The 68,346-nt window shown below is 38.5% G+C and overlaps 4 protein-coding genes across 5 annotated transcripts; 2 read left to right on the top strand and 2 right to left on the bottom strand.

Annotated features, from left to right (window-relative positions):
* The first annotated feature begins 28,720 nt into the window (after positions 1 to 28,720).
* LOC132149668 (thyrotroph embryonic factor-like) lies at positions 28,721 to 32,550 on the top strand. Its single transcript, XM_059559068.1, has 4 exons — positions 28,721 to 28,984; positions 29,812 to 30,162; positions 31,210 to 31,430; positions 32,017 to 32,550. The coding sequence occupies exons 1-4, from the start codon at positions 28,870 to 28,872 to the stop codon at positions 32,230 to 32,232; spliced, it is 903 nt and encodes a 300-aa protein (XP_059415051.1). The 5' UTR covers positions 28,721 to 28,869; the 3' UTR covers positions 32,233 to 32,550.
* Positions 32,551 to 35,303: 2,753 nt separating this feature from the next.
* Positions 35,304 to 40,504, bottom strand: LOC132149667 (protein Tob2). 2 transcript variants are annotated; one of them, XM_059559066.1, is made up of 3 exons: positions 40,273 to 40,504; positions 39,957 to 40,004; positions 35,304 to 38,462 (listed from the first exon to the last, which is right to left on the bottom strand). In XM_059559066.1, the coding sequence occupies exon 3, from the start codon at positions 38,200 to 38,202 to the stop codon at positions 37,045 to 37,047; it is 1,158 nt and encodes a 385-aa protein (XP_059415049.1). In that variant the 5' UTR covers positions 38,203 to 38,462; positions 39,957 to 40,004; positions 40,273 to 40,504; the 3' UTR covers positions 35,304 to 37,044. The 2 variants fall into 2 exon arrangements, with proteins under 2 accessions (XP_059415049.1, XP_059415048.1); XM_059559065.1 differs by lacking the exon at positions 39,957 to 40,004.
* Positions 40,505 to 44,851: 4,347 nt separating this feature from the next.
* Positions 44,852 to 51,569, top strand: LOC132148693 (DNA-directed RNA polymerase III subunit RPC8-like). Its single transcript, XM_059557392.1, has 6 exons — positions 44,852 to 45,339; positions 48,867 to 48,963; positions 49,134 to 49,220; positions 50,913 to 50,976; positions 51,081 to 51,309; positions 51,395 to 51,569. The coding sequence occupies exons 1-6, from the start codon at positions 45,229 to 45,231 to the stop codon at positions 51,443 to 51,445; spliced, it is 639 nt and encodes a 212-aa protein (XP_059413375.1). The 5' UTR covers positions 44,852 to 45,228; the 3' UTR covers positions 51,446 to 51,569.
* Positions 51,570 to 54,429: 2,860 nt separating this feature from the next.
* LOC132148694 (phosphomannomutase 1-like) lies at positions 54,430 to 61,617 on the bottom strand. The gene is made up of 8 exons (XM_059557393.1): positions 61,300 to 61,617; positions 58,134 to 58,251; positions 57,067 to 57,143; positions 56,820 to 56,911; positions 56,636 to 56,735; positions 56,406 to 56,481; positions 54,732 to 54,847; positions 54,430 to 54,653 (listed from the first exon to the last, which is right to left on the bottom strand). Exons 1-8 carry the CDS (start codon positions 61,411 to 61,413, stop codon positions 54,531 to 54,533), a joined length of 816 nt encoding a protein of 271 aa, XP_059413376.1. The 5' UTR covers positions 61,414 to 61,617; the 3' UTR covers positions 54,430 to 54,530.
* Positions 61,618 to 68,346: the final 6,729 nt, after the last annotated feature.

Genomic DNA, 68,346 nt, shown 5'->3' on the forward strand with positions numbered 1-68,346 from the left:
TGCACGGAGTTCATTTCTAACGAGCTGATTATCTGAATCAGGTGTGTTAACAAAGAGAAACTTGCAAAATATGCAGAGCAGTGGGGCACGAGGACTGGAATTGAGAACCGCTGCTATAAGAGGACGTTTTGCCTCCAGAGGAACGTTGGGTGATGTCAAGTGATTTTGAAACATGACATCTTCAAGCTACTCCCCTTCACCTTTACCAGTGAATATGTTCATATTCGTTTTGTTCATATGACATTGAGTTGTATATACACATTATTTGAATTTAATTAATTTGACAGACAGCATTCTGTCAACATCATTGGTCAACATCAGACAGCTGATGTTGACCAAGCTAGCACCAACCAACGTAACCAGAGCTGCCAACTCTCAAGCATTCACCGTGAGACACACGCAATTGACTCTTTTCACACGCTTTCACGCCACACATCAATTTTCTCACGTACAGAAAAACCACGAAGCAAAGAGGACACGGAGACCAACAGACTAGTTAGAGCAGGTTACTTATGATATAAAAAAATGGGTAAGTTATAGCTAGTTAATTATCAAACGCAGCTACGGTTAGCCATCGCTAACATTAGCACGTTTATAGAACAGCCTTCGATACATTTCTATGTTATAACTTCCTGAAAAAAAAAATACACAAACATATAAAACAAACTTCTAGCGAAATACTAACAGCATCTAACTTACCAATCCAAAAGAAATGTTGCAAGTTCGGTGTCGAACCTCATTTCTTTCAGGTCCATCAGTTGTCTCCAGCGATTGAAAGCAGTGCCCCTGTTTACTCTGGTTCGGCTCCTTTTCTTATCGGATTTGATTTGTGATTCCGAGCGCGGTTGTTTCCCTGTAGCGGGTGGTGGTCTCTTGCCAAGGGCTTCAGTCATCCTTCCGCTCTCTTCCCTGAACTGAAATTAAGTAGTGGGCTGTACTTTCCACATGATTGACATCAGGTATAAGTACGCCCACAAGCCGTGCGAGTTATTCATGTATTGCAGGTTGGCTGGTGGTTATGTTGCCCGCATACCGCCTCCCATGGCCGAAACTGGTATTACGACACCTGTCGGGCCGGGGCTAGTAATGCTACTGCTAATTAAAGGGACAATAAGTAACTTTTTAGGTATTTTATTATCTAAAATCAATATTTTTATTCATAAATATGCCCTCAATGGTGTACAAATACCTATGCCAATGTTTAAACTAATCCTCGTAAATGAAGAATTTATTATCTTTATATACATGGGACGACAGAGGCTTCCATGTAGTTCCGCCATCTTGCATGACTATAATAGCAGAGAGGGACAAAAAGTACTAAGCCAACGCGTTTCCACAACGCGTTTTCGGTCAGAGCCAGAAACGCAGGTGCAGAGCAGTGAGAGGCGCTTGAAACTGCACCGGCAAGTTTAAAAGTCTGGATTGCATTCTTATTATGGACCATACATATGCCGCGCCACAGGAGAAGAAAACATCGTAGCCAAAACAAAGTGCTATTAGAAGACATCCTGTCAAAGCTTTTTGGTACATATCGCCTACCGTAGATGCAACGCGCATTTGAAAAAGCGAGGCGCTGGGGAGCAAAATTAGTTTGAATGCAAAATACAATTTCACCACTAGATGCGAGTAATTCCTACTTACAGTCCCTTTAAGGTTGATATCTCTGCAGCACTATAACTTGACATTTTTTTAATGACATCATCGCCCTTATTTCTTCTCATACTTTTGAAGCGTGTAGGTCATTTTTTGGATATTTTGACCTCAATGTTTGCACATGGCACCTTTAAAGATGCAACACGAGCAACATTTTATCCTTGCAGAGGATGTAGTGCTGATTTTACTACTGCTCATGCTGCTTTTTATTTGAACGCTTACTTTTGTAGCCCGGTGAGACTAAAAAGTGGCTAAATTAGGGTTTGATCCCAATATGTTTATTTACATTTATAATGTGTATTTTATTTTTATACTGTTTCATTATAGTGTTTTCATGTATATGCATATAGTTATAAATTTATATATATTTTGGAATATATATAAGAAAAAACAGAAATGGCGTATGAAGTTAGTCGGAAAAAAAAGGATGTTCTACATGATAATCCTGTACATCTAGAGTGAATCCTTCATCAGTGATTTGCTAATAAGAACTTTATTTAGCAAGTATTGGTGACATTTTACCCTAGACTACACTAGCGGATAGCACGTTCATTCCATGTGCTCGTGGGGTTATTAGCACGAGTCGGATCGACATTCAACACAGAGAAAGTGAAACAGATAGCGCTCTGGGTGACCGGAAAAGCCCGGAGTTCCTCTGTTGTTGGGTGGGAGAGCAGGAGCCTGCTGAGGCTGTCAAAATTGCAACGTTTCATCATACTGCGGGACCCGTCGCGTTCTTGGAGAAACCTCAGGCCTGCAACGTATGGTGAGTGAGTGAGATCGTGAATGTGGGCCCACTTAAGTGAGTTTTGTTACTGAATGTAATGATTATTTCAGTGGGGAAATCTAAAAGTGTAAGGTCTGGTTATTGAGTTGTACATTGTACATTTGTAAATTTTTCCAATTTAATTCCCTAAAGTGTGTTTTACACATTGTCACTTATTTCGAAGCATTTGATTTGACATTGTAAAAGTTTGTTTACACAGTTTATTTTTATTTATTTTTTTCTCTTTATTGCTTTACCAAATTCATTGGGTTATTGAAATATAAACAAAGCCTTGTAAAACCAAGTGTCACAGTCTTTGATAGTGCTCTATGAATGTCGTGAGAAAGTGCATGCAGAGAGACTCCCTCTTGATGTTGCCTGCTGATGGATCTGATCCATGGATCTTGAATTCTAATAGAATAGAGGTTACTGCTTTGGATGGTGGAGGGGAAAGTTTCGTCTCGCCTGATGAATCTGGCCAAAGAGAAGAAAATCAAGAATCAAGTTCGCCTAACTTGTTGAATGCTTCTACACCCGAGTCTATCATCAGAGTGGTAGGTGATTTGCTTGCAAAAACCACCAAAATTTCGAGTGATAGCAGTTCCTTTAGACGTCTAAGGACCTGTTCAGGAATCACACCCATTCCTGCTGGAGAAGATAATTTAGAGAATACGATGGAACAAGCAATGCTCATGGTAGAGGAAAGTGATTGTTCCGAAAAAGAAAAGAAGTTAAGGATAGTGGAGAGTTTGCGAGGACCAGCTTTGGAGATTATCCAAGCAGTAAGGTTTACAAACTCTGAAGCATTTCCAAAAGAGTATCTCACAGCTATTAAAAGTACTTTTGGAATTAAGAGTCGGGTGAAGATCTATATTTCACATTCAGAGCATTACGGCAACGTCATGGAGAATGCTTGTCGGATTTCCTATGGAGACTTGAGAAAATTTTAATTAGAGTTGAACAAAGAGGAGGCTTACCGGCCCAGCTGGCAGGAAAGGCACGTCAGAGGAGCGACCCAGTCTGACATCATGTTGCTTCAGTTACGCCTGAGGGAACGAAAGGATAACCCACCTAATTTCCTAGATCTGCTACATGAGATTCGGGAAGAGAAGGTAAGAGAAGTTGAAAGACAAAAGTCTAATCCGACAGTTCGTCAAGTGCAAATTGGAAGTGAGAATTCCAAAGGCTTATCCTTTCAAGAGCTGGCAACTGAGATCAAGGACTAACAAACTATGGTGGCAGAGTTCAAAGTCAAAGGAAGATGCGATTTCTGGAAAGAAACAGAAAAGCCATTAAGTATCGGAGTTCAGTGACGAAAGTTGTGAAGTAAAAGCTCTGAAGAAAGAAGTGAAAAAACAGCAAGTGAAAGGGCTGGCTGTACAACCAACAATTAATGTGGTGCAAGAGACAAATCCAATGGGAAACCAAGCGTGTCCAGTGCAGTTCACCCGGTCAAAAGTAGCTGAATCTTCTAAAAGCTCAGAAGATTACTTCTGCTACAGGTGTGGGGGTGACGGACATTGCTTCAAAATGCAGAGCTCCTGTAAATGAAAAGAAGGTGATTCAGAAACATATTCAATCTCTGCGAAAAGCAAGAGGAAAACCGAGGAATGAGGAGGCTCCTGTAGAGGAACACAACTATCTGTGAAAAGAAGCACAGTTAAAGTCAAACCAACCACAAATATCCCTGAAGGACTAGTGGGACCATCTTCGATAATTCCAGTGAAAGTAAATGGAACACCTTGTCAAGCTTTGCTGGACAATGGATCAGTAGTAACCATTATTTTTGAGGAATGGTATAATAAATACCTGACTGATACTCCAATTCAACCCATTTCTGGACTAGCTGTAGGGGGTTTGAGTGACACAAGTTTCCCTTATCATGGCTATGTGAAAGTAGAGCTGCAATTTCCAGAGAATTTGACAGGAGTGCAGCAGTCCATCAGTGTATTGGCCTTAGTGTGCCCAGAGCCTCATGGACCCAAACAGGTTCCATTACTCATCGGTACCAATGCCAGTATGTTCCAGAGGTTAGCTCAGCTTTGTAAAGAGTCTGCTGGAGTAGACATTGTTCGCACAATGCCAGTAAATCTTCCGAACTCAGACATCCACAATTGAACTCAGCGAACAAACAAACTCAGAAGATGTGATGGCTGAAATTCAATGGCCCGGTCCAGGTCCACTCCGAATTCCACCAAGATGTGAGTGTCAAGCTACTTGCAAAGTCAAGGTGAAGCAATCCATTGACAAGAGTATCTTAGTCGTTGATCAACCATCATCTTTAATTTGTCCTGCTGAGGTTCTCGTAAAGCCTACAATTATTCCCTCATCAGCCATACAAGTTAACCAATTTCCTGTACTGCTAAGGAATATATCGAAGAAAGAAGTATTCCTGTGGGTTCAGTAGCAGCGCATGGATACACCACTGAAGTTGCTACTAGTGTGGAGAAAGACAATTCAGCAAGAGGATCACCTATAGATCCATGCTTGTTTAATTTTGGAGATTCACCGATTCCAAAATATTGGAAGGATAGGTTATCACAGAAACTGTCTGAGAGGCCAAATGTCTTTTCACTCCATGAATGGGATGTGGGATCTGCTAAAGGAGTGGAACACCACATTCGCCTGAATGACAACACACCATTGAGAGAGATCCCGCAGGCTGGCCCCTGCCGACATTGATGATATACGCCGCCATCTTCATGAGTCGTTGGCTACTGGAATCATCACAGAGTCAAGGAGTCCATATGCTTCCCCCATTGTTGTGGCTAGGAAGAAGAATGGCACGGTGCGTATGTCTATCGACTATAGAACCCTAAATTCAAGAACCATACCTGATCAGTATACAGTTCCACGGATCGAGGAGGCGCTAGAATGTCTTACGGGCAGCAGGTGGTTCTCTGTTTTAGATCTACTAGGTTTACTATCAAAACAAGATAGCTGATGAAGACAAGGACAAGACCGCGTTCATATGCCCACTTGGGTTCTTTCAGTTAGAAAGGATGCTGCAACGAATCTCTGGAGCCCCTGCTACATTCCAGAGATTAATGGAGAGGGCCGTAGGGGACATGAATCTGCTGGAAGTACTTGTGTACTTGGACGATCTCAGTGTTTGGCAAAACACTAGAAGAATATGAGGAACATCTGTTAAAAGTCCTCGATAGACTGGAAGAAAGTGGATTAAAAATCTCACTCGACAAATGCCAATTCTGTCAACCTAGGGTAAAATATGTGGGGCATATAATCTCTGAGAAGGGTATTGCCACTGATCCAGCTAAGGTTGAAGCTGTGACCAATTGGAAGCAACCCACTGACTTGAAATCCCTTAGATCATTCTTGGGATTCTGTGGGTACTACAGGCCTCTCATAGCTAATTACTCTGTTATAGTCAGACTCCTCCCTTACGAAAATTAACCATGGTTTTACTACAAATAAAACCAAAAAACCATGGTTACTATAGTTAATCCATGGTAACCACAAATTAACCATGGTTTTGCTAAATTAACCATAGTTTAACCATGGTATTTGTAGTAAATCTGTGGTTATACAAATGGAAGTCAACACGCCAAAAAACCATGGGTTACTACAGTTTTACTATAATAAATCCATGGTTATTTTTCGTAAGGGCTTTACTGAGTTTACCAAGGGATATCTGCCTACTTTTTTTTTGCTTCCGGCTTTGCTACCGTTCGGACATTCTAGCTTACTGCTCTGCGCTTTGCTTCTTATTTCTGTTCTTTTCTCTGATTTTTCTCAGATTTCTACATCAGCAGATCAGCACAGTGCTCAAAAAACAGATTTTTTGGCACAAACACTAAAACTAAAAACTCTTTGGGACTGGAATAATACTACAAAAAGAAAACTTTGCCTCCCACTGCCAGCAGCTTACATTCCAGAGACGGGAAAACAACTGCCTACATTCAAACAGAAGAGAGAAAAAATGCCTCCTGTTGGATCTACTTGTTGCATGAACTGCTGCAAACTTCTACAAAGGATTGTGATTCTTGAAACAAAGTTACTTGCTGGACTGCCAAAACAGACGGAACACTTAGCAGACCGTCGTCATGGAACCTCTCAGCATACAGCCGGTGAGTCCCATGAATCCTCTGAATCTCAACAGTTTATACCAAGTGTAGAGGAACAAGCCGAAACTGATCGCCACACTAATCGATGGCACAAACAGGGAGCGAGACCCAAAGGAACACGAAATATCAGATTGTCACGAGTTTCTCGTATTGCTGCCGTAGCTTCCTCTACCCCAGATTCGACTATGACCAGGCTTGTGAATACTGGCATTCAACCACCCCCTATACATCTTGAGAACAGATTTGAAGCATTAATGAATGTGGGTGAGGAATCCCCAAATGTATTTAAACATGGATCTGATCAACCAGCAGCTAACATCGCTACTAACAGGCGCTCAAGGACGAGCAGACAGCGGCTTTCAGCTCAGAGCGCAGCCGAGCCAAGGACTCTGATAGTGGGTGACTCTGTTATCAGAAACATCCGTAGCAGGACTACAACAACATGCTGCCTTCCTCAAGCAACGGTCTCTGATGTGAACAAGGAACTTCAGAACATTCTGATGAAGCACAAGACTGCAAATCGAATCATCATCCATGTGGGGAAGAATGATATTCGGAAAGAGCAGTCAGAACTCCTTAAGAAGGACTTCAGTGAACTCTTTGAAACACTTCGAAGACTCAAAGTTCAGTCGTTCATCAGTGGACCACTCCCAGCACGTGGAACAAATATGTTTTCACGGTTGCTTGGGCTGAACACATGGCTACAAAGATCTTGTAATATAAAAGGAGTGAATTTCATTGACAACTTCAATCTTTTCTGGGGCCATAGATAATTGTTTCAACCGGATGGCCTCCACCCAAACAAACTTGTTGCTAGAGTGTTTAAGGACAATATCTACTTTTCCCTCCGTCATCCTTCAGCAGAGTGTGTCAATCCATTCAGCACACACACACCGGGTCCGAGTCATCATGTGGTTGACATATCCCACAAGGACACTGATAACACCACGCAGCCAAAACAAGCACTGCTCATGGACACTATCCCTGCTGAGCCATGCCCACAGAGCTCCTCACAGACAGACTGTAATGTATCAAAACAGCTACAAGATACAGCACCCAAGGACGACTTTCTGGAAAACAGCCAGGGAAGCCAGGACAACATATCACAGCCACCGGAAACACCAGAGACACAGCCCATCTCACCAGACACATTATCCCTCTCTCCAGCATCTCCACTTCTGTGCTTCTCACAGAAAATGGAGGAATTGGTGTATGCTGGGACTAAACTCTCTCACTCATTTGCTGCAAGCCCGCAGATATCAACAAAAAAACGGCAGGCCCCAAAACCACCAAAGCCTGTGGTCCCTGCTCATGCAAGAGCTCTTCGACCACTGCCACAACGCCAGGGCCCAAACCCTCTATCTACTGAAGGTGAACCAAAAACAAGCGATAGCAGCTCTCAATGATATGTGTCTTGTCCCCGCTATAATAACAGCAACATTCACAAATGCCTACTGAACAAGCGGGAACCCAGTGTGCCTGTAGCTTTCTCTATTTCAGTTTTATCACGTGATAGAAAGTCTAAGGCCATCTCAAGCCGAAGGGCAAACTCATCTAATCTGCGGCCTATTATGCATCAAACTAAAATTGATGTAAAGACACAAAGCACAGCCATCAAGTTAGCATCTTTAAACATTCGCTCACTAAAAAATAAATCATTTCTAATCAATGACTTTATAACCACAAACAATCTGGATTTTATGTTTCTAAACGAACCATGGCTTGAAGACAGCTGCAATGCAACAGTCCTTAATGAAGCAGCCCCTCTTAACTTCACTTACATGAGTGTCTGCAGGACTGTTAGGAGAGGTGGGGGTGTATTTAAAGATTTAAAGATGTCTATCAATGCAAGCAAGTGTCATTTGGTCAGTACTTGTCTTTTGAATATCTAGGGATTGTGCTGAAAGGTGCTCCACGCATTCTGTTTATTATTATTTACAGGCCTCCAAAATACTCTCCAGCCTTTGTTGAAGAGGTCACAGAAATGTTATCAATGATTTCCTCAGAGTTTGACTGTTTTGCTACTGCAGGGGATTTTAATATTCACATAGATAATTCAGAAAACAAAACTACAAAAGAAATGATAACGGTTCTAAACACTTTTTGACTTGACTCAACATGTGCATGGACCCACACACAAAGGTGGACACACTCTAGACTTAATCATCAGTAGGGGTCTAAACATTTCATCCATTGTTATTAAGGCCATAGCACTATCTGATCACTTCTGTATTTTCTTTGATATTTTGATGTCTGCTACAACTGAATCTAGATCGGTCTCTGTCAGAAGGAGATGCATTAACGAGAACACAAGTGTACTATTTATGGAGGCTATATCTTTAACACCAAGAATTTCTGCAGACTCTGTTGATATTCTCCTTGATTCATTCAACTCAAAAGTTAAGAATGTTATTGATGATATTGCTCCAATAATAATCAGTAAGAAAACAAACAGACAGAAATCAGTTTGAAGATGATCAACAGCAGTTCAGACTATGAAAAGACAATGCAGAAAAGTAGAGCGGATGTGGCGGAAGACAAAACTTGAAATTCACTATAGCATCTTTAAAGACAGCCTTCATGCTTTTAATTTGAAACTAGCCACAGCTAGACAGAATTTCTTCTCAAACCTTATAAACAGTAACTTAAATAACACTCGTACTCTTTTTGCCACTGTTGAGAGACTGACAAACCACCCCCAAGTCAGATTCCCAGTGAAATGCTATCAGACAGCAAATGCAATGAGTTTGCATCCTTCTTTTCTGAGAAGATCATCAATATCAGGAAGGCGATTAGCACATCCTCAAGTAATGCAGAGGTCAGACAGATTAGGCCACAGTATCACAAAGATACTATGTCGATTTTTGAAGCAATTGATAGCAAAATTCTGGAAGACATAGTGCAGCACCTAAAATCGTCAACCTGCTATCTTGACACACTTCCCACATCTTTTTTCAAAAATGTGCTTAACTGCTTAGAAGCAGATCTTTTCGAAGTGGTGAATGCCTCACTTCTTTCTGGGACATTTCCAAACTCCTTAAAAAATGCAGTTGTTAAGCCCCTCCTGAAAAAGAGCAATCTTGATAACAGCATTTTGAGCAATTTTAGACCAATATCTAATCTTCCTTTTATAGGTAAAATTATAGAAAAGGTCGTTTTTAATCAGCTGAACAAATACTTAAACTCAAATGGATACCTGGACAATTTTCAATCTGGTTTTCGACCGCATCACAGCACAGAGACAGCACTCATTAAGATAATAAATGATATTCGCTTAAATTGTGACTCTGGCAAAATATCGGTGCTGGTATTTCTAGATCTCAGTGCTGCGTTTGACACTGTCGATCATAACATACTACTAGAGAGACTGGAAAACTAGGTCGGGCTTTCTGGGATGGTACTCAAATGGTTCAGGTCATACTTAGAAGGGAGAGGCTATTATGTGAGTCTAGGAGAGCATAAGTCTAAGTGGACGTCCATGACATGCGGAGTCCCACAAGGGTCAATTCTTGCACCACTCTTGTTTAGCCTGTATATGCTCCCACTAAGTCAAATAATGAGAAAGAACCAAATTGCCTATCACAGCTATGCTGATGATACCCAGATTTACCTAACCTTATCTCCAAATGACTACAGCCCCATTGACTCCCTCTGCCAATGCATTGATGAAATTAATAGTTGGATGTGCCAGAACTTTCTTCAGTTAAACAAGGAAAAAACTGAAGTCATTGCATTTGGAAACAAAGATGAAGTGTTCAAGGTGAATGCATACCTTAACTCTAGGGGTCAAACAACTAAAAATCAAGGAATCTTGGTGTGATTCTGGAGACAGACCTTAGTTTCAATAGTCATGTCAAAGCAGTAACTAAATCAGCATACTATCATTTAAAAAACATTGCAAGAATTAGATATTTTGTTTCCAGCCAAGACTTGGAGAAACTTGTTCATGCCTTCATCACCAGCAGGGTGGACTATTGTAATGGGCTCCTCACCGGCCTTCCCAAAAAGACCATTAGACAGCTGCAGCTCATCCAGAACGCTGCTGCCAGGATTCTGACTACAGTTGTGGCCAAAAATTTTGAGAATTACATAAATATTGGAAATTGGAAAAGTTGCTGCTTAAGTTTTTATAATAGCAATTTGCATATACTCCAGAATGTTATGAAGAGTGATCAGATGAATTGCATAGTCCTTCTTTGCCATGAAAATTAACTTAATCCCAAAAAAAAACCTTTCCACTGCATTTCATTGCTGTCATTAAAGGACCTGCTGAGATCATTTCAGTAATCGTCTTGTTAACTCAGGTGAGAATGTTGACGAGCACAAGGCTGGAGATCATTATGTCAGGCTGATTGGGTTAGAATGGCAGACTTGACATGTTAAAAGGAGGGTGATGCTTGAAATCATTGTTCTTCCATTGTTAACCATGGTGACCTGCAAAGAAACGCGTGCAGCCATCATTGCGTTGCATAAAAATGGCTTCACAGGCAAGGATATTGTGGCTACTAAGATTGCACCTAAATCAACAATTTATAGGATCATCAAGAACTTCAAGGAAAGAGGTTCAATTCTTGTAAAGAAGGCTTCAGGGCGTCCAAGAAAGTCCAGCAAGCGCCAGGATCATCTCCTAAAGAGGATTCAGCTGCGGGATCGGAGTGCCACCAGTGCAGAGCTTGCTCAGGAATGGCAGCAGGCAGGTGTGAGCGCATCTGCACGCACAGTGAGGCGAAGACTTTTGGAAGATGGCCTGGTGTCAAGAAGGGCATCAAAGAAGCCTCTTCTCTCCAAAAAAAACATCAGGGACAGATTGATCTTCTGCAGAAAGTATAGTGAATGGACTGCTGAGGACTGGGGCAAAGTCATATTCTCCGATGAAGCCCCTTTCCGATTGTTTGGGGCATCTGGAAAAAGGCTTGTCCAGAGAAGAAAAGGTGAGCGCTACCATCAGTCCTGTGTCATGCCAACAGTAAAGCATCCTGACACCATTCATGTGTGGGGTTGCTTCTCATCCAAGGGAGTGGGCTCACTCACAATTCTGCCCAAAAACACAGCCATGAATAAAGAATGGTATCAAAACACCCTCCAACAGCAACTTCTTCCAACAATCCAACAACAGTTTGGTGAAGAACAATGCATTTTCCAGAATGATGGAGCACCTTGGGTCCATGGCCTGGAAACTCCCCAGATCTTAATCCCATTGAGAACTTGTGGTCAATCCTCAAGAGGCGGGTGGACAAACAAAAACCCACTAATTCTGACAAACTCCAAGAAGTGATTATGAAAGAATGGGTTGCTATCAGTCAGGATTTGGCCCAGAAGTTGATTGAGAGCATGCCCAGTCGAATTGCAGAGGTCCTGAAAAAGAAGGGCCAACACTGCAAATACTGACTCATGGCATAAATGTCATGTAATTGTCGATAAAAGCCTTTGAAACGTATGAAGTGCTTGTAATTATATTTCAGTACATCACAGAAACAACTGAAACAAAGATCTAAAAGCAGTTTAGCAGCAAACTTTTTGAAAACTAATATTTATGTAATTCTCAAAACTTTTGGCCATGACTGTAGAACCAGAAAATCTGAGCATATCACACCAGTCCTCAGGTCCTTACACTGGCTTCCAGTTACATTTAGGATTGATTTTAAAGTACTTTTACTCGTATATAAGTCACTAAATTACTAGATTTTTATTTTTTCTCTAGATTTGATTTTTTCTCTAGAATCTTTATCTTACTATCACTCTCAATTTTTTAAAGTGGTAAAATATAACTTAATTCACACCATATTTCTGATATTATCGCTCAATCTTATCATATTAACTTTGATCGTTCACTTTTATTTTATATCCGTGAGTGCAGTACACCTGCAAAGCGTTAGCACTCGTTAGCTTGTCATTAGCGTTTTCATTCGAACCTATCGCTGTTTTCTTTTCTCCTCTCCCTCGCTTTTCACAAGTTCATCAAACAACCGCAGTAAGAATATTTCATCAAGCACGGTGAGTAATGGCTTCTCCCGTCATTGTTACTTGCACCTCTTGCCACATGTACAGTTTATCTATCTCTGTCGCTGATGAGGGATTCACATGTGATAAATGCAGGGAAATAGTTAGGCTGACAGAGAAGATTTCAGAATTAGAGACACGCATCCAAACTTTAATTGAGGACAGTAAGAATGTTAGGGCTCTAGATACGGCTTTGGATGCGTCTAGCTCAGGGATTCCTGTACATTGTTCGGTTCCGGAAATGGAGCCCCAGCAGCAGGGCAACTGGGTTACGGTGAGGCAGCATAGTCGTGGGTCAAAACACCGCTCTTCTGTTCCGATCAAAACATTAAACAGGTTCTCCCCACTCAGTGATGCACCCACTGAGAAACCTGATGAAAGTGCTCTAGTTATTGGTGATTCTATTGTACGGAACGTGAATATAGAGACACCAGCCACCATAGTCAAATGTTTACCGGGAGCCAGAGCACCTGACATCTTGGCAAATTTAAAAGTGCTGGCTAATGCTAAACGTAAATACAGTAAGATTGTTATTCATGCCGGCGCTAATGATGTTCGACTTCGCCAGTCGGAGATCACTAAAAATAACATTAAAGAGGTGTGTGAACTGACCTGTTTAAAAGAGATGGTCTTCATCCCTCCTGGGGTGGTGCCACTCTTCTCTCTAGAAATATGGCAAATAGTCTTAGTGTTTATACTTGACTAACTGGGGCCCAGGTCAGGAAGCAGACAGACTGCAAGAAGCAATATGGATAAATGATAAAGCTTGGCTTATTGAATATCAGATCCCTTTCTACGAAAACACTTTTTGTAAATAATATGATCACTGATCATAATATAGATGTACTCTGTTTGACAGAAACCTGGCTAAAACCTGATGATTACATTATTTTAAATGAGTCCACCCCCCAAGATTACTGTTATAAACATGAGCCCTGTCTAAAAGGCAAAGGTGGAGGTGTTGCTTCAATTTATAACAACGTTTTCAGGATTTCTCAGAGGGCAGGCTTCAAGTATAACTCGTTTGAAGTAATGGTGCTTCATATAACATTATCCAGAGAAACAAATGTTAATGATAAATCCCCTGTTATGTTTGTACTGGCTACTGTATACAGGCCACCAGGGCACCATACAGACTTTATTAAAGAGTTTGGTGATTTTACATCCGAGTTAGTTCTGGCTGCAGATAAAGTTTTAATAGTTGGTGATTTTAATATCCATGTTGATAATGAAAACGATGCATTGGGATCAGCATTTATAGACATTCTGAACTCTATTGGTGTTAGACAACACGTTTCAGGACCTACTCATTGTCGAAATCATACTCTAGATTTAATACTGTCACATGGAAGCGATGTTGATGGTGTTGAAATTATTCAGCCAAGTGATGATATCTCAGATCATTATTTAGTTCTTTGCAAAATTCATATAGCCAAAATTGTAAATTCTACTTCTTGTTACAAGTATGGAAGAACCATCACTTCTAACACAAAAGACTGCTTTTTAAGTTATCTTCCTGATGTATCCAAATTCCTTAGCATATCCAAAACCTCAGAACAACTTGATGATGTAACAGAAACTATGGACTCTCTCTTTTCTAGCACTTTAAATAAAGTTGCTCCTTTACGCTTAAGGAAGGTTAAGGAAAACAGTTTGACACCATGGTATAATGAGCATACTCGCACCCTAAAGAGAGCAGCCCGAAAAATGGAGCGCAGCTGGAGGAAAACAAAACTAGAGGTATTTCGTATTGCTTGGTGGGAAAGTAACATATCTTACAGAAAAGCATTAAAAACTGCTAGATCCGATTACTTTTCTTCTCTTTTAGAAGAAAACAAACATAACCCCAGGTATTTATTCAATACAGTGGCTAAATTAACGAAAAATAAAGCCTCAACAAGTGTTGACATTTCCCAACACCACAGCAGTAATGACTTTATGAACTACTTTACTTCTAAAATCGATACTATTAGAGATAAAATTGCAACCATTCAGCCGTCAGCTACAGTATCACAGCAGACAGTGCACTATAGACCCCCTGAGGAACAGTTCCACTCATTCTCTACCATAGGAGAGGAAGAATTGTATAAACTTGTTAAATCATCTAAACCAACAACATGTATGTTAGACCCTATACCATCTAAGCTCCTAAAAGAGGTGCTCCCAGAAGTCACAGATCCTCTTCTGACTATTATTAATTCCTCATTGTCATTAGGATATGTCCCCAAAACCTTCAAACTGGCTGTTATTAAGCCTCTCATCAAAAAACCACAACTTGACCCCAAAGAACTAGTTAATTATAGACCAATCTCGAATCTGCCTTTTCTGTCCAAGATACTAGAAAAGGTGGTATCCACACAATTATATTCCTTCTTAGAGAAAAATGGTATATGTGAGGATTTCCAGTCAGGATTTAGACCGTATCATAGTACTGAGACTGCTCTCCTTAGAGTTACAAATGATCTGATCTTATCATCTGATCGTGGGTGTATCTCTCTATTAGTTTTATTGGATCTTAGTGCTGCGTTTGACACAATTGACCACAACATTCTTTTGCATAGACTTGAACACTTTGTTGGCATCAGTGGAAGTGCATTAGCATGGTTTAAATCGTACTTATATGACCGCCATCAGTTCGTAGCAGTGAATGAAGATGTATCCTATCGATCACAAGTGCAGTATGGAGTACCTCAAGGCTCAGTACTAGGGCCGCTACTCTTCACGCTTTATATGTTACCCTTGGGAGATATCATCAGGAAACATGGTGTTAGCTTTCACTGTTATGCTGATGATACTCAGCTCTATATTTCTTTGCAGCCCGGTGAAACACACCAATTTGAAAAACTAATGGATTGCATAGTCGATATAAAAAACTGGATGACGAGTAATTTCTTACTGCAAAATCCTGAAAAAACAGAGGTGTTAATTATAGGACCTAAAAACTCTGCTTGTAATAACCTAGAACACTGTCTAAGACTTGATGGTTGCTCTGTCAATTCTTCATCATCAGTTAGGAACCTAGGTGTGCTATTTGATCGCAATCTTTCCTTAGAAAGCCACGTTTCTAGCATTTGTAAAACTGCATCTTTCCACCTCAAAAATATATCTAAATTACGGCCTATGCTCTCAATGTCAAATGCAGAAATGTTAATCCATGCATTTATGACCTCAAGGTTAGATTATTGTAATGCTTTATTGGGTGGTTGTTCTGCACGCTTAGTAAACAAACTACAGCTAGTCCAAAATGCAGCAGCAAGAGTTCTTACTAGAACCAGGAAGTATGACCATATTAGCCCGGTCCTGTCAACACTGCACTGGCTCCCTATCAAGCATCACATAGATTTTAAAATATTGCTTATTACTTATAAAGCCCTGAATGGTTTAGCACCTCAGTATTTGAATGAGCTCCTTTTACATTATAATCCTCTACGTCTGCTACGTTCTCAAAACTCAGGCAATTTGATAATACCTAGAATATCAAAATCAACTGCAGGCGGCAGATCCTTTTCCTATTTGGCGCCCAAACTCTAGAATAACCTACCTAACATTGTTCGGGAGGCAGACACACTCTTGCAGTTTAAATCTAGATTAAAGACCCATCTCTTTAACCTGGCATACACATAACATACTAATATGCTTTTATTATCCAAATCCGTTAAAGGATTTTTAGGCTTCATTAATTAGGTAAACCGGAACCGGAAACACTTCCCATAACACCCTATGTACTTGCTACATCATTAGAAGAATGGCATCTATGCTAATATTTGTCTGTTTCTCTCTTATTCCGAGGTCACCGTAGCCACCGGATCCAGTCTGTGTCCAGATCAGAGGGTCACTGCAGTCACCCGGATCCAGTACGTATCCAGACCAGATGCTGGATCAGCACCTAGAAAGGACCTCTACATCCCTGAAAGACAGTGGAGACCAGGACAACTAGAGCCCCAGATACAGATCCCCTGTAAAGACCTTGTCTCAGTGGAGCACCAGGACAAGACCACAGGAAACAGATGATTCTTCTGCACAATCTGACTTTGCTGCAGCCTGGAATTGAACTACTGGTTTCGTCTGGTCAGAGGAGAACTGGCCCCCCAACTGAGCCTGGTTTCTCCCAAGGTTTTTTTCTCCATTCTGTCACCGATGGAGTTTCGGTTCCTTGCCGCTGTCGCCTCTGGCTTGCTTAGTTGGGGACACTTCATCTACAGCGATATCGTTGACTTGATTGCAAATAAATGCACAGACACTATTTAACTGAACAGAGATGACATAACTGAATCCAATGATGAACTGCCTTTAACTATCATTTTTGCATTATTGACACGGTTTTCCTAATGAATGTTGTTCAGTTGCTTTGACGCAATGTATTTTGTTTAAAGCACTATATAAATAAAGGTGACTTTGACTTTGACTAAATGACCTAGGACCGAAATATATTTCAGATATGTTCACTGAATATAAGCCTAACAGAGCACTCAGATCATTAGGATCGAGTCAGTTGTAAATACCAAGGGTTCACACAAAACAAGGGGAGTCCTCCTTTAGTTACTATGCCACCCGCAGTTGGAATCAGCTTCCAGAAGAGATCAGATGTGCTAAAACACTAGTCGCATTTAAATCTAGACTTAAAACTCATCTTTTTAGCTGTGCATTTATTGAATGATCACTGTGCAATGTCCGAACTGATTGCAATATATATTTTCACTGTTTTTTTTTATTTTATTTTATGTAAAATCATTTTCTAACTGTTTTAAATACATTTTAAATAAGTACATTTTTAATAATTTTAAAAGTTTTAAAATGGCTTGTTTTATTCTTGTTATTATTTTTCTTCATTATTATTTTACTTTCTTTTATGTAAAGCACTTTGAATTACGTAAGTTGAAGCCCTCTGAACAACGTTACCCTGTCCATCAACTTGAGTTTTTAGCACTCAAGTGGGCAGTGGTAGACAAGTTTCATGACTACTTGTATGGGGCAAGATTTACAGTAAGAACAGACAACAACCCACTTACTTACATACTTACCACTGCAAAACTCAATGCGGCTGGTCACAGGTGGTTAACTGCACTGTCCACATACAACTTCAACATGCAGTATAAACCGGGAAAAAACAACATTGATGCTGATGCTCTGTCACAAAATTTCCCTTCAACTACAAAAGAACAAGAGTGGCAAGAGATATCACCTTCTGGTGTCAAGGCCCTGTGCAAAACAGTGAGTATCCAAAAGTGTGTAGAGATGCTGGGAGTGTCCCCTGAAGTATTACCTGAGTTCTATGCATTTTCTACCAGACTGGACGTTGGTTCTCTTGAGCATTTGAGTACTCATGACTTAATAAAAGCTCAGGAAGAAGATTCTGCTATTGCTCGAGTAAGACATGCTGTGTCAAAAGGGCAGTTGTCATTACTGTCCAGAGACAAGGATCCTACTAGTACGTACACCTACTACAGAAAGAGGGATCCAAACTCACTGTAAGGAGAGGCTTATTATTCTGGGTAGTACAGCGACAACAGCATGAAGAGTGTCTTCAGCTTGTTTTACCAAAGAAGTATCGGTTAATGGTCTTACAGTCACTGCATGATGAAACTGGACATCTAGGGGTAGATAAGACCACTGCTTTAATAAGAGATCGTTTCTATTGGCCGAAGATGTCAAATGAAATTGAACAGTATGTGAAGAATTGTGGAAAGTGTATTCTTCGTAAGACACAACCCCAAAGAGCTGCCCCATTGAAGCAGATCACCAGCAATGGTCCTATGGATCTTGTTTGTATTGATTTCTTGTCCCTGGAGCCTGATTCCAAAGGAGTGTTTAATATCCTTGTAGTCACTGATCACTACACTAGGTACGCTCAAGCTTTTCCGACGAAAGACCAAAAAGCTCTCAACGTAGCCAAAGTGTTATGTGAAAAGTACTTTGTTCATTATAAACAAAGCCTTGTAAAACCAGTATTGGATTTTATAGTCTTTATTGCTGCTGAAACCAACGAAAACAGATTATAATTGACAATAGAAGTTAAACATAGCATTGAAATAAATACTTACCCAGGCCCCAGCTTTAACATAGCAGGTAGTGTTACTAGGGGTTACACTTTCAACAATCGACACACAGTCATTTGGATTAATACCATCATCAATAACATCACATTCCTTAAACACATTACCTTCACTACAGGAAACCCACTGTTTTGCATCAGCAATGCACTCGTCATTAAACATCATTTTTGCCTTGAACCATGTTTCGTGTTCTTCCTTTTCATCGGGTGGCAATAAACCCAATAAAGACTCATGCATGCTTTTTGCATTAACACATACCTCAGTAAGCTCATCAAGAGCACTTTGAACTTGTACTTCTTCACCCTTTTGAATATAACCTTGCAAGGATTTTCTTATATTATTTGCCTTATTCAATTTGGCTTTCCTGCAAGCTTGCAACTTATCCAATTTACCAGCTAATGCTTTAAATGAAAGCTTAACAACACGTTTTTCAGTTTGTACTTCCACATTGCTAACCACACTATTTGATTTACAAACAGTTTACACACTAGACCCCACATTTTCATCCGATGTTGCGTCACGTGTCTCCATAAGGATTAGTCTATTTGTGATAGTTTGTTGCAACAAACATTCAGTGTCAAAGTTTATTATCAGCCAGCACCAGCGAACAGACCGTTTAATTATGTGTGCACACAACTGAATGGCCATAAATAGTGTAGCGCTACACATACCTCAGTGCGTTGGACGCCATTAGATGATGTTAATGTGTTCTTCAGCCAGCTTTAGAAACGTATAAATCCAGCTTCGCGATGTCCTTTACACCGATGGCAAACCGCAAATGCACTCTTTTATACAGACGAAATCCAACGACTCCCGTTAACACCGTGTCCACTTCATCTTCGATGTATCCAAACATGTTGAGGTTCCAAATAAAGTTCCACGAGTCAGGTTTTTGACTTGCATTTGTAGGAGCCAAATCTAATATTTTAAGCTATTGCATTGTTAGATCCCGAAGAATTTAGTTGACTCGCTTGTTTTCTTTGATGTACGTTGTTTACGTCCTTCATTAGAAATAAGAAAACCATTCTTCTGCTTACATCACCATTAACAATTTATTGGTTCCACAAACCACCAGTGTGCATAATGTCCACTTTAGTATCCAATAAATACTTTAAAAGGACACTTTAACAAACGTTTACAACTTTCGCGCGTTATTGCGGTCAAAAACCTTTTGCCCTTCCGGGTCAAACACCTGCCTACAATAGTAGGAAGGCAACCTAAATACACAGAAATCTCTGGAAGGTTCACAGCGCCACGCAGTGGTCAAATATGAATTCATATGATCACCTGGATTATTTGCGATCTGATTTTATCAGGAACCAGCGTAAAGCAGTGGACCGTACTTCTGGACTTCACCATGCTGAGGTACTCTCTCTCTGATCTTTTGTCCCTGGGACACCATGACCGTCCAGATATCAGCGTCATACAAACTTTGCGTTCCATGCAGCTCCTCCGCCGGCCTAGTTATAATCATAGAGGCTCTCGTCAGAGTCGCTCTACTGCCGGTGCTGGAGTCACTGCACTTTGGTCTAACCGCAGGCGCTCGCTGCGTCGTACTTCGGGTTCCCGTGGAATCGGCCATAGTAACCTTCGCTATCCAGAGGTTCTCTCTCAAAAACCCGCGGCGAATGTGTGCTGTAGCACTATGCGACTCGCTCACTTCAACACGAGGTCAATAAACAATAAAATGGCACTTATCACTGACACTATCCTTGACAGGAAAATTGATATTCTCTGTCTCAGTGAAACTTGGCATAAAGACAATGACTATCTTAATTTGAACATGTGTGCCCCATCTGGATATAAATATATTGACATGCCTCGAGCTTCGGGTAAGGGTGGTGGCTTGGCTGCAATATTTGTATCTAATATATCAATTGATGTTATTGATGCTCCTACTGTTTCATCATTTGAATGTCTGGTTTTTAAAGTCAATGGTGCTTCACCTGTTCTTTTGCTGCTAATTTATCGTCCACCAAAACCTAATCCTTTATTTTTTTCTGAGTTTACTGAGTTGCTGACACTTCTTAGTCCACTCTGTCCGTCTATGGTCTTGAATGGCGATGTCAATTTCCATATTGATAATCCAAACTGTGTCAAAACTGCTACCTTTTTGGACATTTTGGATGGTTTTGACTTTAAACAGCATGTTACTTTTCCGACCCATAGGCTGGGCCATATATTGGATGTGGTATGTTCTGCTGGTGTTTGTATCCAATCTCTGGATAGTATCGACATGAGTATAAGTGATCATAGACTTATTAATTTTGACATAAATGTTATGTCTTCACGATCTATTTCTGAGCGCACTATCAAATTCCGTAACATCAAGCAAATGGACTTCACTCTTTTTTCGACTTTTGTCTCTGGGCTTCCCACTACTAACTCCGTGGAGCACTATAATTCCATGCTTTCCTCACTTTTGGATGAGTTCGCACCTGTGCGAAAACGGCTTGTTACTTTTAGGAAACCCTGTCCATGGTTTACCCCGGATTTACGTTTAATGAAAGCTGCCGGAAGACAATTAGAACGGCAGTACAAAAAATCTGGCCTGACGGTGCACAGGCTTCTTTACACTGAACAACAGTCTGCTTACCATTCTGCTTTGAATACTGCACGTAAGAGCTACTATTCAAGCATCATTTGTAACGCTGCAACAAATACTAAATCGCTGTTTAAGACTGTTGACAATCTTCTCAAACCGACTAAGGCCGTTGTTCATTCCTCTGTTGAACAGTGCAATAAGTTTCTTCATTATTTCACTGGTAAGGTTGAGGATATATATAGCACTTTAAATACCATCACTCCTCTTGAGCTAGTTAATATCCAGCCTTCAAACTTCCCAACTACTACCTTTTCAAACTTTGAAATGGTTGGAGATGATTTTATTATAAGTACAGTGAAGTCCATGAACTCTACAACCAGTATTTTAGATCCGGTTCCCTGCTCGGTCATCATGAACTGCCTTGCATCAATCTGCCCTTTTATGACTTCAATTGTGAACTTGTCATTGACCTCTGGAATTGTTCCTTCAGAACTAAAAATAGCTGCCATTACACCAGTCCCTAAGAAGAATGGTTGTGATGTATCTGATTTATCCAATTACAGGCCGATTTCTAACCTCCCATTCTTGGCTAAAGTTCTTGAGCGTGTTGTGGCTGTTCAGTTAAATAATCACCTAGCTCTTAACAGTCTCTTTGAACCTTTTCAATCTGGGTTCAGAAGAGGGCATAGTACTGAAACCGCTTTAATGAGGGTCATAAATGATCTTCTTATCACAGCGGATTCAGGTGCATACAGTATTTTGGTCTTGTTAGACCTCAGTGCTGCTTTTGACACTTTATGTCACTCTCTTCTGCTTGACAGGCTGGAAAATTGGTTGGGTCTTTCAGGAGCTGTCCTAAATTGGTTTCGGTCTTATTTAACTAAACGTGCCCTGTTTGTTGGCTTGGGTAACTATAAATCAGATACCGTGCCTGTTCGACAGGGAGTTCCTCAGGGTTCAGTACTGGGTCCAATATTATTTAATATTTATATGCTTCCACTTGGGCAGATCATTAGGAAAATTGTCTTGGGTATCACTGCTATGCGGATGATACGCAGATTTACATCACCACTAGTCCTGATGTCCATTGCTCATTAATAGCTTTACGTGGTTGTTTAGCAGAGATCAGTAACTGGATGCATAACAACTTCCTGAAGCTGAATGGCTCCAAAACTGAACTGATGCGGATTGGTACAGTGGCAGCCACACGTAAGGCCGAGCAGATCAGTTTGATTGTTGATTCCTGCACGGTAATCCCCACTTCACAGGTGCGAAATCTTGGTGTCATTTTTGATTCACAATTATCATTTGAAGCACACATAAAACACATCTCTAAAACTGCATTTTTCCACCTGAGAAACATAGCTCGACTTAGACCTTTTCTCTCTTTTGCAGACACAGAAAGGCTTATACATGCCTTCATAACAACTAGGTTAGATTATTGTAATGCCTTGTTCTCTGGCCTTCCAGCTAAATCGTTGAGCAAGCTTCAAAATTCTGCCGCTCGTGTGCTCACTTGTACTTCTCCTCGTGAACACATTACACCGGTTCTTTCACAATTACAATGGCTTCCCGTAAATGCGAGAATTGATTTTAAAATTCTTACTTTAACATACAAGGCACTTCATGGGACTGCACCTGAGTATCTTTGTGAACTCATCAGCCCTTATATTCCATCACACTCTCTTCGCTCTACTAACTCTCTTTCACTTAACCAGCCATCATGCAAGCTAAAGACCATGGGGGAAAGAGCCTTTTCATATAAAGCCCCTAAGCTATGGAATGTACTTCCTCTGCACGTCAGAAATGCACCAACGTTGGATGATTTTAAAAAGTTGATTAAGTCACATTTATTCAAGACTGTCTTTCTATAATGAATTGTTGTGTTGCTTTTGGTGTTTTGTTTTACTTTATTTATTACTTTATTACTGTAGCGCTTTGGGTTTAAGAAAAGCGCATTACAAATAAAATGTATTATTATTATTATTATTAAATGGGAATAATATAACCTTTTTACACATATTTTGGCTCGTACAACACGTATATGTGTAAACATATTTATGTAAGATGTATTTGTGTGAGCATTTGGGGAAATACAGTATTTATGCTTTTACTTTAGTATTTATGAATTGTGTTTTGAATTTACGAATAGGATTTTGTAAATGTAAATTGTGCTGTGCATTTATGAATTTGGTTTAGCGAATATTGATGTTACAGTTCGATGTGACGTGATAAGATACGATAACATTTTAAAATATAAGTAATTCACGTGCTCTTCAAAATAAAAAAAATGTGCATTTCTTCAATACCTAAACATTTTCTCAAAATGTCTCAATATAAATTAAAACAATATCAGTCTGACTAAAAAGCGATATCAAAATCACAACACATATTTATTTATAATGTTATTCTATAATAGCATCATATGCAATGATAACTTTCCGCATTCATTACTGTTAAATCAGTAATGTAAATGGGGGAGAGACTCAGTAGTATATTGCAGCAGGTGCACAAACTAATTGCATACGTGGCATGGCATCCCGCTTTCTTTGCGGGGGTCCTCAGAAATGTGTGTGTGTGTGTGTGTGTGTGTGAGTGAGTGAGCATCTTTCAGGTGACAGGAGCAATCATTCACTTTAACAAAGTAAACCAACTCATAGCCTCTTCGTGATTATCCATCAAGGGGCCTGCACATCTCCACCGACTTCACATGTTCACTGAACACCTGTCATTATCGCTAGCTTTATATGTATTTATTACAAATCAGTCATATCCCACTGTTGCTTTTATGTATATATTACATATTTATTTAACTGTCAATTCTGTTTTTATTTTGTGGTGCTTTTGTCTGTATTTATTGTCCATATTTACTTTTGTATTTTTGGTATTTCTATAATAGTATATAAATAATAATTTATATAGTATTAAACAAAGTAGCATTAGTAATAATAATAAAAAATATTTTTACAGTACACCTGTAAATTCATAATGAATATTTGTTGTCATATTTATTTATCGCACTTACGATAAAGTACAATACAGATTGTTTCAAAACAGCTTAATAAACATAAGAGAATAAGTGGGTTTGTGTTGCAAAATACATAAATATTGAAATTGTAACTATAAAGCAGCTCTGAAGAAGACAATAGTGTCATTATCCAGCTTAGTTCAGATTCAGTTCAGTTCAATAACAGTGTCAGTGTGGAAAGGTTAGTGTCATTATTTAAATGTTGTTCTCTTCCAGTAATATTACAGAACATTGTCTTTTAAACCGTGTCTTAATTTCTTTATAAGTTAAAATGTAATGCTTATTGGGTGGAAATCATTTGACTATGTTATAAAGTCTGTGTGTGTGTGTGTGTGTGTGTGTGTGTGTGTGTGTGTGTGTGTGTGTGTGTGTGTGTGTGTGTGTGTGTGTGTGTGTGTGTGTGTGTGTGTGTGTGTGTGTGTGTGTGTGTGTGTGGAGGAAGTCTTGGTTCAATTGTTCAGGACTTCAAGAAAACAAGAGGACAAGACATTTTTTTTAATTCTTATTAAAATTCAAGGTTCATACAAACCAAAAATCAAAATATTTTGTAACAAACATTTTCATGAGATGCTTCATTATTTGCAGTTTAAAAATCTGTAAAGTATGCTGCAAAAACGAAAAAAATCTAAAAAGGCATTATTTTAGACAATAATATTTTTAATGTGTGTGTTTACATGCTCATGCAGTACAAATCATCTTGCACTGTTCCCCAGCCAGCTGCTTGACTTGAGAGGTTTCTCTTTGCACATGTACAGTACCTTGCATTCATATTGTTGGCTCATCTGCTTTCCTGCACGTAGAGTAAAATGTATTAATAAAATGTATACCAACTTTTTATTACTTCCACATTCTGGGTTATTCTGCTTGTCTGCAAATATGCTTTATTAATAAGGTGTGCACTGAATTTGGACCTTCAATGTCACAGTTTTAGTATAGGCTTTGTAAAACAGTTTACGGCCCACAGCGCAGATTGCAAGGAAAATAAAAAAGTAAAAATAAAAAATCGTTTAGATTTCATTTATCATTTCTGAAGTCTCAATTTAGCAAAAACTGAAAAAAAGAAGATAAAAAAAATATTTATTTATGAAGCAACTGAAAAAAAAAAAACATTTGGTTTCATTTATTATTGTTGTTGTTGTTCTTGTTGCATTTGCACCATATGGTCAGAAAATTGCACTGACCCTTTTCTTCCCTTCAGTGGTGAAACTGAAACACTGAAAGTCATGAAACACACACATAAAGACACGCATGACGAAACCTGTTATCCACAGCACCAATAAAGATGAACAGACCAGATAAATAAATAAATACAAAATAAAATAAAACTTACAAAATGCCTTGCACAGCAACTATCAGTTTACATAAGTTCACTTTATTATACAAACTACAGTACAGACATAGAGGTAAACTAGTAGTGTATTCAAAGTTTGCTACTGTTATACTTAAAGTATACTTTTATATACTATCAATGCACTTCCAATGACACTGTAGGAACTGATAAATTATTGTTATATATCTGACAGGTTCTTCCTTACTAGAAAAGAAAAAAAAAAGTATTTTGAGGATCATATTAAGGTCACTGTTATCATGTCGCTTGCATTGTAGACATGTTCATATTGTTGAGCTACTTTATACACTTCATGTCTGTAAAACATTAAAGTAATAGTCTCTTGTGAAGGATGAGAGTGTGGTTAGTGATGTTAATCTGCACACTGTCCCCTGGCGGTGAGACTGTAGAGCTGCAGCTCCAGATATTACAGAAGAAGAAACCCCAGACTGCAGGTCCACTCCGAAGATCTTATATTATTAACCTTTAGACACGTATAAAGTTGAGTCATAATGTTTACGAGTTTATTTTAGTAAGATGACATTTAGAAATATGAAATATTTAGCTCAATCAGCTTTTACAGCAGGACATCGTCAGAATACTATTTCAGATCTGCATTGTTCAATAATTAATAACTCAACTTAAATGAACTATGAATGGGGTGGTTTATAATAAATATTTTCTTCATTATTGATGTCAATGGGAGGATCTTTAGTGTGATTTTTTCTGTTTTAGTTTCTCTTTCTTTCAGTGATTTTGCTGATAAACTGAGTACACATACAACAAATGTATCATTTACACTCCTCTCTCACTAATTTCCACCTATTGATCAGAAGTGAGTATTTTCCTAGGAAGCACATTATTTATATTTATTTACAGAAAATTGTTTATAGCAGAATTTATAGCACAATATGCACATTTATAGAAATATCGTCGGTATGACATAGACTTCTAATGTCGTGTCTTATTAATTAAATAAGCAATGTTTTGACATGGAGTGTATTTATCAGACAGTATTTTGTTGATTAGTTTATTCTCATACTAAAGCAGCTGTGAATAAAATCATCTGCATAAAGTCTAAAATGTAAACATGTAAAAAAAAAAGTTGCATGTTCCTTCATGTCTGATCTAAATGTGTCTCTGTTGAAATTACTCTCTAAATGTATCATACATTTTGGGGAAACAGTTTAGAATGAGTTTCATTGGGTTAACATTAGTTAGTTCATTAGATCGTTTGAGCAAACAATACTTTTGTTATTCACGGTTACTCTTAATCTTTACATTGCAAACATATTTTTAGCATTCAAAATGCATTAAATGATCATTAATGTATTATGAACAAACAATTAGCAATGGTATATATTTTTTAATTAACTCTAACTTTGGTTAATTAGTTATAAGAAATGAAATGCAATGTTATTGTAACGTGTGACCAAGTGATTCACACACACACTGTTGTACAGCCTTTTACAGAAATACTTCCTTTAACTGCTACGCAATCTTGTTAATTGTTTATAAAAGGTACAGAAATGAATATATTATTTAAAACAAGAATTACCCTTTAAAAAAATGTTGTATGATGAATTACCATGAATCTGATTGTCTGTGTTGATGTATTACATAATTTTATATGCTAATGTAAATTATTAAACAACAGTTCATTTATAACTGATGTTGTCAGGGTTTTAAGAGAGGATGAGGTGAGCTAGGACTCAAATGAAGATTATTAATGGGTTTTTATTGCCAAAAACGAACAAAACTGGACCAGCAGTAGGAGTTCATGCTGAATGACATCCAGCAGGTTTTCAGGTTACACAATAAAGACAATGGTAATATAAAGTCACATCTTCCTCCTGATCCACAAAGTCTGGCATGTAATGGAAAAAAACTGTAAACTGATTACTGGTATTGATGATTACTCTTATAGGAACATGCTTGGGTTCAACTGTTTTTTTCTGAAATGAATGCCATATATTGCAGAGTAGAAGCAAAATGCACACCTCTTTGTACATCTCTCCATCTGACTCCATCACATTCATGTCACCTGACCAGTGGAAACTGGTTTATTTGAGTCAAAGAGTGTTCACTGTGTAATCTCTGTGAGACGGGTCTGATATCTGATCAGTCATTACACATTCTCACCGATCACTGTGCTTCAGGATTATCTCAATTTAAGACACAATGCTCCCATCTAACCGAACTGTTACCATTCTTTGCATAGCAGACTGCAGTTCAAAGCTGTTTAAACTCCAGATGTCATTTAGACTCATGTTAATAATTGCCATTGTATTTCACGATTTCCTCTTATGACATGAAGCAACACTGAGTCCATGTACAGTTAGAAAGGGTGACGACTCTAAACGGCTTGTTCTCATTCATTTATTCATGTCTTTCCAAACCTGTGTCATTTTTCTTCTCATCTGTCATCTGGATATAGGACGGGGAATCTGTCAAGCTCCAAAATGACACAATGGTAATCATAAAAGGATTCAGAGGACTTGGAACATAATGATACAAAAATATGTCAGTATTTCAAAGGTATTCTGTTCTTCACAAATCCACTTTTTGTGACCCACAAAATAAAAAGCCATGGAATGACATGAGGAATAAAATACCTCAATGTCATTTTTGGGTGAACTGCTAGTCTGTGTAAATGTGATGTCTGGATAATTGCCGTTTTTTCTTCATCAGTCTTCGTTTTTTAAAGCAATTGGTTCATAAGGGATCATCCCTGACATCAAATGCTACACAGTACTGATGACAAAAACAAGCAATTCTTGCCCAGACATTGCGCGCTACCGCGCATGCGCTGAGGCAGCTGTACTCCGCACGTGCCAGAGCCCCGCCCACCCAGCGTACGCGCACGGCGGCACGTGTGAAAGCACGAGCTCGCCCGCTAGGGTGGAAAAATACAACCGTAGTAGTGCACTAAAACTATTATTGCTTTTACCAATTATGATTTAATGTACTGAGAAGTTAAATTAAAAATAGCACATCTTAGCCTTAACTTGTGGAAATATAATCAAGTAATTAATTTGCCATTTTCAATGCATTTAAAGGTAATAAATCCAAATGTTTCGTCTGTTTTCAGTGTTCAGGGTCATTAATGACATTCTTCAGTTGTTTTCTGAACAAAGAGGCTCGTCCGCTTCGTCCCACTCATTGTTGAAGCGCTGAATTAACAGTTGACCAATCAGAGAGCGAGAATCCGCGCTGGCCTGTTTAAACATTCATGAGCCGTTGGCGAGATCACCAATCAGCGCGTTCCTCATGAATATGCGAGCGCTTATCGCAGTACGCTGGAGTGGGTCCTGTACAGTCTACAGCGCTTTGTGTTTTCTCAAACAGAAACAGAAGGGTTGACGGATATAAGCGACGTTTGTGTATTATCCCGCATAATATCGCACTAATCATGCCCGGACAGGCGTCGGTGACGGTGGCCAGCGGCCCACAGAAGTCGTCCGGTTTTGTTATGAAGAAGATCATGAATATTCCTCCTCCAAACATACTGGAGGATCAAGACGACGGTAAGAACCGTGAACCTGCCAGAACACAACTCGACACGTTTAACGCGTTCGGTCGCGCGCTCGTTTCTCCTCCAGCTGCGCGTTCACCGAGCGCTCAAAGAACAGAAAGTTCCCGCAGACAAAAATCGAAGATGCATGCATTTTGAGATATTTACGGTTTTGCATGTCTGTTACTTCAAAAACACCACGATCTACCTTTATCTGTACATTGCTTAAAAAAACAAACATCGAATTCAATAATTGTGTTTATTTTTAACACTTGTAGAATGGCTAAAATCATAAAAACAATGGTGAACTTATGTACCATTTTAATAATGAGGTTACTTTGGCATGTACAGTGTGGAAGCACCATGGTATTCTTTGAAAAGCCATTGTGTACCATACAAATACCATGGTACAAGTATTATGTATAAACACCATTATAATGTGGAGTTCCTGGAAATGTATTGGTCAAAATATTTGGGAACAATTTACCTGACTCATTACATATGGACCATTTGGATTTCTAAAGTGTCTGCTAAATCATGATCATATTAATAATGCAGAAGAACAGTGGTTATAATACGGTACACTAATATAGTGTTTTCTCCTCTTCTGTTTAGTTAAGCTCATTCAGGAGTTTTATACCCACAGTAGGGCATCTCTTGGTTTGCCAATCTGTGAAACTCTTTTCTTATCCTTTCTGACTTTTAAACCAATAACTAACACAGCTAGACTCACAAACTCACATGTAACTGGCAGAAAATGTGTAAGCTTACTGTAGCTGGCCTTGACATTTCTACTACAGTAAAGACTACAGTATCTACAACTTCTGTGATATTTGACAGATATTGAGAAGGAGAAACAGGGTTCGACCTGCGGTGGGACGTCCGGTGGTGGCGGTGGTTCGGGGGGCGTCTCAGCCTCTCTTACCCCCACCATCTGGGACAAAACCATCCCGTATGACGGCGAGACCTTCCACCTGGAGTACATGGACCTGGACGAGTTCCTGCTGGAGAACGAGATCCCCGTCACACTGGAGGAGGAGCTGAGCAGGGGTCCACCAGCCCGAGACACACAGGGTGTATCCTCACCCTCCGACGAGCCGGCGACCGTCCCACAGATGCCTGAGGAGGAACACAAGGACGACGAAGAGTCTGAGGACCACTCGCTCACTGTGAACATCGAGACAAACGCAGGTGAGACATACAAGCATTGTTTTTGAGCAACTAGAGACTGTAGCTTGAATAACTAATTTCAAAACACATTTCCTAAGGAAGATTATTCCTACCACGGAATAAAAAAGGCATTTTTGATCACACAATTCACACTTGTTTGCTAGTAAATATGAGTTTATATATAAAATTTGGTCAGAATTGAGATTAAAAAAAGTTGCAATTACCTTATTTTTGTTTATTCCGTGGAATGGAAAAAGAGAATTTTAAGAAGCAAACTCGGAATTCTGAGAAAAAAAATCTGAATTCTGTTATATGAACTCAGAATTCCAAGAAAAAATGTCAGAATTGTGAGATAAAAACTCAGAATTCCAATCTATAAACTGGATTTGTGAGAGGAAATTTTTTTTTAGGGTATTTTTATAAAAAAAAAATATTTTTTTTATTCCATGGCAGAAAAAAAAAAAATAAGTTGTGAGACTTAAACTCATGATTCTGAGAAAAAAACTCAGAATTCAGAGATACAAACTCAGAATTTCTAGATATAAATTGGCATTTCTGAGTCATAATTGCGGGATAAAAATTAATGACTTACAATATTTCTTTATTTCTGTTGCTTAAAGAAGAAAAAAAAACAGAATTGTGAGATTAAAAAGTCGCAATTACTTTTTTTTGTATTCCATGGTAAAAAAAACTCCATTAAGATCCAAATAAAAAGAGAAAATGAAAATATGAATCATCTGGTTTATCTAAAAATAGGCATTAACACAAGGTACTTTATCTTAAAACATGTTGTAGTTGTTTCTGTGACATGAGCGCTCATCTCTACATCAATCCACGTGCTTTGAACCCACAAAGCGTTCACTTACCAGTCAAAGCACAGTTTGACAAGTTTCTGCTGTCTGACGAATCTTCATCAGGTTCATTCACACTGAAATGTCATGCTGTAGGAGCTTGAGAATGAACATGAGCGTTATACGCTGTCAGGTCACAGTTATCTACTCTGCTCATGTGTTTAATCTGATGATTATATTGGAGCAGCCATACATCGCTCTGTTTTCACCTTCCCAGAAGTCCAAGCGGCCCCGGACCGTGTGACGCCGCCTCCGATCGACCCAGAGGAGATCGAGGTGAGCGTGGCTTTCCAGCCGGACCCCACGGATCTGGTGCTGTCCAGCGTTCCCGGAGGAGAGCTCTTCAATCCACGCAAACATCGCTTCTCTGTGGATGAGCTCAAACCACAGCCCATGATCAAGAAAGCCAAGAAAGTGTTGGTTCCTGCAGAGGCCAAGGTGAGACCGAACCCTCTGAGAACTAACAGAAGACATCAGTCATTCAGAATGAGCTGCTTCTCCATCACAAACGACTGGATAATCTAAAGCTGCTATTGGCTACCAATACGGATCATATCGTTATTGTTTTTATTTATTCTTACTTTATTTATGGTCACCAATGCATCAATCACAATAAGACCTGGAACATGAATTGGGAAAATTAAGGAAATTATTATAATTAATTGAAAACATTAAAATATTTTTTTTTACTTAAAGTAGAATAAAGGTTAAATTAAATTATAAAATTTTAAAAACGTATTTTATTTCAGCTTGTTGTCAAGAAAACATTTCCATTTGTCCTGAAGTTTAACGTGAAGTATTAAATATAAAAATAAAATAATAAAAAACAAAATAGATCTATTTTAATAATAATGACAAAAACGCAACACAATTTCCCCCAAAAATGTAAATTAAAATGATTTTTTTTAAATATTGATATAAATTATATCAAATGAATACATTTACAGTATTGTTTAGTTAATGTTACGACATGTAAAGCTTGTTTTAACCGCTTCGTTAATGAGATGTTTGCGTTTCTCTGCAGGATGAAAAGTACTGGTCGCGGAGGAAGAAGAACAACATGGCTGCGAAGCGCTCGCGTGACGCCCGGCGTCTGAAGGAGAACCAGATCGCCGTCCGCGCCTCCTTCCTGGAGCGGGAGAACGCGGCGCTCAGACAGGAAGTGGCCGAGCTGCGCAAAGACTGTGGCCGCTGCAAGAAGATCATGCTGCTGTACGAGGCCAAGTACGGCTCGCTGTGAGGGACACGCTTCACCCCGACACACATCAGTCTCCCTTATAATTCACACCGCAGTCACACAGCCGGGGATTGTGGGTAATACGGCGCCGCGCGGGAGGCGGACGAGAACGACACGAGCGTGTGTTTGTAAAGAACGTTTAAAGAAGAAGTCACATGATAACACAACATAACCTTTGACCTCCTCATTCTGCCCTCTCATTCGGTATGAAGACGAGATAATGTGTCTATGTTTGTGAACAAGAGGTTTTTCGCAGAAATCAAGCGCATGACCCTCGATATGAAGCAATTCTTTTCTTTATTCCTCGTAAACGAGCGTGCGACGGACGTACATACGTAAATATACGCTTATATTCATCTGCTAGTGTCGTCGTTCTTCAGGATTGACCTGATCGTGTAGAGTCGACACTTCTATCATGCAGATTAACTCTAGAGAGATTCAAACACTTCTTCACCAGAGTTAAGCGGGCGATTATTGTAACGTGAGCGTCTGCGCTTGGGTTTAACTACGAGTGACTGATCCACTGGATCTGGTTTGTGTTCGGGGTTTGATCCACGGCAATAATGTGCAACTCATCTTTACCTCAGATCAGATGTTTCTGACGAGTGTCTTTTATTTATTTATTTAAAAAATACCATTTTAGTCGGGCAGCTCAGCATCAGTTGAAACACAAGTGTAACTTTAGTTTTTTACATTCTTATCAATGACAGATTCATTATTGCATACTGCAATGAATTATTAGAATAATAATAATGCATTTTTAGATCAATTGTTGCATTGGTAAAACCATTGTGGCGTGAGTGTGATTTATTCCAGTCGATGACATTAGCGTTAGCAGTACTAGCATCACTAGAGTCTCATGTTTATCGCCAGTTTTAGTGTATTTAAAAACAAAGATGAAATAATGTGCTTCCAGTGTTTATGGATTTTGATAGATTAAGATTACACATATCATGGTTTGTTTTCAATGCTCAAAAAAAAAATTTAACAGATCTTTTTTTTTTTTTTTACAATCACTATATATGACAAACAAAATAACAAAATAACCATCTAATATCTAAACATTTTACAGTTGTAATCTATAATAGTTGCACATACACATTGCATTAAATAAACTAATGTCGTAGTAAGTCATCATGATGTGTTTTTTTACAATGGGTTTGAAACATCAATTGTATATTGACTAGTTTTTAGTGCATGCTGTTGTCATGGTGATGCTATGCAGTGGGCGTGTCCTTCTCTTCCATATATGGAGATAAAAACTCTCTATCTGTTCACGTTCTCTTTGAAACTCAAATGTAGCATTCTGACTTGGTTTTGTCTTTAATAAAACATGTAACTTTCAATATAAAGACATTTTGAAAGAAAAAAGTTGTTTTTATAAAGTCACTTTCCTCTGGTGTAACCAGTGTGTTAAGACTATATCCCATATCATGCATCTTATTAAAGCCAGATCTCAGTGATTTGACCTTGCTGAGGTTGTGATGGATCTGTGCTGTGATTGGCTGCTGCTGATGACATCACGCGTGTGTGGTACTACGGCTGTCACTGCAGAGATGATCAGTGACCTTATGAGCATCTGTGCACTTAAATAATACTGTACAAATACATCCTGCTAATGCTTTTAGTGCAGTTCTGTCTGTACAAAGACCGCAGGGTATGTGTGCGTGCTCCATTGTGTGGGTTCATTGTTATTATTCTCAGTACGATGTTACGTAACAATCATCCTTACACTCCAGTGTTATTACATAACATCTGCTTCAGAGACACACACTGATCTGAATATGAAGGAGAACGAATTCACCTTTATATGCTTGAGACAAAATAAAAATCTCATTGTTTTTTCTCTTTTAAACATGAAAATAAGACTTTAATAAGATTTTCTAAAGTTGCTCTTTTTGAATATATAGTGATTTCTTTAATATATAGTTGAATATGAAATCATTCAGTTCATATTTAATGTCCTTCATTTTCTAAATATTTTAGAGAGAAAGAGATTCAGCTGAAGATTGTTTATTTTATAAGAGTTTAGGTTTATAAATGTTTAAATAACTTGATCATGTCTTGTTTATATTTCATCCTTAAATGAGAAACTGTTTGTAGGACCATTAATTAATTGTTATATTATTATTTTATTTTAGTAAATCAAGTTAATCTGAATTTAAATGAGAACTATTGCTAAAAAGCAATAGCAATAGTTAGCAATAATAACGGTTTCATATAAACAATGATCATCGGGTTTACTTCATGTGGTGTTGAGAGACAGCATATACCAAAATATCCAACATTTATTAGTTCAGCTGATCACTCGGACTGTGATGCGGATTAAAGAGAAGAGAGATGAAAGACATTCACATCTTTCTTTGAAAAAACTAATTCCTTAAAAGAAATTAACGGTTCAATTGTTAAAAGTAAATTAACAAAACTTCAACATGTCTGGGTCATATATGTTGGGCCATTAAGAGTATTCCAAATGAGCGGGGGGGAAAATTGTTTACTTTAAATGAACATTTTACTACTAAATAAATAAGCTTCATTCAGCTTAATTCGCAGCTGCAGGTGTTTGTACAGCCGCATGAGAACGGGGAGGTTGACATGGTGCTTATAGTGTCAAAAAACAAGCAAAACAAACTGCTAAGAGAAAACAAAAGTCACAAACAAAGAGTTTGAGTTGCTTTACAAACCTGGAAGATTTGGATTTAATTGATTGGGAACAGTGTCCTTTTGTATTACATTGCAATATTATCAGGAGTGTGTTAAATTACTGAGAACTTCCATCTATGTTTCCCAATAGACCGGATAGGCAATAACAAAATGATTAAAGGATCGCTGCATTTCTCTGCATTTAAGGTTCAATGATATTGTTAATGGAAGAGAAACCTACACTGACTAAGGAGCTAAACATTTGGATTTTGAACATTTAGGATGATATACATAGTCATTCTTTGGAATGCTTAAGGTTTTCATTTCATAAACTGTATAAAGAAATCAAACATACGTCAAAATGCTCCAGTAAACCGGAGAAACAAACCAAAACCAACTTGTCTTCAAATGAATGACTTCTGTACATTCAGCACTTTGTTAAACATTTTATTAGTCATTTCATTTTGCATATATTGCATTTATATTCATATAGTTATTTCTGAAAAAATAACTTCAGCACGTAAGAAACTAAACAAAAGATTTTGAACATAAGAAATATATACATATTCACGTCATATTCGTATATATCTCTTAATTTGCTTTATAAATGCCATAGATAACTCTTTTGGAAAAAAAACTCACAAAAAAAAATAGAAAAATTGTAAATAAATTACAAACAAATGTAAAAATACACCCAGTCATAGCATTTAGACAGAAATCTAAACCCCGCCCACCCCCCCAAATGAAACCAATGGAAATGACAGAATAAATCATGAAGCTGATGTTCACATTTCAAATATCAAGGAGGGACATCACAACAACAGTCTCACCCAAACATCTCACCAATTTTTTTTAATACAATCTTTAAACTACATTTCCAAGCTATAGTTCAAACATAATTGGCCATTAAAGGGCGAGTAAAGGACCTTTAGCATCTAGCATATAGCGTTTACTGTGAGGCATTACAGGAGTTTCCAAAGATCCGGTGCGTAAAGTGCAATGCTGCTGGACTGGACTGAAGGGAACGCTGAGGGAGAGTGATGTCATAAAGGAAGCCAGCATTGGCTTCTACCTTCAGGAAGATTCTAGAACGCCAGCCTCCATACTAGCTCAATAAAACGCTTCACAAAACACAGCCACTGCAGTCCGAATATATGAGGTAACATTCATAGTCCTAGAGTGGAGAATACAAAGTTCAATTTTCACTGTAGCATCACTTCAGAACCACCACTTACGACCTTAGGAACATAAAAATAGCGTTAAATTCAACATACGTCTCTGTGCTGGCAAGCTCTTTGGAGTGTCTCCACACCAATGACCTTTAATCTCGTGTCCTATCCCATTCAAAGACACTCAGTGGTTAATCAAAACCTCCAAGGGTTACCTTCATGCACTTCCTACTGGGAACCCAAGTGTGAAACCAATCAGACTTCAGCAACAATCCTGCAATCAATCATTCTGCCTGTTTGTCTTCGGTGTCTGAACTAACGAGATCTGGGAGTATGAAAATATGCATCAATTCTCAATATGACTCACTAGGAATGGGTTTAAACACTTGCTGGTTTCATCAGGATATGACTTAATGTGTTCAAACTGAAAAGGAGAATCCTAAAGATAAAGCAATGTAGTAGACGTGAGCTGCCTCTTAATCATCAGCTCAAGAGCACAAGACCCATGTCAGTTCAGAGAACATAAAATTACCATAAATAATCAATTATGACCACTGAGGTGTGACCAAACTGTTAACGTGGCTGTAATCTCCAGGGTGTTGTATTTCTGAACATAAACACCATCCAAAAATCCCTTTTAGACATCTAGAATCTTCTGTAAGAATATTAGCTTTTTCCCCCAGTCAATTTTAAAAAGTAGCATTAATCAAAGCAGATTAGAGAGACAAATATTTGGGCAATAAAGTGACTCATTAGTGAAAACAACAAACGCAAAAACACCTGTGCAACAGGAGGTTGGTTACTCCAAGAGATATTCATAAAAAATAAACAACGTCATGAAACCAGAAACAAATGAAGGGAAAATAAATCACAAGTAACACTCAATTAGTAGTCATAATACTCTTGATTTATCATGGTGGTAAGTTAATGATTTATGGAGGGAAGAAAAAAAATGTCCTCAAGGAAAGCGTTTCAGCACTGGGATCTCTTCAACTCTGAGACTTTAATTGGCCAGTACCACAGGTTGGAAGGCCTGGCCGGAGTACTGCAGGTTGTATCCGAGTCCTTCCACAAATGGAGGTTTATCTATGAAGGAAATCCCACTGTTGCCTCCAATGATTCCCACAGCCTGTCCTGGTTGTGGACTGGAGAATGGATCAAAGGAGGCTTGTGGGTGTGGAGCCTGGAATGGCGCCATTGATGGACCTTCGACATCAAAGTAGAGGGGCCTCTGGGAAGCGGGAAACACAAACTCTTTGGCATTAGGAGACAATTGGCTTGGGATGGGTCCAGCTAGAGAGTGCATGGAGAGGGAAAGGGGTTTGTGCTTGACCAGCCCCGGTGGGGAGATGGTGCTTGGGGAGCACGTGATCATCCTCTGTTGCGGAGCTGTGACAACACCAGAACCGGAGGCAACTCCAGGGTTCCCGCACTTCATCTTAGTGGAGCCAAATTTGGTAGCGGCGAAGCTGGCTGTGGTGAAGGTTATCGGCTGAGGTATGGGCCGCGAGTTGGGTGTAGAGTACAAAAGGCTGCTGCCTGGTGGTGAGGGGGTAGATGTGTTGGAGGAATGAGTGCTGGGATTGGTGGGAGTGCTGGGAGTGGTGTAACCGAACAGTCCCGGGCAAGATGAGGTAGAAAGAGGAGCTGGCGAACTGGAGTGTGACTGTAGCATAACCGGCGACACCTGGCCACCGATGGGAACAAACACCTGAGCCTCTGGGTTAAAGCCCAGACTCCTGACATCCTCGAACTCCAAATCTCCTTTGAGAGCAACGTCGGACCTTTCGGCGTCACCCCCTAAACCTGGGAGATCTTCTGTATAGAGGACTTTCACAGCACCCTTCTCCCCAATCTGGTAGGACACCTCGTAAGGATCAATCCAAATACTGAGCTCGGGGGGAACATTGGCACGGACCTCCTCTGTGTCCAGACCGCTCCTCCTGGCTGCCAGCTCCACCACAGGGTCCCTGGGAGCTCCCAAATGCAGGCAGCGGAAGGCAGAACCACGTAAAGGAGCTTCAGGGTACCAATGCCCTTCAAAGCGGGACACCAGGATACGCTCCAACTCCTCACCAAACAGATCCGCCCTACGGCGCGGGAGCTTGTTGTACAAGTAGGAGACGATGAAGTTCAATGCAACTTTAACTTCCAGATGCATGATGAATTTGATTATGTCTTGAAAGTTCCTTCAGTTATAGAAATTTATGGCTGTCCTATCATCTCTTGCATATATCCAGGTGAAAGCCTTTAGTCTTAAACGTCAATTTAAAAGCAAGGGCCTCTGATTTTGGATTGTTGCTCAGAATTCGCTTAAAAGTGATTGTCAGAGACCAGTTGATCTTTAAAAATCTTCACCCTGAAGCACTGATGTATGAAGACTGGACAGCAGCTTTCTAAGATCCAGTTTCGTCAAAGCCTCTAGAAAGACAAAGACACACCAGTTAAACATGATATTAATACACAGTTTGACTGTAGATGCTGAGGCCAAGGAACCAATCTGTGATTATCTTCATGAAATCCCTCATTTGTCCCTCTGGCTAAAGCACTTAGGATTACATGTGCAAAGAGAGGGAAATTTGCCACCAAATGCACCCATCCACTCACACTAGCTCAAAGAAACACTAAGAGGGAATGTTCTACAAAGATATATAACTTCAAGCTCAGTGAATATCATTTTTGTCCCAATAGTGGAAGCTTCTTACTTTTGACTGTGCCAGAGTATACACTTTACAAACAAACCACTGGTTTGTGGTTTATAGTTTACCTGCACCTAAAATGACATGCACTTACTGTAATAAATTCTACGTAAATTAGCTAGAAATTAAACCATCTGAGGGGAAACCCTGTAAACTGCTGATAAAATGGTGCTGTTGAAGGAAGGAGTTAAAAACTACACTTCCCGGCATGCACCACGCCGCCGCCTTTGACGTCATCACCGCGCGTGTAAATGTTGATGTGACGCCTCCGCATCTTCAAAAAACTGATAAGCTCCGTTAAAGCCCGTTTTATAAATACACCGCCCTTGTTGGATTTCTAACAGAGGCGGATCCACGATGAGCTGTAGCAGATTTGAGGACAGTAACCGCTGGTAAACGTCATGAAACGGAAGATTCTTCAGAAAAGAGACGCGTTAAGTAGTGCACTTAAATACCAGCACTGTTATTTCATAAAAAAAAATATTAAAATTAAAACGCGGTTTAGATATATGGGCATATGTTAAGTAATTCTACGTTTTCCTTGTGCAGTTATCTTCTTTAAAATGCATGACATTTTTAGAAATAATTATAATCTCAGTTCGAGGTTTCATGCTCTCATTTAATACGTGATGGAATTACTAATTGATAAACTAAACGAGAAGTGTATCCACCTAAAAAAATAAAATAAAATAAAAATCATGTCGTGTTTTCAATGTCACTCAATGTCAGAGTTTGACCGAATGCCAGAACATAAACAGTGACTGACAGAATATTGTTCCTTAACCATTATCCACAAGCCTAGATGTTTTGTTTACACCCCCATCAGATAACACACCCAGGGGGTTCACATCACCTCCAAAAATGACACCAGCTTCATCAAAACACCAAACAAATAGTTCCCTCTTGACTTTATAATGTTCAACTTGGACTACAGAATTGAACCAAACACTATTATCTAACACAACACACTCAAACATGATTATAATAGTGCTGCATGGCAACAAACAACTGAAGCAGATGCTGGGGGTTCCCTCAAAGAAACTTACTTTTATTTTAAAATAACTTAACTTACGGTTTTCCAGTTAACACACACACACTTGAATTAGAACAGCGTGTTCCATGAAGTGATGACTGACATGACTGATATGAAATGAGCTTATAAATGTCCAGCAGCTGTTAGCCGCTGACAGCAGAGGAATAATCAGCTTTAGCAAACCTTTGGCCTGTTATGGTCTCCTCAGCACACCATTAAAGACAAGGACATCTGTGCAAACACGAATTCAGCAAGAACTCAAACAGGGTTACACGCAAATACCGCACATATCATCAAGTAGAGTCATAATATTGTGTCTTTAGATGTGTTTCTTCTTGACAATCTAAAATTAACAAATCATTCCAAAAAAATAATAAATAATAATAAAAACAAAGATTGAATATGTAGCTACGTTCAACATCAAGTCCAGCACCAATCAATTCTGCTGTCACGGATGAAAACAGTCAGTAATTTAAATAGAAATGAATCAAGTACTTACTGATTAAAAGCTCTTGTTTCTATCCTGCGCATATTATCTCCATTAATTACACAGATATCAGAAATGATTCGTGCTTGAGGCTTTGAAGAAATCCTTCACAAAGAATCGCTGCCTTGTGTCGCGTTTTGACTGAAACGCACTTGTATTTTGATTAATTTTAGGTTTAATTTATCTCATGTCACGGCGTGACGCTCCCCTGCTCGCGTGCGCGTCCGTGGAAACTTCGGTTTGACAGCCTCGCGCATTTATATCGCTCCGCCCTGCGCTATGACGTATTTTCAGCTGGAACTACTTACTGATTAGATCTTGCGCAATAATTCAACCCACCCAGATGAGTGAGCGGCCACTAGTTTGTTAAGACGCTCTAAGCTCAATTAAACTTGATTTTATATATATATATTGAGTATTATATATATATATATATATATATATATATACGTGATTTTGCAGGCGAATAAATCAGTTTACTTTAAATATTTTAGTTGTCTAGCTGTTTTATTATCCATAATGTTAAAATCATACTTATTTGACATTTTATTTGATATTTCTAAGACACGTTTATTTCTCTTCGTCTGTAATTAATCAGGCGAGGCTGTGCTGCAGAAGGCTAAAAATAAAAGATGTCATAGCAACAGTGCAGCCATTGGCTGGCGCGAGCTGGGGGCGTGGTGACGTCGATTCAGCGCGTGACAACGTGCATGATGGGAATTGGAGTTTCCAGACAACATATCGAAGCAATGCGAGCTTAAGGTTTATATTTTTTCATTCATTCATTTATTTAATTTCTTTATTTTGTATTAAAGTTATATGAAATTAAAAACAAATTAAATGTAACTTGACGTCGACCTAAAGACAACCCAAACACAAATAATCATAGATCCAAAGAAAATCTTGTAATTTTTGGTTTAAAACTCTTCACTGGCTTTTAGAATATTTTCCATTCAGAAAATAGATTGGATTTTTAAGAGTTAGTGTATGACATACTTTAATGGCGATACTATATGTGTGTGTGTGTGTGTATAATTTAGGATTATTTTTTTGGAATTTATTATTTGTTAAAATGTCAGATATGTGGTTTACCATCAACATGACACATCTGATAATACGTTTCATCATTTCTACTGCTATGAGACAGTGTGTACCATCTAAACATCTCATTTCAGTCCAAATGTTCACATGCTTGCTAAAACATATCTGTTGTACAATTGCCCTTTTAATGGCTTTTATATGCAGGAGCTGCACTCAACTAAGTGCCTCAACATTTACAGTCTCTGATTTATTTCTGACAGACCAACCTGTTCCTGAACATTGAATCTCTCTCCTCTTTGAGGTGAGGTTTGAGGAACGTCAGTGGACAGCGGGAATGTAAACAAGCATAGATGAGACGAGGCAAGGCATTAAGTTATGACACTTATAAAATGCCAGTCACAATATCTTAAAAATCTTAAATATTATGATGAAATCTCTTTATTAGCCTACATTTTATGAACTCGTTTAAGTTTTTTTATATTTTTTATATGTAATATCAGCCTTAGAAGTAAAACCACCTCAATAAAACATAAGAAACTTAAGAATTAAGGGCAATGGAGAGGATTCATATATATTTTGTTTGAGGCGTCTCAGGTGTCATAAAAATGTTTTTCAGAAACAGTTTTAAATTTAAATGTAGAAACACACATTAGATTTTAGTCATTATTCTTTGAACTGAGCACTAAACAGTGAATTTGAACACATGAAATATGTAATACATTAATATCACATGTAAATATTAATAAAACTGTTTTGGAAGCGTCACAATCCTTATTATGTTCTGACATTATTTGGACCTTGATGGACACAAACCAATTATGCATGAATGATGAATTATCAGTCTGACATTAATATAAAACACTTGATTTCAAAACCAAAATGTACATCTTTGTGTGTGTGTGTGTGTGTGTGTGTGTGTGTGTGTGTGTGTGTATATATATATATATTAGGGGTGTAACGATTCACAAAATTCACGGTTCGGTTCGATACGATACACTGGTGTCACGGTTCGGTTCGGTATGGTTCGGTACGTTTTAGATACAGCAAAAAGAAAAAATTGGCAGATAAATTTCCTTGATTTTTATAAAAATGTTTAATTTATTAAAATTAACAAAGTATGTTTTTTTTTTACATTGAACAATGATGGAGCTATTCTTTACCCATCTTCTATGGTGTTTTCTTAGCAGCATTTTGTATAAAACAAAAACAGCTCCTTATAAAAAAAAATTAAAATGTTATAGTTATGAACAAATACAAAGATGTAACTTTTTATATGGAACTCTATAACTCTTTATATTGAGTGTGTTTTTACTCAATTGGTTCTCTATAGGGCTTATGTTTTTTGGAACAAAGCAGGAATTACGGTCTGTCTGAAATGGGCTCGTGAAGGAATATTGTAACGGGGCTCAATTACATTAAGCATGTTCTTAAAACCTACGTTTTCCACTACAGAGTAAGGCGCTCGCTCACTCAGTACGTGCTGAAGGCTCGTTGCAAAATGGCTAATGCGTTTAACAGACCAGAAATAGAAGATCCTTCAATAACCAACAGGTCTGGTGTTTGGGTGCACTTTGGATTCCCTGTAAGCTATAATGGTGATGATAGAATCAATGGTAAATAGTAAGGTCTCATATCCGCGGCTATAACGTAAATGTAGCCTACCGATCGCCGTGGTGATGTCTTTTGCCCTGTTTGAATCCGTTGGTAATGTCTGTCTAAATGCTGCGGGGATAGTTTGTTGCTTGTATGTTTCTCTTTTTTTCCGTCTTTTCCCAGATACTGACACACTAAGGTGATGTCAGCGTAAATGAGTAGACATGTTTCAAGTATTCCCGCTGGTGTTTTTTTTTATTTTTTATTTTTTTATTCCCGCTGGTTTAACCCTAGATGCGACATACCGTTGTTTTATTTATCCACCACTCTCTTGCCATCACCATTATAGCTTACAGGGAATCCAAAGTGCACCCAAACACCAGACCTGTTGGTTATTGGAGGATCTTCTATTTCTGGTCTGTTTGGCCATTTTGCAACGAGCCTTCAGCGTGTATTACTGAGTGAGCGAGCGCCTGACTGAGTAGCCTAACATAAACATATAAGTTGGTGTTTTTTTCTTCTTCGGGGGTGTCAGGGGCGTTGCCTGTTACGTCGTTTGGGTTATTGGGCTACCTTGTTGAACGCATATCATTATATTTCACAATTTTCTTTATTTTCCAAAATATAATTAATTAGTCCAACGAACCATTCGGTCCATAATGCGTACCGCGTACCGAAACGAAAGCCTTGTACCGAACGGTTCAATACGAGTACGCATATCGTTACACCCCTTATATATAGTACAGACCAAAAGTTTGGAAACATTACTATTTTTAATGTTTTTGAAAGAAGTTTCTTCTGCTCATCAAGCCTGCATTTATTTGATCAAAAATACAGAAAAAAACAGTAATATTGTGAAATATTATTACAACTTAAAATAATAGTTTTCTATTTGAATATACTTTAAAAAAATAATGTATTCCTGTGATGCAAAGCTGAATTTTCAGCATCATTCCTCCAGCCTTCAGTGTCACATGTAACATCAGTCTATCACATGATCATTTAGAAATCATTCTAATATTCTGATTTATTATGAGTGTTGGAAACAGTTCTGCTGTCTCATATATTTGATCAATAAAAGGTTAAAAAGAACTGCATTTATTCAAAATTAAAAATTCTAATAATATATTTTCTTTACTATCACTTTTTATCAATTTAACACATCGTTGCTGAATAAAAGTATTGATTTTATTAAAAAAAAGAAAGAAAAAAATTACTGACCCCAAATTACTGACCAGTAGTGTATATTGTTATTACAAAATATTTATATTTTAAAAACAGCTTCTTTTTCTTTTCTTTTCTTTTTGTTTAATTTTTATTCATCAAAGTATCCTAAAAAAGTATCACATGTTCTGAAAAAATATTAAGCAGCAGAACTGTTTCCAACTTTGATAATGAATCATCATATTAGAATGATTTCTAAAGGATCATGTGATAATGATCCTAAAAATTCAGCTTTGCATCACAGAAATAAATGATAATTTAAAGTATAATAAATTTAAAAACTATTATTTTAAGTTGTAATAATATTTCACAATATTTCTGTTTTTTCTGTATTTTTGATCAAATAAATGCAGGCTTGATGAGCAGAAGAAACTTCTTTCAAAAACATTAAAAATAGTAATGTTTCCAAACTTTTGGTCTGTACTGTATGTACACACACACAAACACTTAAACAGAAAATATATATTTTATATTTTAATGTAAGATTAATTAATATTAGTTCATTAATACTAGTTTGTATGATTTATTTTGCAAGTGTTTATTATTTTTTTTTTTTTGTGCAACATTTACAAGCATAAAAGACAATAAAAAAATATTATTAAAAAAGTAGAGATTCTGACACGAAATAAAGCGTATTATGCATTTTTATGTAAGTATTACACCACAAATAGTCCTGCAAGCAATTTGGCTTTTAATTCTTAAAACAGAATTTAAACGTGTCCACATCACGTGACGTCAGTGCCGTAAAGCGCCAGCGGCTGTCGTGATTCGGCCCATGTGGGTAGCTGTTGTCACTCGGTAAGCTCGAATCATGAGAGATTATGGGTTATTAATAATGTAAATGTATGAACCGGAGGAGCTGGATAACATTTGTCTGCACACAAACACGGGCTGCTGAGGGTTCAGGTGTAAGGAGGGGTAATATGACAGAAAACCCGCAGCAACATCTCATCCCAGAGCCAGAACGAGTGACAGATTCATAGATCAGAAGCTGATAGATGTGATGCGCGCGGTCTTTACAAGATCTCGGGTGTGCAGCAGCTCGCAGCGCGTCCTTTAGTCCGGTTTCCGCGTGTTGAGAGCTCGGCTCGGTTCTGGTTCTGGTTCAGGATGTTCGTGCTGGTGGAGATGGTGGACACGGTCCGGATCCCGCCCTGGAGCTTTCATCGGCAGCTGAACGAAGCGATCGCAGAAGAACTCAACAAGAAACTCGCCAACAAGGTGAGCAGAGACCCAGACATCAACATATATATATATATATATATATATATACACATATAAAACTTTACAGGAGTGTCTTCTGCTCATCAAGGCTGGATTTATCTGATCAAAAATACAGAAAACATATTGTGTGAAATATTATTATAATGTAAAATAACCCTTTTTTTCATTTTATTTTAACATACATTAAAATCTAATTCATTTCTGTGATTTTTCAGCATCATTCCTCCAGTCTTCAGTGTCACATGATCTTCAGAAATCATTCTAATATGCCGATATACTATCAGTGTTGAAACTGTTGTGCTGCTCAATGATTTTTTTGGAAACTGTGATACTGTTTTTCACGATACTTTGATGAATAAAAAGTTAAAAATTCAATTCAATTCAATTCAATTCAAGTTTATTTGTATAGCGCTTTTTACAATACAAATCGTTACAAAGCAACTTTACGGAAAATTATGTTTCTACAATATTTAGTAGTAGCTAGTAGTTTGTGCACGTTTGACAGGATTTTAGAAAAATAAGAATAATACAAGACGTAGTCAGCTAGATGATGAACTATCAATATTATTAATTAATAGTAATTATAGGATGCAGTCACACATGTAGCAATAATTGTTAGTTCTGTTTGTTGATTCAAGGTTAGCATCATCTGGGGTCCTCTGAGGGTCAGCATCATCTCTTCTCATGTGTTCTGGATCCAGACTGGAGCTTGTGTAAATCCCGTGGCAAAACATAGAAACAAAATAGAGACATCATTAGCATAGCTGCTGATCCAACAAAGTAAAATTAGTTTAACCCAAGCTAAAGAATAAAAATGCAGATGCAACTACACTCACAATTTAAGAGATACATTATTCGAATGCTTGGCGAAAGAGATGCGTTTTTAATCTAGATTTAAACAGAGCGAGTGTGTCTGAACCCCGAACATTATCAGGAAGGCTATTCCAGAGTTTGGGAGCCAAATGTGAAAAAGCTCTACCTCCTTTAGTGGACTTTGCTATCCTAGGAACTACCAAAAGTCCCGCGTTTTGTGACCTTAGGGTGCGTGATGGGTTGTGGCGTGGTAGAAGGCTAGTTAGGTACGCAGGAGCTAAACCATTTAGGGCCTTTTAGGTAAGTAATGATCATTTGTAACTGATACGGAACTTAATAGGTAGCCAGTGCGGAGACTGTAAAATTGGGGTAATATGATCATATTTTCTTGACCTGGTAAGGACTCTAGCTGCTGCATTTTGGACTACCTGTAGCTTATTTATTGACGAAGCAGGACAACCACCTAGAAGTGCATTACAATAGTCCAGTCTAGAGGTCATGAAAGCATGAACTAGCTTTTCTGCATCAGAAACAGATAACATGTTTCGTAGCTTGGCAATGTTTCTAAGATGGAAGAATGCGGTTTTTGTAACATTGGAAATATAATTTTCAAAAGACAAATTGCTGTCCAATATAACACCCAGATTTCTGACTGTAGAGGAAGTAACAGTACATCCGTCTAGCTGCAGATTGTAATCTACGAGATTCTGTGTGGTGTGTTTTTTGGTCCAATAATTAATATCTCTGACTTATCCGAATTTAATTGGAGAAAATTATTTGTCATCCAATCTTTTACATTTTTAACACACTCTGTTAGCTTAGATAATTGGGAAGTTTCATCTGGTCTCGTTGAGATATATAGCTGAGTATCATCAGCATAACAGTGGAAGCTAATTCCGTATTTTCTAATAATATTACCAAGGGGCAACATGTATATTGAAAATAGAAGGGGACCTAGGACGGATCCTTGTGGCACTCCATATTTTACTGATGATAAATGAGATGACACCCCATTTAAGTAAACAAAATGGTAGCGATCGGACAGGTAGGATCTAAACCATCTTAGAGCCTGCCCTTGAATACCTGTATAGTTTTGTAATCGATCTATGAGTATGTCATGATCTATGGTGTCGAACGCAGCACTAAGATCAAGTAAGACTAGAAATGAGATGCAGCCTTGATCTGACGCAAGGAGCAGGTCATTTGTAATTTTAACAAGTGCAGTTTCTGTGCTATGGTGGGGCCTAAAACCTGACTGAAATTCTTCATACAGATCATTTTTATGCAGGAAGGTGCTCAATTGAGCAGACACAACTTTTTCCAAAATTTTAGACATAAATGGAAGATTTAAAATAGGCCTATAATTTGCCAGTACACTAGGATCTAGTTTTGGTTTCTTAATAAGAGGCTTGATAACCGCCAGCTTGAATGGTTTTGGGACGTGACCTAAAGATAACGACGAGTTAATGATATTGAGAAGCGGTTCTTCGGCTACAGGTAACAGCTCTTTTAGTAATTTAGTGGGTACAGGATCTAATAAACATGTTGTTGGTTTAGATACAGTGATAAGTTTATTTAGCTCTTCCTGTCCTATATTTGTAAAGCACTGCAGTTTATCTTTGGGTGCGATGGATGAAACTGAAGTGTTAGACGCTGTAGAATCTACATTTGCTATTGTATTTCTAATGTTATCTATTTTATCAGTGAAGAAATTCATAGTCATTAGTATTTAACGTTGGTGGAGTATTTGAATCAGGTGGCGTCTGGTAATTTGTTAATTTAGCCACTGTGCTAAATAAAAACCTTGGATTGTTTTGGTTATTTTCAATGAGTTTGTGGATATGCTCTGCCCTAGCAGTTTTTAGAGCCTGTCTATACCTGGACATACTGTTTTTCCATGCAATTCTAAAAACTTCCAAGTTAGTTTTTCTCCATTTGCGTTCAAGACTACGAGTTACTTTCTTGAGAGAGTGAGTATTACTGTTATACCATGGTACAGTACGTTTTTCTCTAACCTTTTTCAATTTGATGGGGGCAACAGCTTCTAATGTATTAGAGAAAATAGTGCCCATGTTGTCAGTAATTTCGTCTAATTCATGTGTATTTTTGGGTACAAATAGCAGTTGAGATAGATCAGGCAGGTTATTTGTGAATCTGTCTTTGGTGGCTGGAACAATAGTTCTGCCCAGACGGTAACGCTGAGACATATAGTTAATATCAGTTATACGCAGCATGCACGATACAAGGAAATGGTCTGTAATATCATTAAAAAGAAGAGAATGTATATAAAATAGAAATATTTTTAACAATATACACTACTGTTCAAAAGTTTGGGGTCAGTAAGTGTTTATTTTTCCTTTTTCTTTTTTTAAAGAAATTAAAACTTTTATTCAGTAAGGATGTGTTAAATTGATAAGAAGTGATAGCAAAAATGTATTTTGTTAGAAAAGATCTCTGTTTTGAATAAAAGCTATTCTTTTAACTGTTTATACATCAATGAATCCTGAAAATTATTAAATTTTCCAAAATAAATAGATAAATAAATGGCAGCACAACTGTTGCCCACATTGATAACTCTAATAACAAATCAAATAAATGCAGCCTTGATGAGCAGAAGGTGCTTAGAGTCGTTCTCAAAGACATTCAGGTCTTATAACCCATCGAGCGTGCTGTCCCGAGCCCGTCTAACGCCTCCCTCCCTCCGTCTGCAGGTAGTGTATAAGGTGGGGTTGTGTGTCTGTCTGTATGACATCACTAAACTGGAGGACTCCTTCATCTTTCCTGGAGACGGAGCGTCTCATACTAAAGGTGCTGAGCTCTTACGTCTCTGTGTCTCGCCACATTCACTCCAGCAAAACCTCATTCTCTCTCTCTCTCTCTTTGTCTCTCTCTCCCTCTCTGTGTGTGTGTGTGTCTCCTCTCTCTCTCTCTCTCTCTCTCTCTCTCTCTCTCTCTCTCTCTCTCTCTCTCTCCTGCAGTTCACTTTCGATACGTGGTCTTCCACCCGTTCCTGGATGAGATCCTGGTTGGGAAGATTAAAGGCTGCAGTGCTGAAGGTGTTCATGGTGAGAGAGGACACCAACAAACAAAAAACTGAAGTTATCTTCTTGTGTTCTTCAGTGGGGGGGCTTTTATTGTTAACTAAAATCATAACCATAAAAAAAAATGGTCATAACTTGAAATAAAATAAAATGTTAACTGAAGTAAAATGTATTTAAAAAATTCAGCTAGTTGCCAACATTCTCATTTTCATTTCAAGTAGTACAAAAACAAAAAAAAAGCTACATATTAGATGTTACCGAAAATAAATATTAATTATACACTTAAACATTTTATTTCAGCTAGTTGAGAAGAAAACATTTTATAAAGATGAAAGACAATAAAGTCGAAATGTTTCAAGAATAAAGGCAAAATGTTCCGAGAATAAAGTCGCAATGCTACGAGAACGAAGTCGCAATGCTTCGAGAACAAAGTCAAAAATGTTTTGAGAACGAAGTCGCAATGCTACGAGAACAAAGCCAAAAATGTTTTGAGAACGAAGTCGCAATGCTACGAGAGCAAAGTCGCAATGCTACGAGAACGAAGTCGCAATGCTACAAGAACAAAGTCGCAATGCTACGAGAACGAAGTCGCAATGCTATGAGAACAAAGTCAAAAATGCTACGAGAGCGAAGTCGCAATGCTACGAGAGCGAAGTCGCAATGCTACAAGAACAAAGTCGCAATGCTACGAGAACAAAGTCGCAATGCTACGAGAACAAAGTCAAAAATGTTTTGAGAGCAAAGTCGCAATGCTACGAGAGCAAAGTCGCAATGCTACGAGAGCAAAGTCGCAATGCTACGAGAGCAAAGTCGCAATGCTACGAGAGCAAAGTCGCAATGCTACGAGAACGAAGTCGCAATGCTACGAGAACAGTCAAAAATGCTACGAGAGCAAAGTCGAAATGCTACGAGAGCGAAGTCGCAATGCTGCAAGAACGAAGTCGCAATGCTACAAGAACAAAGTCGCAATGCTACGAGAACAAAGTCAAAAATGTTTTGAGAGCAAAGTCGCAATGCTACGAGAGCAAAGTCGCAATGCTACGAGAGCAAAGTCGCAATGCTACGAGAGCAAAGTCGCAATGCTACGAGAGCAAAGTCAAAAATGCTACGAGAGCAAAATCAAAAATGCTACGAGAGCGAAGTCAAAAATGCTACGAGAGCGAAGTCGCAATGCTACGAGAGCGAAGTCGCAATGCTACGAGAGCGAAGTCGCAATGCTACTAGAATAAAATCAAAATGTTTCAACTTTATTCTTGAAGTATTACGACTTTATTCTCGTTATCGTAGATGTTTTTTTTTCAACATGGCACTAAAATGCCGACGTACCAAGGCAACATTTCTTATTTTCATTAGTTTCACATTTGTTTCATGTTTAACTTGTTCTAAAATGGAGGGAAAATATTTAAGTTGTATATTTTTGTTTTCGTATAACAAATGACAAAACCACAACAGAATTACCGAAAACTAAAAAAACGAAAAATAAAATAACAAAAATAATTCTAAATATTCATAAAAACTTTAATAGTATCTCAGTGACATCAAAATAAGTTTAATCCTAGTATATTCACAGTCGTGTCTTTATACTCCAGTAGATCGAAAACATCAGAATAATGTCAGATTCAGAATATGAAACTTGTTTGGAAATCAAAAATTAAAAGATCTTTGGAAAACGATTGCATTGGTGAATGAGTTTGTGTGCGTGTTTCACTTCCACAGTGAGCCTCGGATTGTTCGATGACATCATCATCCCACCGGAGTCGCTACAGCAGCCGGCTAAATTGTATCCTGAACTATCACATCTGCCAACACATTCACATTAAACTCTTATTAGTGTATGTGTAGCATCATCTCCCAGCATGCTCTGTTCCTTGACGGTTGTGCTAGCGACGAGGCGGAGCAGGTGTGGGTGTGGGAGTACGAGACGGACGAGGGCGCACACGACCTCTTCATGGACCAGGGCGAGGAGATCCGCTTCCGGGTGGTGGACGAGGTCTTCATCGACACCTCGCCCACTGGTCCCAGCACAGAGAAAGATGCTGCGAGCGCAGACACAGCGCCACCTGCAGGAGCGGAGGACAGCGCGCAGCAGAAAGAGGCTCCCTACACACTCATCGTGAGGATATTACACCTTTAATATGATCGCTGTTATGAGTGTAGAACCTGTTCCATCCACAAACATCTCTTGTTTTCTCCTGCAGGGATCTGTAAGTGAACCAGGGCTGGGTCTTCTGTCCTGGTGGAACGGTTAACAATATCTTTGTGTTATAAACATCAGCTGAAACTTCTCATAAGACTGCATGAACTTAAGTTCTGTGGACCAATCAGTGAGCAGCTGATGCTGACCAATGGAGGACGCTTAATAATGGAGACGTTTATTATGGTTTAAATGGGGCTAATGCATTGTAATTTAGATTTTTTTTTAAGGATTGTGATATTTTGGGTACAATTAAAGACTTGCTGTGTCCTACAGAATTTACTTTTTAGAGAAAAAAATGTGTTTAGCAAATGATATTTTTTTTTTTACTCTGAATGAAATATTTTTGTGTGATCCTTTATATATGGTTTTTGGATATTTTTTCTTTCCTTTGTTTGCCTGTTAAGGCATAATAATGGAATAAATAAAATAAAATAAAAATGTTAAAATTGTACTGACTAAAGTCTTATATATATACATTTTGTTAAATACATGTTGTATTTACATTTTCATATTGATGGAGTCAATTTCTAATTTATAAGACTGCTAAATTTATTTTCTTTTTATTTTCTCCAGAGTTACTGTATTTTGCAATAATATATAATAATTATAATAATAAGTATTTTCACCAACAAAAAAAGGTTTTCAGCCAGTTATTTCAATATTGTGCTGTAGTGTGTCAGGGGGATATAGCAGTTTACATTTACAAACATTGCTTTTGCAATTAATTGTAATAATCCAATGAGGTTTTTATTTGCACAAGGATCTTCCAGTCTGACTGGGATTACATGAAAAAACATAATGCATGCATAATTTCAGAAACATTTGTATAATTTTTTTTAAATATGTCTTTTTTTTAATCACAGCTGTCTCCACATTGTTATAATAGCCATTGTGCCAATGTAAGCATGTTTATTATATTTCCTGTAAAGTACTAGACACTACCTGCATGTGTCGTCAGATCAGATGACAGCTCTTTACAGAATCTCACTTGGCACGAGACAGAACTACTGTGGTGCGTCATCATCGGGACTCGGAAGCGCGCACAGACGCGGAACGGGGATCTCCTCCGACACACGAGCTCCTCATCTAATATAACGGTGATCCACGGGACGGGACGGAAGCGTCTGTCAGCTCCAGACAGTACGTTTCTGCTCTTTGTCCATTTATTTGGGCGTTTGTCTTTATTTATTTTGCTGTATTTAGTACTCTCGTAATGTGTGTACTATAGATAACCGTGCATATAATCTAACAACAGACATAAAATGATTAAACTGAGTGCTTGTTTATTTTAGGAGTGATCCCAACCTGTCGCACAGCTTTAGTTTATGTCCGGTCGTGTTTCAAACTTTAGCGCGCCCTAAACAATAGTTATTTCAAGCGCATTATTGCGCTGGTTCTCAAAATAATCGCATAATATGATGATAACGCCTCCACAGACGCTGTGTAGTCATCTGACGAGACTTTGGGGCACTGCCCTCCATCCGGCGGCTCTGACGTCACGAGGCCAGATTTTACGTCACACATTCAACTTGCGCGCGAACCCTACAGTCTGATCTCTTTAAGCTCTCGTGGAAGACAATGCATGCTATCGTGCCGTCTTGAATATAAACTTTCTCTTTCTCTCTCTTTCTCTTGCTCTCTCTCACACACACACACACACACACACTGTGAGAAAGATGAAGATTATTATTGCAGCATAGCAGTGATAAGTGCATTAGATGCGTTTTATTCATGCATTTTACAGATTTTCGATTGAATGATCCTAAAAATACCCATTGTATTTTCATTATGCGAAATATTTATTATTTGATTTCAGGGTGAAATATGAATCAGACGTAAATATGATCTTGGAGGGTTTTGTCCATTAAAGGAACACTCCACTTTTTTATAAAATAGGCTCAGTAAAAAAAAAAAAAAAAAGTTAAACATCCATAACCAGCTCAGACTCCATTGCAATATGAAAAAGTTTTATTTAAAACCATCAGACTCGTTCATAATTCATCACCAGACATTTTGCATTTGCATTTCACACGTAAATCCTATTACTCTTTCAGTTTTTCCTTTCTTCAGGAGTGTTAAAACTTTAAAATGTAACAAATTAAAACATAAAGATCCTCACTAAATGAGTTTGTTTAAAAGAATTAAGGTCACCTCATTTCTTAAATCCAGCACCGTTTACATCATTAGTGTAATTTTATGATATGAATCAATTCAAGTTAAAGTGCATTTATGCAATCAGACATGAAGCAATGATATATTTACACGACGGATCCTGAATAAGAAACACTGATGTCCGATTAACAAACGCTCAACGTAAGGAAGATCATAATAAATGCCCTGGAAATCAACATGGTGTTTCAGCGATGCTGGATTCTCTCAGGAATGATAATATCACATCTAAACTGATTCCTAATCTTAACCACATTAAAAGAGCGATTCAACAAACATAGATCAACTTTAGTTGGCGTTAGATCAGATTTGATCGTTTCGGGCGGTCATTCATTCATAAATATGCAGATTTTTCATCATCTTGTAAATATCTCAGAGTCAATCCGAGATCAGACGCACATTCACTTACTCACAAACATTTCAAATAAGATCACGAGACCATGACAAAACTGAAGCTTAGCGTGGAACAGACACGCTGTGATTGATCTGAGAAGGAGGTTACGTTCACACTGCACTTCTGATGTCACTCCTGATGTCTGATGGGGTTGATTAAAGCCACGTTCACACTACAGGATTACAGCAAGTACAGGATTAAATCCAAGTTTTCAATAAACTCTCCCTTAAATGCCTTTGCATCGCTTACTTCCTTTAAATATGTAAAGCACCATTAGGTGATGGAGCACACGAGGTAAACGTTGGTTAAAACGGCTGGTTTACAGCTTTGAGATGTCAAGCAGTCCTGTATTCTTTCATCATTCAGAGGATTGTTGTCACTCCGGAAATGTTGCAGTGTGAACGTGGCCACAGTAAAACGAGGGGAAATCTTTCTATGTAAAAGTAATATTTGAACATTCAAAGCGATTCTGTGCAGTCCCTTCGGTCTGCAGATCAGCAGAGGTGTGGTTTGGGTTGATCTGCATGTGTTTGCCCACAGTGACCAGCAGTGTGTGCAGATGGACGCAGACGCTTCACGACTCATTGGGCGGAGCGCTGAAGAACATCTCTCTGCAGAGCCTCGCCGTGTCTTCAGGGGAGCGGACGGTGAAACCGATGGTACGAGGGTCCTCGAAGATCTCATAGTCATTTCCACCCTGATCCGTGAACAAACATTACAAATAAATACACATAAACACACATTAATACAGATACACAGCCATTCAAATACGCACCAGCGAAGTTTCGTTGCCGAAAAAAAAGATGGTGTCCCATCCTTCCTGTTCCAGGACGTCCAGACAGAGGCGTTTGTCCCAGCCCTCCGGGAAGATGTCGAAACTGATCAAACCCCCTGCAGACAAAACACACCAAAGGAAAAGATTCATTTAAGATCGGTGTAACCTTGAGCATCAGTTTAACTACAACGCCTGAAGCGTTTATGTAGATAATGTTCAGTAAAGTTTTTAGATGTTTGCAAACCAGGTTTATCCACTAAATCAGATGCCCTCATACCGAACCCTGCCTTCCTAACACGAGCCAGCTGATCTGATCTGAACGGGTTTACATGAGTGGCAGGTACACATGGGTTTTAACTGGTTAAACAGGCTGCATCTCTGACTCTGGTTCATTGTTTACTAAGCATTAACCCTGTAAAAAAGAGTCCAAGAAAATCTAACACTTAGAGAATCTTTAAAAAAGTAAGTTTGCATATGTGTTTATGCCACTGAAAATATGAGGAAAACTGAGGAAAAATACGCAATTCGATGCAGACGCTGATATTTAAATCCACAAAAAAGTATGAAATTTAAATGCTTGTGATGTAAATCAGTAAGTTCTCTGTAACAGCATGGCAGATAAACGTAATTATATTAATAATCACTCTACATCTCACAACAATGTCTTAGTAAGATGAGTTTTAAATGCATAGTTTTATGATCAAAACATATTGAGCAATGCACAACTGATGACTGAATATACGTTTCTCTAAAAGCCTGAGAGATCATATTTGAGACTCATTAACTTTCTCTAAATAATGATAACTGGGTTATCAAGTAAAGGTGCATGTTTGTGCGGTTATACTAAAAGAGTTTTAACTTGCTACGCGTTGGACCTATCAATCTGGCGACAGAAGGCATGCAGTAGATTGAGTGCAACAGGATTTTCAGCGATGTTTATGATCAGAGTTCAGCGTAATATCACAAATGATACAGTAGGTTTCATAGGGTCAATCTGTCATTTAATGCGTTCCTCCAAAATAAACCCTCCCAGCGGCATCAAAGCAGTGAATCTGCAACCTATTACAGAGAATTTAACATGTTTACGAGCCCGAGGCTCATTCTCACAGTAATGACCCTTTTAGTCTTTAAGGCGATCTGTCTACAGAGAAGTGAACTAACTGCTGGTGATGGAAAACAGCCATTAAAACGGAATGATCTTCACACACACACACACACACACACACACACACACACACAGTTCATTAGTGTCCCTCCACTAGCATTCTAGCACTGGCTCAATGGTAGCTAAAGGAACAGCCAATCAGACTGCTTGATCATCTCACACCTCCCAAAAAAGAAAGAGACAAAGCCAGTGTGTACGAAACTGAGCTGTACTTTAGAGGCAAAACTACTGGAAACTGCCTCCAGACTTCAAAGCCAATGCCCATCCATGTGTGTGTGTGTGTGTGTCCATATGTGGCAAAGTAAACACTTGTTTTCTCTCACGGGTCATTGGTCTGTAAACACACACACACGAGCGCATCTGATAGCATTCACTTATCACATTGAACACAGATAACTTCCGTGTGTGTGTGTGTGTTTAATGTGCTGTGCAGATACAGACAGCTCTGTTTCAGCGTGGTTCATCTGCTTCGCATTACTAGAGAGCTGGTGATGTCATTTCCTGCTCACCTCTGGTGAACCGCAGACCTTTTCCTGCAAACTCTTCTTGCAGAGCCGCCACAAACTTCTCTCGTATCTTCTCTCTCTGCGGGACGCCACAGTTTGGATTATTTTATGCGTTAAGGTTTTAAATCAAAACAATCGATTTCTACGGACCGGTTCACACATTTCATTTGAACAAATCTTCAACATTTGACCAATTCTGGAAAAATAACTTGGTTCTTGTGAACTGAGAATACCTTGTCGATCTCAGAGAACTCGATTCGCTCTTCTAGCGTGCAGCTGCGTCCAATGGGCGAGATGTTGATCATGCCATTACGGAACTCAATGAACGTCCCTCTTAGAGAAAGAGATCTGTTTAAATGATTACGTTTGGTTGGCTGTACTGACATGACATTACAGGTGATCACACATCTCTGTTACCGTTTCTTGGGTAGCTTGATGAGCCCCATGTAGCTGAGACAGAAGTTGATGAGGTCCTGCAGTAACTCCTCGCCCAGATGATTCTGAATGGCCTGAGAAACAGATTGAACAATTCAATAAGACACCAATTTTGAATCAACACAGAGAATTCTAAAGTGTCACTAACGTTCTATAAAGAATTCCAATTTGGACTTCTAAGACATTTGAAATATTGAAGACATTTGAATATTTTCCCATTATCAATCACCTGTTTGGAGATGAGTTTGCCCTCTTTGTATTGCACGGTTCCATTTTCGGCGAAGATGTAGTCAAACTTGTGTATGACTGCAGCGAGAGAGAACATAACAAAACAACAGAATGAGACGCAATCAAAGCACTCTGTTCAGCATATCTTATCTTCATCCTGATGACCTTTACCTTGTTACACAACACACTTACTGATCCAAACAAGCTCATTTACACTCAGAGAGCTTTAATGTGAGGTCCACAGGAGTCCTGTTTGATCACTGACTGGATGACTTGATGAGGTCAAAGACACATCTGATCAGGTTCTGCTCTAATCTGAGTGTGAATGTGATTGGATCTGGTTCTGGAGTGTACCGTTTCAGATTAAATCCTGATCTCTTGGTTAATCATAATGACAACGACAATCATCAATCACTGATGATGACACAATGAACTGATCTAGATAACTGATAAGATCCAGAGAAGTCAAACAGAAAGTCAAGACTAAAATTAACACCTGCAGGTGAGATTAAACCACACATCTGAAAGATGACTTTTCTTCTTGACAGGAATGAAATTACATTGACATTTTGCATTTATGCATTTGGCAGATGTTTTTATCCAAAGCCACTTACATTGTATTTAAGGAATAGATTGTATCGTGCATTCACAGGAAATCAAACCCATGACATCTGTGTTTCCACCTCCATACATGGTGGAAGCCCCAGATGCCAGATCCTGGCAGAAAATATCTGTTTTGTCTGGTAATAGAATAATCTAATATCCTGACAGTCAGAATTGCATTAGCAGTCTTCTATCAGCCAAGAAGCCAGAGAAGAGCAGAAGCGGGAGAAAGAGTTCATTGAATTATTTTAATTGCGTCGGTTTCAATGCTCAGACTTCGTAATTATGGGATATCAGCTGTTGTGTTGATGTCCGAGTTAACTCTGTGATCCAGTCAAACCAGTTCCTCCACATTCTACATCTGACGCAATATCCAAAACCCATTAAACACGTGTTTGGATAATGATCCCAAAGACTGATGACCGTTTTTAGGGCAGATCATAAAGAAATGTGTGATTCTCTAACCTTCATCTCCTTCTCCGAGCTGTTCTGCGATTTTGGAATAATCTGATCCACCCACCACGCCGATCTTCACCTTTTTTCTCAAGGTCTGGAAGAACTTGTCCAGCTCAGGGTCGATCTTCTGCAGACACACACATAGTTACATCACCTCAGTGCCCCTGAAAACTGATCTACCTCTCCATTAAACAGTGGATGCAGCTGAGGTTTTGGGCAGACTAAATAGTCTAAATTTACTAGACATCATGTCTGCAGCCCTGTATGTTATACGTCACCTTTATGTTTTCCGCAGACGTTTAAGTGCATGTTACTCAAATTAATGGCGGTGTTGTTTACTGACTGGTTGTGTAACCAAACACACTCTGTGTCAGAGCTGCAGACTGTCATAGACTCACGCTATCACTGTACATGAAGTCATATCATCTGTGATTCATAACAGTGTGCTAGGAGGGTAAGAAAACTCCCAAATGTTTAATGAGGGAGTTTAACAGCATCATGAAGGTGTGGCTGATGAACAATTAAAGGGTCATGAGCAGCATTTTTTTATTATTATTATTATTATTATTATTATATTATAATGTTCTCTGAAATTCACTTGTGTTAGTGTGGTTTTAAACTTAAATTTGGGTCATGATGAAACAGTGCTCGTGTTTAGTTCTAGATATATGTTAAGGATCACAAGGAAGGCAATTTAAAGACTATTTTTCATAATTTACACTAGTGTCTTATAATCTTTTAATGTCATCTGTATGGTTCTGTTGATGGAGTAATTCTGTGTATTTTCTCTCCTCCTACTACAAGCGTGTATCAGTGGGCGGGGTTAAAGAGGCAAGGATGTAGAAGCTGGCTTGATCTACTCCTGCGGAGGCGGGGCTTAGCCACACTATTACGTCATAAAGTGGCGCAAGTCATTTTCTGAGTTTGGTTTCAATAAAAGCTGTTTTTAAACTAACAAGAATGTTTTGAGTTTTGAAACTTACATTTTGTTTTTATACATTGACCTGTAGGGGAGAACCAGGGCGAAAGTAACGCGGGACGAAAGTAACAAAGCGATTTTCTCAGAGCCTATTACTGCATTTGCATACCCAGCTATGACGGTATATTCAGCATTCAATCCTTGATGGAGCTGAGAAATATCACGTGATTTCCCCATCATTTCCCGCAGTTAGGTCGGTAAAACTGTTTTCGAGTACAAAAAGTAAATTATTGAAGCGGTAATTTTTTTTAATTAGTTGTGTTGTTTTTTTTGTTTCATGTGTCACAGTAATGATCAATCTACAGGTTATTTAGTGCTTTAACACATCCTAAAGTTTGCATTATCAAAGTTTTTTAGTATAAAAGTAAATCAGGTTTAAATGCCAGGAGTTCCTGTCGGGACAAAAGTAACAGTTGTTACTCTTGTCCCGCTACAGTGACAAGAAGTATTTATTTTGTTCCGGCACATGCTATTCTGTGAATTTCTGTGTCTTGCATCATTTATTAAAATGTTTATGTCATATTATACCAAAAGAATATGTCTGAGTGAGGGTCAGAAAGACAAACAGTGTTCTGGTTTTATCCAGATGTTTATGAGAGAGCGTTTCTGGACATAGAGGAACATCTGGGCAGCTCCTACCTCGCATTTACCTTAGTTATATTTAGGTTTTAGCCATACTTAGCTTTTACACCTCCAGCTATGCATTTGCAGTGTTTCCAGATGTTTTAATGCACATTTTGAATTTATGCATAAAAACAACTGGATGGAAACATGAATACTGTTACATTATGTTTAGAATTTATATTATGCCAATAATATAATTATTATATTGTACATTCTGTTGAAAAAATGTTTTATAAAAATACACTGAAATAAAAAAATAAAAAAATAAAGTTTGTACAGTCGGGTTTTGAGACATTTGATGAAACTTAAATTTAAAATAAAAATATAAATATGTAATTTAATATTTTTTTTTGCAAAAATAAAAGACATAATATGTTTGCAGTTACATATTAACAAGGTCATAGTCAGGTATACTTAATAAAAATAAGAGTAACAGAAAATAAATCTAGCTTATATTGTTGTGTTACTTTTAACCCACCTGTGTGTTACTTTCGTCCCAACCGATGGGGTCAAAAGTAACAATGTGCAACTTATGTTCAAATTGAAATTATACTGAAGCCTTTCTACATTTCTACAAAATACCACCTGGTATTGATAGACCAGACTTATGAGTAACTGACCACAGCAGAAATATATCTCTGTCTACAACATTATCTTTTAAAATTATGTTTTTCTGAAAAATGGTACTTTCGCCCCTGCTCTCCCCTATGTCAAAAGATCCAGGGGAATTCGATTTCTCAGTTCATGACCATTTTAATCAGTGAAACTGTCAAAACACAAGGCTACCCTGACAGTAGATAGATCTTTCACAAGAAGGATAATGATTTATGAATATTAGCATCCATACCTATGCTCCTCTCTTTAGCGCACACATGTTGTGTGGAAATGATCTCAGCTCGCTCTTTAAAGCGCGAAGATTTTCGGATTGGCTAGTGTTATCATCAAAGAGGTTAAAGTGATTTCAACAACACTGTCTTATCGCGTCTTGGTGTGAACGGGCTATTAACGTTGTAAAACCGTATTTTTTGTATATGTGTGTGTGTCTTAACGTTCTGTATAAGCTGTAAAGGTTATTTTTACTTTTCACTTTCAGCACTATAACGTTCCCACGAGTCACTGCTTCTACAGCGGAGGAAAGACTGATGATGCAACATCTGAGCACACTGATTCAGCTCATCTGACGTAAATACACAGTTCATGAGCAGAACGGCATGTCACGCGGCAGATTGCAGTAACTGCTCATGTAACAGAGCGAACCGAAGGAACACAGAATGTCGCATGTTGTGTTTAGAACGAACCATGAACGAACATTCCAAGAGCGTCGCGTGGGAAACATTGTCTATTGTGCAGAACGAGTACTGTACAAACACACACAAAAACACACTCACGTCACGAGACATGCTTCACCTAAACAGATCAGCGCAGCATATAGAAACATTATGTTCTCTTAATAGCAGAGAGGACGCACGTTTTAAATGTTATGCATAATCTGTTACAGTTAATATTATCTAATAAATATCGTGTTGATTTAAAAAAAAAAAAAGGATTTTATATAAATGAACAGCATCTTACCTCTCTCGGGTTTGTCAGCGTTCCGTCCACGTCAAACAAGCACAAAACATTTCGACCTCCGGCTAAAATAGACTTCATATCCATTTCTTCTAATCCAGCAATTGAAGTAGACATTTAAAATTTGAAAATAAAATCAATCAGGACAATACATATATTTAAATCAGAAATGACTCAAGATGAGTCAATGCATAAGAATATAACGAGACGCGGTCTCTCGTCTTTCATGAAACCGAAAGATAAAGAAGTGTATAGTGATGAGTCTTATTTCCCAAGGTTACAGTGCATACTGCAGGCTACATGATCACTGCTGAGGGTGGATGAATTCGCACATGTGGTTCTTTCTGCAGCACTCTCTGTCCTGGGCAGGGTCCGCTCCAGCCAATCACAAGCGCGGATCCTGGTCACATGCGCGAAGGGGGCGTTACCTCGCTGTGAGACGACGAGCTCAGAAGCGTCATAAACACAGTCAGTCAAACGCGTCGAGGAGACAGTTCGACCTCTCACCTACTTCATAACATCTCATCATAACAATAACAACAACAGAGGCAGAAAATAAATATGAACACAGGCTACAGAAAAACGTGTTTTCAAGTAACTGTGATTTACATTACATTTAGCAGGCGCTTTTACAACAGAGCAATGACATGCAGGCTAATAAATAAAAAAGGAATAGATAATTTAAATGTTGTAGATTAGGCTAGTCAAGGCCGCTTCTCCCAGCCTCTAGCTAAATAATAAAAAAATGGTGGACCATTAGGCAAAGGTAGGTGACCGCCTCGGGCCCCAAAAAGCCAAGGGCCCCCTAAAATGCTTTTAAATGCGAAATGCGCGTTCAGTGTGGACGAACAAGTGCTGGGTGAGGTGTTAATTACCACGACAAAAGTCTGTGCATTGGCGTTGAATGCTTTTCGTTAAACTTTAAATATGCTTAAGTTACAATTTTCATGATTTTAATAAATTTGGCCTTATTTAATTTTTTTTTTTTACATTTAATTTTTTTCTTTTTTTTTGCAAAAATGTAATATAATCATCCAGAAAAAAAAACTGAATCCAGACAAATTTAGGTACAAATAAAACTTAGGCTACTTTGGGAATAAAAAAACGGATTTCACAGGGTCTTACAAACATCATGCATCTGGAGCTATAATATAATACTAAGCTACAGTGCATATTATTTAGGGCCTATTTTTTTTATTTTTATGGTGCTGACTTGTTTTTGTGAAGGACCATGCATAGTCATTTTTTCACACAGGCACACTTCATGTTCGGTTGAAATAAACCTTAAGCATGTAAATGTAATTTCCTTTAAATGTGTAATTAAAATAAATAAAAAACAAATGTACATTTTAAAGTTTAGAATTAGACAGCCTTGCCTTGTGTAGAGAATTGCATAGTGAAAATGACCCCAAAGCACCACCTAGTGTCCAACCTACTCTAATACTGTTATAACCTGTTTAAATTTGAACAAGGAATCTACCAAATTAAATAAATCCTTTATGTATAACATGTACATGAAAAATCTAAAAGATTGGACACAACTATGGCACACGGTTGTGCAGAAGTCAAAGTCACCTTTATTTATATAGCGCTTTAAACAAAATACATTGCGTCAAAGCAACTGAACAACATTCATTAGGAAAACAGTGTCAATAATGCAAAAATAATTGTTAAAGGCAGTTCATCATTGGATTCAGTTATGTCATCTCTGTTCAGTTAAATAGTGTCTGTGCATTTATTTGCAATCAAGTCAACGATATCACTGTAGATGAAGTGTCCCCAACTAAGCAAGCCAGAGGCGACAGAGGCAAGGAACCGAAACTCCATCGGTTACAGAATGGAGAAAGAAGTGAGCATCACAACAGTGAAAGGAACCTCAAGGCTGTAAATATGTGAAATTGTATAGGGCCCACTGATCTATATGACTAGATCGCTCATCGTGTTCTAAACTGCCAACAGACTGCTGCGCACTAACGACACAGGTAACTGATCCAACACAAAATATAGCCTATTTCTTTATGAACATAATTTTTCAGGAATTGTTAAACATGAGTATTAGTATCGGAAATGGATTTGAATATATTACAATGGATAATATAATTATGTTGTTAATATTGCTCTATAAATGAAAAGCTTAACTTACTATCTGGGAAATAAAGCTTTATGTCTTTAAATCCGTACTGTATATAGTCAGTTATTTCTCTGAATAAATTCAGATTTCAGAACGAACACTTTGTCGTTTGTTATACATGTTGAGGTCATGTCTGTCTGATGTTTATCATGTTCATGATGCTCTGTACTGTAATGAAGGTAGCTTTTTAATAAGTAGGGGAAATTCACGATCTTTAAAAAATAACCGTTTACAAGCCTAGGGTGTTTGCATTGTAATAATGTACAGAGATACTTCATATTTATAAATGCTGACTTGTTAGGTGATGTTTTCTAATTAAAATCATACAATTTCCTATTAATTCAATGGAACATTTACGCACACTAGGGATTACCAATATGGCGGCGCAGCGGCTTCACTTTCATGACGTCATGACCAATCCAGTTCTATATTATAGATCAGTGATAGGGCCCCATTCCTGTATTTCGCCTGGGGCCCCCAAATGACTAAAACCACTCCTGCCAAAAACCATATGAGGTTGAACACTTTAACTCGACACATTATCGACACATGACACATTATCGACACAGGTATTGGTTGGTGGTTAGACCAGTGCTCAAAGTATACCAAATATCAACACTCAAAATATGTCATTTCCATACCTGAAATATTTTACAGTCACTGTTGTGCATATTGATCATAAACACAGCTAAAAAGCTTCCTACCAGTGTCCCTAAACGAAACGTAACATCTATAGCACAGTTTTATCAGAGATGGAAAGAAAAATGTTTCAATACAAGTATTTCAGTCAAATATAATTTATTCAACATTTCAAACCTTTAGCTCCAAGGGGAAACTCACACACACATCTGCCTATTACTCCATCCATCCAACCAACCATCCACCCATCCAACCAACCATCCAACCAACCATCCACCCATCCAACCACCCATCCATCCAACCACCCATCCATCCATCCATCCATCCAACCACCCATCCATCCATCCATCCATCCAACCACCCATCCATCCATCCATCCATCCATCCATCCATCCATCCATCCATCCATCCATCCATCCAACTATCTATCTATCTATCTATCTATCTATCTATCTATCTATCTATCTATCTATCTATCTATCTATCTATCTATCTATCTATCTATCTATCTATCTATCTATCTACACACACACATCTGCCTACCTTTCTATTTACCCAACCATCCTCCCCCATTCATCCCTCAATCCATGGACTCATCCACCCACCCATCCATCCAACCATCCATTCATCCATCCATCCATCCATCCCTCCATCCACCCCTCCACTCATCTATCTATCTATCTATCTATCTATCTATCTATCTATCTATCTATCTATCTATCTATCTATCTATCTATCTATCTACACACACATCTGCCTACCTTTCTATTTACCCAACCATCCTCCCCCATTCATCCCTCAATCCATGGACTCATCCACCCATCCATCCCTCCATCTATCCATCCCTCCATCCATCTGTCCATCCATCTCTCTATCTCTCTGTCTAATGTCATAGCAATTGCAGAGCAAATACAGAGTGATGCCATAGCAACTGCCTAGCAAACCATGAATGGCACACTAGCATCATCCTATCAATCATACATTGATGCATCAACAATGGCCTTTCCACCCAGGAGACCCTAGCAACTGTCTAGCAATCACACAGCACCTGTGGGGCATCCATCAGGTGTTTCTAGACGAGTGGCAGAAGTGACCCTGATTTGATGTGATAAACCGCCAAAAAACAGAGAGATTGTTTCTGTCTCTCTCATCAGCCGGTGGTCTGCTCTGTGAAGGAGACGGTCGCGTGGAGTCAGAGCTGTACCACAAGGTCACCATCTACTTCAGTGATGTGTGCTTTACGACCCTCTGCAATCACAGCACACCCAATGGAGATGTGCACATGATCAACTTCTTACTAGGAATAGTTCCCATAACACATTGAGGCTTGTGGCAGCGACACCAGTCCAGATGCATAAAAACCGCCAAAAATCATTTAAATATCAAGGTACATCCATGTGAAATACTGACATTTAAAGGTCAGCTGAACACCTTTCTGCCATTCTGAACCAGTTTGCCAACTACAAGACCCTAGCAACTGTCCAGCAACTACAAAAAAAGATGCCTCAGCAACTGCCCAGCAATTCAAGTCAAATCAAACAAGTCAATTTTCTGTGAGAATCAAGCCATTCAAGTCAAGTCAAAGCTTGGGTCAAGCAAGTCACTGTCATGTCATGCAAATGTTTGATGATTCAACTGAATTTATATATAATAACTTAAAACTACAGTAGTTATGGACTATGGGAGTTTATTATTTGCACTAAAACAAAACTGCAATATGCATTTCTACTCAAAAAGTGTCCACATACGGCTGAGTTGTTAATACAATAAAAAAAACTAAAATAAATAAATAAATAAAAATGAAAACTACATACCCTAAATGTAAATGTAACTGAAATTAGTCCAACAGAAAAGCATGAAAAGTATTTAGGTAGAGCTGTTTCAATATGCCTCAAACATTGAAGAAAACCATGAAAAGTATTAAACAATTTATGTAAAATGGTTTCTATGCCACAAAATGGCATTCTTCAAACAGGCATCACCTTTATGGGACATGAACACATCATTAAAGGGATACTCCACCGAAATTTTTTTGTTCATTAATCACTTACCCCCATGTCGTTCCAAACCCGTAAAAGCTTTGTTTGTTTTTGGAACACAATTTAAGATACTTTGGATGAAAACCTGGAGCCTGACTGTCAAGTAAATAACAATGTCAAGGTCCAGGAAATACATTTAGCCTATTGAACAAAAGACGATAAGAAAATAAATACATTAAATGACTTGTAGTTATTTCAAGTCATTTAACTCAAGTCATAGTCACGTCTCAAGTCATGAAAACCAAGTCAAAGTCAAGTCTTTTATGAATATTTGTCAAGCAAGTCTCAAGTCTTAAAATTTGCTACTTACTTCTGACTCGAGTCCCCAATCTCTGTCAATATCACTGATACTCTCCAGCACACGTTGCATCTCTCATTGTGCATCTGATCCTCAGAGAATTTTCAGTGTCTGCAGCAGGATCAGTCCAAGAGGATTGTCTCCATGCTGGACAAACACAGGAACGAGCGGCCCAAAACAAAGAGACAATATCTGTACCTGACCCCACAACATACCTGTAGACAACACACACACACACACACCTGTACTGTACATATTTAACTGTATGACTGTTCCTAAAAACTGTTATTCATTCTGAATGCGTTTATTCTAAAATGATGAATGTAATGTACAATATGACTTCATAACAACTGCTTCTTACTCATGTAGTCAAGAAGAGAACAAACTGGATTTTATTTGGATGGTTTATTAACAAAACTGACTTACATAAGAATAAACAAACAGAGGAAAAATCATACATCAGTTTTTATGCTTTTAGCAGATGCTTGTATGTAAAGCAAGAACATAAGCAGCGAATCAAAAAGCCAAGTAAATGTTTACGAACAAATATGACAGTCATCGGTGTGCTGGAGGTCTCCCAAAATATACACAAGAAAATATCTTTTAAAAAGAGACTGCTGATGGTTTCAGTGAGGTGATGAATCAGTTTCTTCACTGTGAGGTTTTTCGTGAACTGAGAGTTTTGATTGGTTGAGGTCTGTAGTTTAAAGGATTGTTGGATTGTCTACCCTCTGTATTAGTTTGTGTTACTCGTCAGAATTAAACAGGTTGTACGGTTTTGGCAGTGACGAGGGCGGAGTCTCCCAATTCAGTGGCAGGAAGTGGCAGGCCGTGCTCTGCCCATCCATTACACAGACTCCGCCCACAGGGTCCCTCACTGATTGTCACTTCCTGTGCCTGGCCGTTGACGTGTGGCCAAGGTGACAGGGCTTCCTCTTCCTGTTCTATGGATGTTGGGGTGTGAGGTGTAGAGTCCTTTTCTCCTGCGGGACAGATCAACAACACTGACTGGTTGAGCAATGCTAGATGCTGTATAATCCTAACGGGTGACTACAAAAAAGTATTATGTTGAGAACTGCCATATTTCAGTGTAAATGTTAGAAAAATAACTCACAGGCGAAAAACAATTTTCTCATGAATTATGGTGCTGTTATGATTCAGATTTCACACCTGATCTCACTGATGTCAGTGTGTAGTGAGATGACAGATGACTATGGGGCATTTTAAAAGGTTGGTAGATGTGTTTTTTTACACTGCTTTTTTATTGTTTTCCATGTGAACATTCAATAGATAAATGTTTTTGACTGCTCATTGGCATCTCACATCTTTTTTAGTGCTTTGCTGAAGAGCGGCGCGTTTTAGAACGGTGTTCGGTGTGAACGGCCCCTCAGATTTTTTTAAGGGGTCATATGATGTGATTTCTATTTTTTCTTTCTCTTTGGAGTGTTACAAGCTCTTGGTGCATGAAGAAGATCTGTAAAGTTTCAAAGACTTAAGTCACAAATCCAAAGAGATATACTTTTATAATAGTTAAGGCTCGTCCACGTCCTCCTTAAACACCTCATTTAAACACGCCCCCACATCTCTACATCACTATGTGGGAAGATTTGCATAATGCCGCCCAAATGTTCACACAAAGAAAGAAGGCATACCTTTTATTATCTCTGTTGCTGCTGGCACCATTTCGTGGAGAAGCTGTGTGTTTCATTGTGAAAGTGAAAATACTTTGTTTGGCTTTCTAAAAGAGGACACGACTAGAAATCATGTTTTTATCACATTTATAATGGGTTTTAATGTTTATGTCACATCACTGCTTTTGGACAGGGCATCACAGTACGTTAAAAGGCGTAACATTCCCATCACACGCTTGAGGTATTCGGCCAATCAAAATGGACTGGATAGCTGGCCAATCAGAGCACACCTCACTTTTCAGACCGATGAGC

Source organism: Carassius carassius, chromosome 9 (genome assembly GCF_963082965.1).
Source record: "Carassius carassius chromosome 9, fCarCar2.1, whole genome shotgun sequence".
Taxonomy (NCBI): Eukaryota; Metazoa; Chordata; class Actinopteri; order Cypriniformes; family Cyprinidae; genus Carassius; species Carassius carassius.

Bases quoted from the DNA above. Each gene is read 5' to 3' on its own strand.
- LOC132149668 (XM_059559068.1), top strand. From the start codon at position 28,870: ATGCCCGGACAGGCGTCGGTGACGGTGGCCAGCGGCCCACAGAAGTCG. The intron at 30,163-31,209 runs GTGAGACATACA...TCACCTTCCCAG, and splicing joins GAACATCGAGACAAACGCAG to AAGTCCAAGCGGCCCCGGAC. The intron at 31,431-32,016 runs GTGAGACCGAAC...GTTTCTCTGCAG, and splicing joins TGGTTCCTGCAGAGGCCAAG to GATGAAAAGTACTGGTCGCG.
- LOC132149667 (XM_059559065.1), bottom strand. From the start codon at position 38,202: ATGCATCTGGAAGTTAAAGTTGCATTGAACTTCATCGTCTCCTACTTG.
- LOC132148693 (XM_059557392.1), top strand. From the start codon at position 45,229: ATGTTCGTGCTGGTGGAGATGGTGGACACGGTCCGGATCCCGCCCTGG. The intron at 49,221-50,912 runs GTGAGAGAGGAC...TCACTTCCACAG, and splicing joins CAGTGCTGAAGGTGTTCATG to TGAGCCTCGGATTGTTCGAT. The intron at 51,310-51,394 runs GTGAGGATATTA...TTTCTCCTGCAG, and splicing joins AGGCTCCCTACACACTCATC to GGATCTGTAAGTGAACCAGG.
- LOC132148694 (XM_059557393.1), bottom strand. From the start codon at position 61,413: ATGTCTACTTCAATTGCTGGATTAGAAGAAATGGATATGAAGTCTATT. The intron at 56,736-56,819 runs GTAACAGAGATG...TCTTTCTCTAAG, and splicing joins ATCAAGCTACCCAAGAAACG to AGGGACGTTCATTGAGTTCC. The intron at 56,482-56,635 runs GTATTCTCAGTT...GGCGTCCCGCAG, and splicing joins AGTTCTCTGAGATCGACAAG to AGAGAGAAGATACGAGAGAA.